General features: G+C 40.5%; 6 protein-coding genes and 1 pseudogene across 7 annotated transcripts in view; 2 read left to right on the top strand and 5 right to left on the bottom strand.

The window, feature by feature from the left end:
- The window catches only part of LOC140926971 (uncharacterized), a 9,818-nt gene extending 5,965 nt beyond the window's left edge, over positions 1–3,853 (top strand). Inside the window, exon 5 of the mRNA XM_073376639.1 lies at positions 2,959–3,853. Within this exon, the coding sequence (XP_073232740.1) occupies positions 2,959–3,530 (572 nt within the window). The 3' untranslated portion in view covers positions 3,531–3,853. The remainder of the gene's footprint in view (positions 1–2,958) is intronic.
- Positions 3,854–15,727: 11,874 nt separating this feature from the next.
- LOC140926165 (uncharacterized) lies at positions 15,728–20,345 on the bottom strand. The gene is made up of 3 exons (XM_073375951.1): positions 20,291–20,345; positions 17,968–18,431; positions 15,728–17,066 (listed from the first exon to the last, which is right to left on the bottom strand). The coding sequence occupies exons 2-3, from the start codon at positions 18,397–18,399 to the stop codon at positions 16,227–16,229; spliced, it is 1,272 nt and encodes a 423-aa protein (XP_073232052.1). The 5' UTR covers positions 18,400–18,431; positions 20,291–20,345; the 3' UTR covers positions 15,728–16,226.
- Positions 20,346–25,435: 5,090 nt separating this feature from the next.
- On the bottom strand, positions 25,436–30,916 carry LOC140928552 (uncharacterized). Of its 2 annotated transcripts, XM_073378307.1 has the most exons (4): positions 30,862–30,915; positions 28,415–28,495; positions 27,821–28,286; positions 25,436–27,237 (listed from the first exon to the last, which is right to left on the bottom strand). In XM_073378307.1, exons 3-4 carry the CDS (start codon positions 28,250–28,252, stop codon positions 26,362–26,364), a joined length of 1,308 nt encoding a protein of 435 aa, XP_073234408.1. In that variant the 5' UTR covers positions 28,253–28,286; positions 28,415–28,495; positions 30,862–30,915; the 3' UTR covers positions 25,436–26,361. The 2 variants fall into 2 exon arrangements, with proteins under 2 accessions (XP_073234408.1, XP_073234409.1); XM_073378308.1 differs by lacking the exon at positions 28,415–28,495 and having other exon boundaries at positions 27,821–28,284; positions 30,862–30,916.
- A 5,891-nt stretch (positions 30,917–36,807) lies between these two features.
- On the top strand, positions 36,808–44,089 carry LOC140926164 (NLR family CARD domain-containing protein 4-like). The gene is made up of 6 exons (XM_073375950.1): positions 36,808–36,827; positions 36,878–36,900; positions 37,023–37,097; positions 39,100–39,156; positions 40,704–40,805; positions 41,202–44,089. Exons 1-6 carry the CDS (start codon positions 36,808–36,810, stop codon positions 44,087–44,089), a joined length of 3,165 nt encoding a protein of 1,054 aa, XP_073232051.1.
- A 594-nt stretch (positions 44,090–44,683) lies between these two features.
- Positions 44,684–46,369, bottom strand: LOC140926163 (uncharacterized). The gene is made up of 2 exons (XM_073375949.1): positions 46,148–46,369; positions 44,684–45,508 (listed from the first exon to the last, which is right to left on the bottom strand). Exons 1-2 carry the CDS (start codon positions 46,367–46,369, stop codon positions 44,684–44,686), a joined length of 1,047 nt encoding a protein of 348 aa, XP_073232050.1.
- A 2,530-nt stretch (positions 46,370–48,899) lies between these two features.
- LOC140926162 (xanthine dehydrogenase-like) lies at positions 48,900–52,889 on the bottom strand. The gene is made up of 4 exons (XM_073375948.1): positions 52,707–52,889; positions 51,857–51,959; positions 50,333–50,443; positions 48,900–49,894 (listed from the first exon to the last, which is right to left on the bottom strand). The coding sequence occupies exons 1-4, from the start codon at positions 52,887–52,889 to the stop codon at positions 49,827–49,829; spliced, it is 465 nt and encodes a 154-aa protein (XP_073232049.1). The 3' UTR covers positions 48,900–49,826.
- Positions 52,890–61,019: 8,130 nt separating this feature from the next.
- On the bottom strand, positions 61,020–65,059 carry LOC140926161 (uncharacterized; annotated as a pseudogene).
- Positions 65,060–70,862: the final 5,803 nt, after the last annotated feature.

The following is a 70,862-nucleotide window of genomic DNA, read 5'->3' as shown; positions in this document are numbered from 1 at the left end:
CATCGTATGTGATCGGATGTTCCAGTCCTATTTGCGACAGCACCTCTTGAACATCCTCATCTTTGTTTTGTTGGTCCAGGTGTGCAAGATCTTCATCCAGCAGAGTATTTTCGTCGTCTTTTTCCACGTGTCTCTGAGTCACCTGTTTCTTCTGCGCTGCAGCAAGTCGAGAAAAGAAGGCTTGAACTTGTACTTTCGTCAGCCACTCGTCTCTTGAGAATTTTCTAGTGCCGTCTTGGTTTTTGGCGCTTCTCATATCCGCTGACACTTGAACTGGATCAGACTTTCTTCCAGTTTGTACTCCGACGTCAAATCGGGCTTGGAGATATGACTTTACGTTCTCTGAGAACCTTGTCCCACTACCCCTCGGTTTCTGCAAGGCCCATCCGGCTTCAGAAGACTCCGCATGAGTTGCCGTCATAGTGCTTTTTGCTGATGTAGGCTGCTTCGGTTTCTGCTCACTTACTGACATTGCCGAGAATTTCCGAACCCACTCGCGACGCAACTTGTCGTAAACACTTTCTTGATTTGTGCTGATGGGATCATGATTGCCAAAGTTGATGTGGTCCTGTAAGGCATCATAGTTATCGAATGAATGTGAGCAGCCGGCTTCGTTGCATTCGAATAGCGCAGTTTCTGTGTCAAGCTTTACACTTTGGTTCGTCTTTCCTTGTAGTTTTACACACCTAGGTTGAACATCCCAGAACTGTAGTTGGTTGGTGGCGGGTTTCAAGGTTATTGCACCGGGAACTTGGACGTCTAGGTCTGACCACAGCACGAGTTTTCCAGCTCCAATATCATAGGCTTTCTACATTCGCAGCCCAGTTCCCTCATATGAAAAGTTGTGAAAGGTGCTGAAGTTTGGGATGCGGTTTACCTTGATTTCTTGATCAGTGTGCTCTATCTCGCAAACAGCAGCTGTGCATCCCTTCACTGGTCGGACCTTGAGCGCTTCACGCATGTCTGCCGCCGACAGGATATCATTACCCTCGTTACAGAAGCGTCTGACCACGCCCTTCAGGGGGCTGATGATGCGGTCGCACACATCCTTCCCGAACTGCGACTCATCATTAGTACAGGATGTCTTGAACTCTAAGCACTGCGTATCCAGAAAATAGGTAAATACTCACGTGCTCCGACAGGAACAAGAACACCAAACACTTCCAACACTTCCCTTGATACCTTCAAAATAAATGCGCGATCTGTTCTGACCGCTCTGTGCTCTCCCTTGTGGTCAGGGTACTTGCATGAGCTTAACTTTGTCTGATTTCCCCAGTACTGCCCGAGATACGCACGGTGCTTCGGACAAACAAGCATTTTTTGTCTCTGCGTTTCGGTCGTATAAAACAAACCTGATCGCACCAAAATCAATTCTCCCTCCATAATCCGTTCTCGACTCAAATGACATCGGGATAAATGTTGACTTAAATCGTTCCTACATTGATCTAAGCTTACAAGCTCAGCTATACCTCGAAATTCTCCACAGTCTCCAAACTCTCGTGTTTTCAGAAAACAAGTCGCCATGATACAAACTCTGCTTTCTCATCCCCTTTGGTTAGGTATTGCGTGACAACCAGCTAATTTGCATATAAGGAATAGTGGTTTCCTTGACCTTAGCTCTATGAACCTAAAATATTTTTCCTTTATGATTTTCAAAATAAAATTACAAAAAGCGTTTGTTTGAAGGTTTTGAGGAAACATTTAAGCAAATTTTAGAGCTGTGAATATTTTTTCGGTCAAGCGAGTGATCGATCAAGTAGATAAATATATGATACTAATTATAGAGTCAGAGTTATTTTTGTAAACAAAGTGCCATGATGGCCAAAATTACCTTCTCACCGCTAAGTGTGCAGGCGGATACCCGCAGATTTGATCTTAGAACCTCTTAAAATGAAGTAAGGCCTTGACCTTGATATAAATTTTATATCAGATTTTTGTCCCACAATTGAGATTTTAGCTCTCGAATCTGAGCATGTTTTTTGGCAGTCGGGTGACCTTCTCAGAGTGGTGTCTTTCGGGACTTACAGATTGTCTGCAAAATTATTAAAAAATTCGATATTTTGCTCATTTGTCAATAAAAGGCAGTGGAAACAGCTGGTGTGAAAGATATTTTATAATTCGTTTTAGTTTTGTTATGGCGCGGCCCTCAAAAACGACAAATTTCGGTCCTCAAACCGGGCTCTGGAGGAGACGAATTGGCCCGGACGTGATCGCGCCTGTAGGAAAGCGGAAGTATATTATTTGCAAAAAAGAAAATCATTTTTATTACTTATATACCAAACCCTTTTAGTGTACAAAGTTTAAAGGGAAACTTTTTTCTGACGCAAAATCGACCGGACCGCTGTTAGCGGGACTGCCTCTTAAGTGTCAATGTCTTTAGCTTATAAAAGTTAATTTATGATTCTCTAAAATTTAAAATTTATAAAAAGTTAAAAAGTAAAATATTACAGAATTATCCCCATTAAAATATACAGAAAATGCTAAAAATATTTCTAAAAATTTCCAAGAACTACATTGTACAAATAAGGCAGGAGCCACAGTTGTCACTTATAAGATCCACAAGGTTAATACGCCATACGCTGGACTTAAAGGATTGTAGCTAGGGTAGGTTTGTCCTCGATTTTTCTGTGTTATCTAGACAAAATATGTGGTCCAAAGTACCTTATAGAATGTTTCCCGTAATTAACGTACACTATTAAATCTGGGTAAATGAAAATCCATATTTCTTACGTGCTATTTGGATGACTTAACACCAAACCATATTTAACTTTATACCTAAGGTAGCAAGATCTTGTAAACGCCTATTTTGTAGGCCAGGTAGATCGGCGCAGTTAAGACGATGAGAGTTCTCTACTAAATGTGTGTTACACACAATCCTAAGGGCCCGCTCCTGCGGGCCACTATTCACCTCCCCTTCGGGGGATAATTGAATATTATTCATGAAGTTTTGTATCATAGGTTTTCTCGCTGAGGCCTTACTCTACGCAGCAGAGGCATATCACACCCGCGGCGCCATACGACATGTAGTGGGAGGAATGCAGCTAAAAGTAATGGGTAGACTTGTACAATACAACAATCCACTCTCAACTCACGACTTGTGGGTGTCAATGATTGAAAACTGGGGAGAATCCAACAAAGAATACAACCACTGCAATCAAGACCCTGTTCCCACTCTGAACAAATGCTTCCTCAAGATGAGTAAATACCTTTCAAGGATGTTCAACGCGATGAGACTGCTCCGTACCCGTGTACCACCCAACGACAGATTTACACTGTTAGATTTTGGCGATCCTAAGGACCCTGAATACGCTTCGCTCATGTGGCTGCGATACAAAAAGGAAGGAAAGACGGAGATTCCTGAAGACACAAACAACAGGATCCGACTCTTCTTGGAAAAGTTTGAATGTCAAGCAGCAGCTAAAACACAAAATTTGGGATCCATAAAACTCTCCCCGGAGTGTTTAGGCAATATACAAAAGAATGTAAATCTTTACAATGTGAAGTTGGCAGGTGCACTTACGCAAGGCTGAATTAAGGGCGACGTCACCATGCAGTCGCCGTGAAAAGGGAACAAAACCAGTCAGTTAAAATTCAGTTCAAAGTCAGCAAATCAATTGGCAATAATGATGTGCCACAGAAGAAATCATTATATAGACCTATATTTAACCTTGTACGCATAAATGCATATTGTGTTGTAATGATCGTTCTACTAATGATGAGTTAATAGTATTTTAGTATCGGAATATTTACTTTTGGTCAGTGACTGTGGACACTATTTAACTAGTAGCTTAAAAAATAGAAAATGTATAAAATAAATATATATCATGTCACGAAATTGTATTTATCCGTGTTACATAATATGCAGTAAAGCTTTCAAAATGAAGACCTATTTTGTCTCGTCCATGTGTACATTAGGATAACTAGCGAAATACGCGCCCGTTGTCTCCCAAGTACCTTGAATACCCTGGTTTTGCAGCAGCCGCTTCAGGAGTAATAACCAACTGATGATTAGGTTCTACTTAGATCTTAGACTGAATTTCAGACATTCCTTCGAATCGCTTACTCCTCTTTTGCTGAGAGGAGCATGCGACTGGAAGGAATGTCTGAAATTTAGGCTACTTACACCTGCTTCGAAATCTGCTGAGCTTATTTAAATTTTTGCCCACATCGTTATTGGCCAATTGCATGCTCAATTGATAACTGCTCTATCAGATATATTTGCATTTGCGCGCGTTAATGCTCGATCTTGACGCAGGAATTAACCATTGATTATGACTATGACATCACTTATGGACGAACAGACTGACCCAACAAAAAGATGTCGAAGAACAATTTTCTGTTGCCACTTATATTGCCTCAAAATGACGCAGTTGCAGCTTAGCTTTGTAACGCTGCTGATATTTTGCTCTTCTTCAGCGATGTCTGAAACTCACAGCGTTGATTGGCAAAAACTGCTTATGAGGTCAGACGTTCCTTTTACTTTCTAAAAGAATATTTTTCCTAGTAGAACTTATTATTTCAGACTTGTGAAGTTTAAAGCGTTTTCTGGCGTTCCCCCACGAACCCCCCTCTATAGATGCATTCTTTTCCTTTCAATTGCAAATTACCGTATTTAATCGAATAGGCGCCCAACTTCGAATTAGCGCCCACCTCGAATAAGCGCCCATCCTAAAGGCACAAAAAGTTAATAAGCGCCCAGCCCAGCCCACACCCCTCCCTCTCCTACTCAAACTCAAGTAAGCGCCCCACCCCCCTTCCCCCTACCACCCCGAAAAAAAATGAATAACTACTATAAGAGACTTTCCCAGAAGACGGACTTTTCTTCAGAGTATTTTACAGAAACGTTGTCTCTTACATCTTTGCGTTTTGTTGCAAAATAAACATACTACTCTTGCTGAAAATGGTGAAAATTTAATAAGCGCCCACCTTGAATAAGCGCCCACTGGCAAGGTCCAAAAATTTAATAAGCGCTCCGGGTGGTTAATCGAATAAATACGGTATTTGTCTGCAGGGAAATCATATTGTGACTGTCAAATCTGCGAATTGATTGACTATGTAACGATCATAATATCTGTGAGTGAGACGCATCATTTATGAGAGTCGTCTTCCCGGTGGACAATTCAATTCAGTAATTTAATTTATAAGATTAATTACTTCTCAATATTTTATATCAAGCAGAGATTGCAATGCATTGAGCGCCATAGCGAGCGATTTATAGAGTTTATTTCATTCATTTTTATTCCGGAATATGGCCGGAATAAAATATGTTAACAGTCAGGTTTAGCCTCAACTCACTCTACAATCTTGACAAGAGCTGCGTGTGCCGAGTTTTCGATGCTAAGGGTTAACAATTTGTATAGTTTTTTGTGCCGACAAAAAAGCTACCTGGTATAGCATGAACACCTGTCCGATATGTGACTCTCCACTTTAGAGATCGGCGAGACGCAGCCTTGTCCCGTTACAGAAATCCCGCCGAAATCACCGTTCTTAGTGTGAACAGAAGCCGTAACCGGTATGGTTTTCGTGCCAGCGCAAAGGCTATCCGTTATAGTGTAAACACAACCTTAATTCCATCGTGCCACTCGTTTCAGCAAATATCATTGGGGAATAATGTTACCCACCTGATAGAGGTCAGGCCTGCATTTTAAAGAGTACCGTATTTATTCGAATAAGCGCCCAACCTTGAATTAGCGCCCACCTCGAATAAGCACCCTCCCCTCCTCCTCCCAATCAAACTCAAATAAGCGCTCACCCCCACCCCACCCACTTGAGTGAATAAATTCTAATAAGAGACTTTCCCGAGGACGGAGCTTTCTTCAGACTATTTTATAGAAACCTTGCTTTGTTACTTCTTCGCGTTTTGTTATTAGCTTTTATTGTTTTGTTGCAAAAGAAACATACTTCCCTTGCTGAAAATCGTGAAAATTAATTTTAATAAGCGCCCAGCCTCGAATAAGCGCCCACTCTCAAGGTCCAAAAATTTAATAAGCGCCCAGGGCGGTTAATCGAATAAATACGGTATTATAGTATTTCGTGAAAAAGCCAGTCATAATCCGACCGGGGGTTTTCAAGCCTGACCACTTCAAGTTGTGAACAACAGCGGACAATCACGGTTTTGTCATCAGAATAGCCTGGGCGCTCGATATATATACATAAGAAATTACGCAATTTACTATTATCATTTCTCCAACTGAATGGAACTGATTAATTCTATCGTAGTAAACATAAACATGCTGAACTACTTTGGATGACAACGAATTGCACGTTAAACTTCGAGTGCGGGTCTCCTTTACTGAGGACATATTCAGGAACAGTCGACATCTACAGCGTTGATCACCATGGATACAAAACGTGCGACGCAACCCAGGGAAAAATCCTCGCCTCTTTAAAATGTGGGGAACACCATGCAAACAAGGCTATCAGAGGTCTGGATTTTATTAGAAAGGATGTAGAAACTTATCACTTCATTGGTAAGTTTGAATTCAGGACAATTACTCTGACGCAAAACAGAAAAGCCTGGACTGGAAAATCTCAAATATTTTATATACTTGAGTAAGCGCTTCCCTCGAATAAAGAGTGCACACTTTCGTTTTTCTCATGTAGGCCATCGAGCGGCATAAGAACTGCATGTAAAATTGATATTTCAGACGAAACGCATACATTATTAGTTTTCCTTTTTGTGTTTATTAACTGAAAGCAATCCTCGGAAACCCACGGGCAGTCAGTCGGGTGAGAAAGGTCACGACAAAAGTTTTCAAGACCAGGTGAAAGAGCCCCCGTGTACCGACTCTCACCGGACCATTTCCAAATGGTAAAGAAAATGTTGGCTTATAATTGGGCACAAAAAATCCTTTGTATTATTGTTCGTTCACCAAGGTTGTGCGTGCAAGGGAAACTTTCATTTTCTACTTCCCTAACAAGAAACGAAGGAACTACCGATGACTCAGGAACACGTTTCGGATGATATCAGCAGGACCACTCCAATTTGCACCGAGAAAGTTCTGTTTCTGACCGATCACAAGGTATCGTAAGAGATATTTACGAAGGTGTGATCGATGCAAGCTAGTTGTAAGCTCAAGTTTATATTTTTGGAAAAGCGTCTTTAAAATACCGTTACATACGTTTCCATGTTTTAGTTTTCGGCTAGACAGTATTTTGAAATGGACGGTGTCTTTATCAAACTGAAAGTTTCCTGACTGCGTGCATTTCCTTGCAAGTATGGCGAAAAAATAGCCTTCGTGTACGAACACACGAAAATAACTCGGGGGATACTGTTGGCCGATTGGGAGCAATAATACCGGCAAAGGATTTTTTTGTGCCCAGTCAGGAGCCAGCATTTGCTTGACCGTTTGGAAATGGTCTGGTGACCGAGTCGGTACCAGGGCCTGCCTCTTAGGCCGGTGCTTGAAAACTTTTGTCGCGCCTTTTCTCCCGCACCTGGGTCTCCGAGGATGAGTATGACTGAAACTGCGTCGCCTTAAATGACGGTGTGCCCAGAAAGAATATTAAGCGGTCAGACATTTTTGGGCCTAACAGGGTTCAAGTATAAGACGGTATAACTGACAGACCAACAACATCGCGAATAAATTGACCAATAATTAATACCATCAACTGACGTGATAAAACTCACTTTGACTCTGAAGATGACCACCGCCAGGTTACTGAAACGCCAGTCATTGTCAACAACAACAGTCCTTTTCAGGACAACGTTCACCCGGACGATCATACTCAACCTACTTATAGTGTTTATATGTGTCAATTGGAAGGCAGCATTTGAAAACGAGATAAAATTTAGCTTAGCATGGTTTTTCTTTTTCTTTTAGGTTTTGCTCGAATGAACACTAAACCAGAGAAACCAGTTCTAGTAGGAGGAACATGCAAGTCACATAAATCCAAGTTGAAGATTCACATTTGCGCTCTTGTTCGAAAATCACATGGAAAAGTCTGCACAATGAAATGTACGATTTAAAAAGAGGTGTAGGCCCGGGAGGGTGACTATGAAAGTCAGTCTATGAATGTAATTTACCCCCTAAATGAGGCCAAACTGATTGTGGATCAGGCTATTATCTAATGCATACAGTACAGTACGATACGCCTTTGTTGCAAAACTATTTTTCCAAAAAAATATTGAAATACGCAATTAGTGTTGTGAAATGGCTTTCTTTATAAAATTCAAGAGAGTATTAAGTCTGCAGCTGGCTTCTTCTTGTCCCCACTGCTTCCCTTTCTGACTCCGCGATCATGCGCAGAAGAGATCTGGGTCTAGCCTCCCACGCAGACGTCCTTAGGGGTTCGTCACTCTTTCCTGCACCCTGTTCGTGGGGCAGGAACGAGTGACGAGCCCCTAAGAACGTCTGTGTGGGAGACTAATCTGGGTCGAGATTGGTCCCGACAGACAATAGCTTCATAATATCAAGACAGAGACAACTTTCGCTCCGTTCAATGGTAACTTTTTTGTTTTCTTTCTGCCTTAAGTACTTCCTAAAGTCCTCGCCAGCAAGCAAACAAAACAGAAAGACAAAGAAGAGAAGCCCAAAGGTTCCTTGAAGACTTTTTACATCTCCATGATTATCGTCGGCATTCTTGGTGTGCTCATTGCTTTGGCAATGTGCATTTTCCAGCCGCTTAAGAGGTAATCCGAGAGGGGTTACATGCACACACGTTTGGGTACGAGATTGTCATTAAGGGTTCGAAATCCTGAAAACTCCGCAAGTGTGGCTCTGTATGGCAGCCGGTACCTTGCCCACGCGCGAAGTTTTATCATCGTGACCTTGGCAGACAAGGACGTAAACAAACTGTAATAAAACAAAACTCAATGCAGGACAGGCACTACGGCAAAGGGCTGATTTATTATAGGGCAATATTTCGGCTATCAAAATTGGCCTTCTCAGGGCCAGAACTATACCGAGAGAAAATATAACTACTGACTTGGAAACCGACAACGAAAGTCACTATTAATATATGTTCATGTAAAGGACTTTTGTATAGGTAATAGCATGATTTGTAGTGATATTTGGCATAAATACCACGAGTGATATTTCAAAATTGTTTTACGTAATTTCACGAGCCGTTAGGCGAGTGAAATTTGGACAATTTTGAAATATCACGAGTGGTATTTATGCCAAATATCACTAAAAATCATGCTATTATTTGTTTATACTACTACCCACAAATTAAAAGGTTTGTAATTTTCACATGTAGGTATTTCAAATTAAGCTGAAATACCACTGCTCTAAGCCAATCAAATTGCAGTAATTTTTCATGTAGTAGTATAATAATCCTAATACATATCCCTACTCAACAATGCAACCGACAATACAACCAACAGGCACGCATCCAGTTTCAAAATGTAATTCCACTACTCCTCTAAAGTCTAATTCACACATCCCCAGGTCAAATATTTTCTGTAAGTAAACTCCATTTCTTTATTTAGCCAACAGGTCAGTGGTCGAAGGAACGTGTCAAACCGAAAATCAAACAAGGACACAGCTTTCCAGCGTCTTCACGACAAGTACCGCGTTGAAGACATGGAGGAGGGAAACAAATAATTCATAGATTGCTGTGAGACCTGTGAGCACGCTACTCATTCCTACATGTTCCTTGGTTTTCATTGACAGGAGAATGTAAAGAGAATAAATCGATCTTTGGCGATAAAATTGTATCTTGTTGGTGTGTGCAGCGAGTCAACGTAAATCAGGGCTCGAAAAAAGTGCCTTCCAGTAGTCCGGGACAGGTAGATTTCGTTGCTAGGCTAGTAATTAGTTGTAAAGCTTACTTACCATGGGCGCATCCGGGAATTTTTGATTGGGGGGGTGGGGGGGGGGGGATCCAAACATTAAATTCTACTCGTTAAGGATGCACCCTTGAAACATCCTCCTCTTGTGCTTGGTAAAAAAGTTTGTACAGATTTCGTTAACATCAATGTTAAGATCATGAATTAAGTGCATGAGTGCAAGTCCTGACAACCGGTCATCTGAGATATGACTTGATTCGTCCCAATCCAGAGAATGAACGCTCAGCTTCGGCAGCACTAACAGGAAGGGTATAACCAATTATAAGCCGGCAACAACAACAACAACACCAAAAGCTTTATTTGCATGACCATAAAGGAATTACAGTATTGCAAAAGCTATTAGTCTAAATTTAAGTACTAATTCAACTAATTAGTACGTGCAAAACATTGCAAAACGTTACAGTTCTCATTCGTTCATTCATTGATATTAATTTGGTTCTTAATTCAAAGCATTGCGAGATAAATGAAACTAATTGATAGTTAATTAAATAATCAGAAGAATTCATAAGAAGAGATATTAAAGTATCGTGTGAAAGTGATTTGAAGTCAGGTATTTTAGTTTCTAGTTTGGAGAAAAATATGTCTCTGATCTGAGAATAAGCCTTACAATCTAGTAAGAGATGATTTTCATCTTCGATTTTGTTACTTTTGTTATTTTGTTACGGCAAAACTTTTAATTTGGGATACATACAGTTTAGAGGCAAAATGCCACGCGCGTTTCATAAAAAAAATCAGCCAGTTAAAAAGTAATATACGATCCCGTCGATGTACGACTTTTAGTCTCAAACAAGCGTCAGGTCTGATAAGGGGGTCAGGACCCCCCCGGACCCCTCACTACTTACTCAGTAGGCAGGGGTCCAGGCAAGTCATCCTCTGACAAATTATTAACTAAGACGAACAAGAAGTGGCCTCGGACACGACAACAAGACAAGCCCCGGGAATCCAGGTTTATTTTTCCAGCTCTGATTTAGTGATGTTTTACTTTAGTAAGCCTTTATACTTACAAGCCACCGAGAAAACTATTCTTCTCATTACAAATTAAACTAGAGACTACCTAAGGAATGTTTGAGCCAGGAACCATGTAGTCTCCTTCGCACTCGCTCGGGCCAGAGTCACGCTTTGCTCCCTGGGAATACGCGACTGTCGAGATTGGGGTGGGTCATCACTAGTAAAATTCAGACATAATGAAGGGTAGGGATTTCAATAATTGAAGTATATGAAAGGTGAGGGAGTCTGTGATTGCGGTCTAGGTAGTAGGTACTCGTTACTATGTATGTAAGAGAGGTATCATTTTGTCAATAAAAGGTATACAAAACGGGTACCTTCTCTGTCAAAAATGGTGTATAAAACAGTGAGGGGTTATAGTCCGTCAGCTAGGGGGGTTGTATGGCTCACTTAAGGGGAACAAACAAAACATGTATAATCTAAATCTTTGAGTAAAAAGCGTCACAAAAATGCATGATAGCAAGGATAGAACGGTAGTTTTCACTTTGTAAATCGAATTTTAAATTTCCCACTTAAACCCGCATTTTGGTCGCCATCTTGGATTTATAAACAAACCTTTGATTCCCTCTTAATTCAAACACACAATTTTTTTAAAGAAGATTTGAACTACCAGGTATCTGAGGTATTATTTTAGCATTGTTAAGGTTAGTCAAGATATGATGACGTCATATATGACGTCACAGTGACCGCCATTTTGCTTTTGAAATTAGCCTATTCAACTGATATCTCAATCATCTAAATAAGAAAATTGCTATTAACATTAATTAAACGTTGGAAGTTCTTTTTCACATTGCAAACCTGTTTTGTACTGAAATGGGCAAATTTGACTTTTTTATGAGGAAAAAGGCCAATTTGAAACAAATTGGTAACTTTCTTTAACCCTTTGGTGACGGCTGGCGAGTAGCGAAAAAACCGCATTTTTCACCAATTCCTTTTCTTTGGGACTGGTTTTCAACTAATTAGCATGGCTAAAAGAATAGCTAAAAATGAATTTTGCATCAAACAAAGGCATATTTTCCGACTAATCGCGTAATTAAACAGCTTTTTTGTTTTTCACGCATACGCACAATCCAAAATTTTTGACTTTTTATTTGCGAATCTATTTCGATCTTTCTCTATCGCTCTCTTGTTTTCTTTGCCTTTCTTCTATATTAGCAGTTTTTTGCCCACTTTATCGTCTTTTTTTTATAGAATTGTGACTATCCAACTTTTAAGGACAGGAAAAAAATTAATCTTCAAAGAGTAGCAGATAAACCGGCACATTTGCAGTGGATTTTTCCTTAAAATGTTACCTTTTCTGTGAGTGTAACGTTGTTAGGATTAGTCAGAATATCCAAAACCGACGAGATATCGCTGGAAACATTTTGTGGTGTTGTTGCTAAGTAAGTCTTAAAAGAGCTGTGCCGCCTAGACCGTCAAACCTCGACACTGTTTAAGATTCTGAAATTGATTTATTTTTTTTGTTTTGTTTGACATAAAGAATCAAATACTTTTTCAAACTAACATCACGGAAATGGAAACTTTAGAAAAAAATTATGGTATTGCGAATGTAAACTGCTCATCGCTAGCCTTTACAGTCTTTTCAAGGCTTCCAGCCCAAAAAGACACTGTTCACGACGTTTTAAAGCGAATTTACTATGAAAACAGAATTTTACTATTAAAATAATAAAATAAATACTTAGATTTAAACTGCTCATCGCTAGCCTTTAGTCTTTTCAAGGCTTCCAGCCCAAAAAGACACTGTTCACGACGCTTTTAAGCGAATTTGCTATGAAAATAGAATTTTAGTATTAAAATAATAAAATAAATACTTAGATTTTTACTATTAAAATAATATAATTCTACACGCTGGTTAATACTCAAGACCTTGTGTTCAGCAGCACATACCTGACCCGTACAAGCCAAATAAGGGAGTGCCTCCCTCCTCCGCCGCCCCCGCCCCCCCCCCCCCCCCCCCAACCTCGAAACGTGCTCCCCTCTTTAGTCTAGAACTTGTTTTAGAACAAAAAACACTATATGTTCCCATAACTGACATCATTCGCATAACACCATTCTTCATTACTGAAATTCGCGTTTGGAAACTTAAACATAAACATAGATTCACATGTCCTGCGTTTTCTGCCCTAACATCATAAGCTGAAGAAAGGTTAATACACATGAGTTGCAACTACTCTACGGTAACGTGCTAACGAGGGGAGCAGAACGATGGTTCTTCTTCACATTGAGGCTTGATAATTGCTCCTGTAAGTCAAAAAGATGACTCGCATGGCGGCAGATTCTCCAGCTTGACCTTCCAACCGTAAGCTGGGGATGAATCTCGTAGCGGTACACTGTGCCACTTCTTTCCGTACAGTTCACACACGAGTGCTTCCGTATTTTGAATTTAAAGTTCTCATTGGATACTAATCGGCACTCTTTCCCGCGATACTCGACATAACTCGGACCTACCCTCCATTGGTTGAAGAAGCTGGACTGCTTTCCACTTACCTTTACCAAAGAAGCCAGAGATGTTATCACAGCCTGTGATAGAGTTTACACCTATAAGGGCACCTCATGAAGCAGTGGTTAACATCGCCTGGGTCGAGTTGCATATAATGTTCGCGCCTCTTCCCTTTTTCATGTAGCACCTTTTCAAAGTCAAGTTTTTGCTATAATCAAGCATTAGGACAAAGACATCAGTCTCAGTGTCAATGTATTAGAGTGCATCACACTGTCATTCCTACGCGCATGCCGAGCATGGAGAACAATACGCGTTTCAGCCTCCTCGTCACAGAACTGTACCTCAGGATCAGGGTCTCTGATCACTATGTGTCTGCTTCTAGTCGCCCAACTGGTGTTCGGTTGTCACACAGGGAGTCCATGATCCAGTTGCCGAGTCTGCTTCTAAATGCTTCGGTTTTGCCCTGTGGCACAAGGAATTTGACGATTTCAGCTTATTTGTGTTGGCACTTAGCAGCTCGTTCCATGACTTCACAGCATAGTGCATTGCAGTAAATCCCTATATTATACACTGTCAGCGGTAGACGTTATTCTCAGTCTTTTGACATTTTTGATCAACATCTCGCGCTACACGTCAACCACTACGTCTACGTGCGTGCTTCGTGAAGTTAGTTGCTATAAGCAACCACATGGAACGTAGCTCCAGAGGAGATCGATAACTTCTGTAGCCTGCCGTTTCATCGAAACTGCCGGTTATGTTCTCGGCTTCCCGGAACTGTCCAAGAAGTGCCATCCAAGCACAAGAGGAAGTACGTACTAGATCCTTGTTGCGAACCTTATGCACAGCCTTCATCTTCGTTGGCTTTCTTCACTGGATCAAAGAAAGCGGCTCATTACAAAGTCATTCGCTGGCTGCTTTCTCTTGCCGTGGAGGGCAGTCAGTCATCACTCACTTCTGTGTGGATAAGCTTACCGAGTCGCAATTCTCTCTCGTTGGTGAACTTACTTCGGCCATTACATTGATTTTGATTTTTGCGGGGAATTCATATTCAGCTGAAACCTCTGAAACTGATTCCGGTAGTTAAGGCGTGACCTGATAAGGTTCTCCACTAAGAAATTGTTTTCAAGAAGAGCCTGACTCTATTCGTTACAATACACTTGCAATGCAAAAATATGATTCAGTTACTTACTCTTTTCGGAAACAATTTTCTAAACCTTACATTTTTTCTAGTTGACAAATTGCGAACTGCCGGTCTTATTGAGAGACTGCAATAACGGGCGATGTTGATTCTCATAGGACGTCAGGTAGTTATAATTTAAGCACTAAAATAAACGGAGGTCATGTTTTTAGTTCAAATTTGTTTTAAATCTACGCTAAAACAAGATTTGTTTACGTTAAAAGAATATGAGCAACTTTTCAGCCTTCCCCGAAATTCAAGATGGCGGCCAAAAGGAGATTATAAGGGGCAAATTTAAATTTCGATTTTCAAAGTGAAAGCTACCGTTTTGTCCTTGCTATCATGCATTTTTGTGATACTTACTAGTCAAAGATTAATATGTGACATGTTTCGGCTGTTCCCCTCGAGTGAGCCATAAACCCAAATTTTCGGCTCCCAGCTGATGGACTATTAGCCTTTGGGGCGGAGCCTGCCCGTATGAAACCTTTTTTACTAAACCCACCCCCCTCCCCACCCCCCGAGCGCCCAGTTCGGGTTCAGAGAAACTATCAACAGTGATGCCGAGCATAAGTGAAATTAAAGTTCAAAGAACCAGCACAAATAAAGTATAACCTTTATTTTCCTTCTACGAGTTAATACAAACTATTAATCACATTAAGAATCTGTCAACGTGTCTATAACATGCAGTTACGATATAAACTAAAAAGAGACTTTCCCCTGTTCTAATGCACACTCCCTTACAAAGGTTGAAAACTCTAAAAATTTCAACTTCAGGAAGTGTCTGTTATTTTCACGTGTATTGTATAAAACGTTTAATTGTGCGCCTGTTGTCTCGGTGAAAACCAGTTTGAATCTCCGCCTGACAAACTAATAAAGACAATATTAGAAAAAATGCTAAAAAAATTTTTATGATTAAGTCCAAAATTTACCCTTTAAACAGGTTCATAACCCATGTTAAAATAATTGCCCGTTCTTTTTCAGATCTATACAGTGATCAAAGAAACAAGCTTTGTGGCAGTAAGTTATTGTTTCATAAATAAGACAGGTTATTAAAGTAAGACTACTCAAATCAAGTTATTTATAAAGTCTTTTTTCCATTAACCTCTTAGGTTGATTCGCCATAAACTGAAAAAGATTCAAGTAGGTTAACTCTAAACAGTTCACCGTTACCCCTGTGTTCGACCACCTATGTAAACGACCACAAAACACCATAATTTTCGTGTTTAAACGTCTGTACTTGGTGCCTCTTGTAAACGACCGCGACAGTTCCATTGCTTTTTATCGCTAGTAACCACTTGTCGAGAGATCCGATCTACGTTTTCGCAGGTGATGTTACTATCACTACCTAGAGTAAGTTACAGAATGATACTGCACGTTTGTAACTTCCAAAATATTGTATTCGATAAATTGTCTTTGAAGTGTTCGGTACCTATTCCTTGAAGAGACCCTTCAGTGAAGGTTTGCGCTTTGGTTGGTCGCTTACGGAGGTTTCGACTGTATTTGGATTTCCTTAATCTTTGCTTCTTGCTGAGTGGACATGCTTTGTAAAAAGAGGAGGCATCATCTAAATATCCGAGTTTCCTAGGGCTACTCAAGATGCGCAGAACGGAAGCCCCGAATCGCCGGAGTAAGCTCTCCATTTGTAGCAAGCGAAGCGAGCCGCGAAGCCGCGCGTGAATTTTCGCCACTCCTCTAACTGTGGCAAAATGGAGAGCTTGCCCACAGGCTGGCAGAACGGACGGCGCTATCTGCTTGGAAATATTCCTCTATTTTATGTTTTAGAGTTATTGGGAAGCATTTTCCTCTTTTTTCTAATGGTTTTTACTCAGCCAAGACAACAGTGAAGTACCAACGCTGATAACAGACAACAGTACGGTTTTCACCAGATCGTCCGCAGTCCCCCTTCCATAAAACGACTGTCCCGCTAAAACTGCTGACGCAACAAGCGAGAAACCACCGCAAAAGGTAATACCACATACAATGATTTGCATGATGTCGCCTGGACTGCATTTGAAATTGCCTCCGTCAAAAATCTGGCAGAGTAGGAAAGTTAACAAGACGACAGAAAAGCAAGCTAGGAGTAAAACCGTTAGTCCCCACACTGGATTAATCATAATGCCGATCACCAGCCAACAAAAATGATGAGATGTAAAGATTAAACAAAATGTTAATATAAACACTCTTTTCGAAAGGCGTTTTTTTAGGCAAGTTAGTATCACACCTTCCAAAATAAGGATCCCAATATATATGTAAACATCAATTGGGGCATTTCCTGATACAGAAAATTTGAATATAAAGACTAATATTATAAGTTCTACACAAAGCAATAAACAACATACGCAAACTACTGCCCTTATCAGGGCAGGCTCCGAAATATTTTCTCCCGGGCCCAGCGAAGTGGGAGCCTGGGACTCACGGAGTTCCATAGCACTTTGGGGACTTTGGGATCTCTGTTCTATCACACCTAAAATAATTTCCGCTAAATAAGGACCAGCCCAGAAAGAAAAAATAAATGCACACCATAAAATTGCTCTTATGTACGAACTTCGAGGTCCTGTAGCCATTATATCTGTTTCATGTCCCTCTATAACGCATTCTGCTGTGTTAAGTCTTGGATCCCGTACTCCTGGACGCACGGCCAGATCTTGAAGCTGTGATAAAGAAATATGTTTAATGCGATCAGTATTCGCATAATACGATAGAGACCGAACTAGTTGAACAAACACGTTTTATTATCAACACATATTACAACTTTTTTTTACCAGTTAATGCAACAATAAAATATTCAACAACCAGTTTAAAATTGGAGAACAATTTATGGTCAGTCTAGACCTTAGTGGTTTCTCTAGCAACACTGATACTTTGCAAAAAACACCCTTATTTTCATTTTAATGACTGAACAAGGTGATTCATAGATTTTGTTATCATTTTGTAATAAGGGAGTTATACGACTCTTTTCTTAAATTTTAAAAAAAGTGTCAAAACTTGTTAGACTCACTTCTGACGTGCGATATAAAATCTACATCTCTGCCTTTGTAAAACTTTTACAAGTCTAGACTGGATTTTATAAATTCTTGCTCCAACAATAATTCCTCGTGGTGTTGGTCCTAAAATGTTAGAATTTCGCGTAAGAGTATGGGTTCTTTATGACTTTGATTAATTCTCTTTTAATTGTATAATCTCGGTTTCTCTGTAACTCCAGTAATTAGTGTAAGCTATGTAACAATTATTCCTCGACCCCAAATGGGCTCTGAGTCAATAGCCCATGAGGCCGAAGGCCGAATGGGCTATTGACTCAGAGGCCATAAGGGCGAGAGGAATAATTGTTTTAGTAAAATCCAACTAGTTGTTTAAAAATATCGAGAATAAAAAAATTTATCTACTTAAAGCTAGACTTTAATCCTTTTTTGCTGCCAAAAAGCCCGCGCTTTTCGCTACTAGTGGGCTATAACATATAGCGTAGTAGTAGCTCAACCAATCAGAACGCAGCATTGATAATAGACCACTAGTTGGATTTTACCAAAACGGAATAGTAGGCATACAGTTGCTTACCGCAGAGAGAACACCTTTCATGAGGTCTTTCTGCTCCTTTGGCGACGAAATATTTCCACAGAAGTAGGGGATGCAGATTTTCAGCTCCTGTGTGCGTGGAGTAACAAGAACTGAGCCAAGCGACAAGAGTTGGAGGACTTGAGGAGGAATAGCAACATATAAACAGTTTAAACTCCAAGTGTAATTTGCCACAGATGTTTCATTGTGTGTGATGAACTCTACTTTGATGACAAGTGATTTTGGCGTCATTGCTGGATACAGCGCAGATTCAATGTTGAAACTGTTGTCCTCTGATGCTAGGGATTTATAAATGTCAGCATAGCTGTCAATACAAGAAGTAAACTTGGGGCAATGCCTCTTCGCAATTACTTTGGTGTGTCGAGCAAAACCAATGAACACAGCTTGAAGGAAAAGAAGGCAGATTGACCGCATGGTAAGCACTTATAAATGGCCTACAGTTACCCCTATAAAGAAACGACAATTGAATAGTTTTAGATGACTGCAGTACGTTCAGTTGTATTCAGTAAAGAGAAACTGGGGATGAAAGCTGTTTTGTTTATTGGTTTGGTTGTTTTGTTGGAATACGAGATTTGCCTCCCTTTTGTATGGACAAATTTCAGTGATACTAGCAAGGGCTTTGTTGTCGGTGAGCGAGAAGGAAAGAGTGAAGCTGCAAAGACAATGAAAACTCCGGTATGAAACCGTGCTTACACCTAGCAAGAAGTCCTCTCCCAGGGGGACGGGGCAGCCTACTCCTACGTTACTCCTCAAAATTTTATACGGGGAAACTCTGCCCCGAGATCCAATTCTTCCCCCTTTATATACCATTTTTGACAGATTAGGATCCTACGGTGGCCCACAACTGTCACGGCAAAACCAAAAACCTCGCGACAAAACCAAAATACCTGACGGCAAAACCGAAAACCTCACGGCAAAACCGAAAATCTCACGGCAAAACCAAAATCCTCACGGCAAAGGCAAAGACCTCACGGCAAAACCAAATACTTCACAGCAAAAATCAAATACCTCACGGCAAAAGCAAATACTCACGGCAAAAGAAAAGCTATTTTGCTTTTGCTGTGAAGTATTTGGTTTTGCCATGAGGTATTTTGTTTTTGCCGTGAGGTTTTTGGTTTTGCCGTCAGGTATTTTGGTTTTGTCGCGAGGTTTTTGGTTTTGCCGTGACACTTGTGTGCCACCATAGGATCCCCTTTTTCTTACCACTGAAAAATAGTGGTGCCTTTTCACAGTACGTTCTAACAGGAAGTCTTCTTGTCATGCTACATGTAGCATTTATTATATTAAAAGAGGGTCTCAGTGGGATTATAACCGTCAGCCGTCAAAAGGCCTAAAATTTAACGTCAACCGTCAAAAATGCAAATTGATATTAACCATAAAAAAGTTTCATGGTATTTCAAATCTTGCTTTTCTTTCAGTTTTATGTATTTCAGCTGATCTTCATGGACGTCTCGCTCCTGAAGAATCTCCAAACTAGAAAACCAGTTCCTATGTGCTCAGAAACCGCCTCCTTCTGGACATTACAAGACCTTCCCTCGTCAAAATGAATTTTCTTCCTAGTCCTTTTAACCTGAGTATCAGGCCTGCCTTAGGCAGTGAGAGGAGAGGAAATTTTAGATGACGGAGCGAGGGAGTAAGAATATAGCCTCCCACGCAGACGTTCTAAGGGGTTTGAGGGGTGGGCAGGGGACAGAGCGTGACGAACCCCTATTAAAAGAACGTCTGCGTTGAAGGCTAGGGGGAATAGAGACTCAATATACTGACAGAAAGGCTTTTTGTTTCGTTCCGCTCTCTTCCTTTTCACTTCTCTCTTCGTTTCCCACAGAAAAACCGAATACTCAGGTTACAGTCCTTTCCTCCAGTTAAAAAGGCTATCACAGAGAGTCGTCACATTTACATTGAAAAAACAAGTGAGACGATTGAAGCGAGATTGCCTGCTGGGGCCGACATGAACTGACCCCTAACACCACATTGGTGGGTTTAAAAATAAACATTCCCGTAAACAGGTAAATATGAGCTTATTTGACCAGCTCCAGGTAGTGTTAAGAATGATGTATAAATGCTTATCTAGTAATGTTTGATCAATTTAAAATTCTATGACCATAAAGAAGCTTCTTTTCGTCATAACGGACATATTCAGGAACTCAGATTAGCAATAAATATAAAACCAGAAGTAGAGTTTTCACTTCTTCTATAAAATTCCACCGCCTATCTGTGAGAGGAATGTTATTCTAGCAAGTATTGTCAGTTGCGAGAGTGTACTTGCATTATGTGGTTACATAAAGCTTTACTAGACCATACTTACAGAAAATCGAAGTTTCACTGAAATTCCACCCGCTCAAGCAGAGGATCGTGAATCGCTTGACTGTTTTGTTTCAAAAAAATTGCGTACGACGTATTTGGTTCCGATCCAAATACGGTGATCACCCAATCAAGCTGTTTTGCGGTCATTTTGGGCAGTCTTAGACCAAATACTACCCCTGTCTGTGCTGGTTAATCATGATGTAGAGGTTGGAGTATTTTCTAAATTTAAGAAAGGTAAGCTGAACTGTAGAACGTAACCTATAAAACATCTTTTATTACAGCGGTCTTGCCCAAGCGAGTGAAGTTATAAGTTAATTATAGGTAAAAGCGGTACAGTATATGTCCCCATACATGAAGTACCTACCGCGATTATATAAGACACATACACCATGCATTCATTATCCCCCAGGGGGGGGTGGGGGGGGGGGTTGGTTTGGCACTTGGGTATTTTTTGGGTGGGTATGTGCCGCCCGGGACTCCAAATTGGCACCCCGTTCTAAAAAAAGAATTCCCCTAAAATTGATACCCCGTTCTAGAAATGGGCCAATTTTTTATACGCCGTTCTAGAATTCTCCCAAAAACTGATACCCCGTTCTAGAAATACGCTCGCGCCAAAATACGCCCGCCCTGCACGCTAAAACACAGGGTGCAACAAGGGTACAACAGTTTGCTTGTTAACGCATTGAACTGTGTTTTTAAAAGCAATCTGTCCTTGAATAATTTCAAATGGCTGCTTACAAAACTGGAGCTTTCGTGCGTTCGAAATATTATACCCCGTTCTAGAAAACGCCTCTGAAAAGGATACCCCGTTCTAAATCAGAAGCTTCAAAATCACGACCCCGTTGGGCGGCACATACCCGCATAGGTAATGTATGGGAGTACCCCTACCCGCATCATTATCATCTTCGAGACAAGACACACAGGTCTCATCATGGCCTCATTAAACGTTCTCGTCAAACTCCTTCCCTCCTCACCCTTTCCCCTTGTTTCTTCATTGGCGTTCACCGCTTCCTTTCCGCCTCATGTTTTTATTTCCACCTTCTCGATTTCTTGGGCTATGCTCGCGGTAAGTATCTCGTTTTGCAACCTAGATTTTATAGGTTGCCACGTGATCGACATTCGGATTTTCAAGGTCAGTATTCTCTGTACGTTTTCCTTTTTGTTTGCAGTATATGGTGGCCCACAACTGTCACGGCAAAACCAAAAACCTCACGGCAAAACCAAAAACATCACGGCAAAACCAAAAACCTCACGGCAAAAACAAAATACCTCATGGCAAAACCAAAAACCTCACGGCAAAACCAAATACTTCACAGCAAAAACAAAATAGCTTTGGTTTTGCCGTGGGTATTTACACACTCCCTTTAACTGGTGTCCGTATAAAGCGGGTTGATTTTAGAGAAAATATACGAGTTTTTTGTCGGGACAAACGAAACTGTCCGTATAAAGCAGGTGTCCGTATAAGCGGGTGTCCGTAGAGCCGGGTTCCACTGTAATTATTATCCTTTTTAGGGACTGTGCAATAATTATCAGGAGGGGGGCCCCTAAAACCAGAGGGGTTAGGGTTAGGGTTAGGGTTAGTTAAGTTAAAATAATGGAAAGGAGGGGGGGGGGGGCTCTACATTAGATTTCTCAAGTAAGTTGAGGGGGAGTCTTAATTAAATTTCACAAATTCGATAATGAATAAATAAACATTTTCCAAATAGACAGATGCCACTCCTTTGACTATCCATAATGTCTAAATATTGCATCAACATAAACACATGCTTTAACTTATTTAGAATGTCAACATATGATAGATTGAAACAATCCTTCATGCACAGAAGTCACAAACCACGTTGTGAGCTTTGCCAATAAAACATTTGGCATTTAAGAGGTCCCGCAGACATGCCAGGTCTGTTCTTGATTTAAACAGCGAGAGGGTTTCTAGGTCTACAGTTTCTAGCTGAGGATTGCCACATGCTTCTGTTTCATAGTTGTCATCAATGGGTTCACCTCCCAAAGACCGAAAAATTATACAGGTTCGGGTCCTACGGCTTTCTGAGGCAGCAATCCTCTTCTTCTCCCTTTTTTCTTCTCTTCCTTCTTTTTTCTTGATTTGGATGCTTTAGATTTGGCACCAATAGGAAATGTCGCTTTATGTTTAGCCATCACCCTATCCAGGTCTTCTACAAGATGCAGAACGTTTAAACCGACTTGAGACGCAGTGGAATGCGTTGCAGTACGGTGAATAAAGGTACGGGTTAGAGAGGGGGGGGGGGGCACATCATAATTTTGAGAGAACGTGAGGGGGGGTCAGAGCTAATCTTGACGCTGCTGGAGGGGGGACCTATCTAATTTTTCCTTTGGTGAAGCTCATTTTAGAACCCCCCCTTCCTGATAATTATTGCACAGTCCCTTACATGTGGGGATGTATGGGTCGTCCCAATGACTCCCACCCCTAAACAATATACAGTATTACATTAATTACATAAAATAACTAAAAGAGCTCTTGTTAATTTCACAAAGTAAGTGTTCGATTCGAATAAAGTGGATAAGTATTAGAGAAACCAATTGCTTTATCCACTGGAAACCGGCGTAAACCATTCCCTAGCTTAAGCATTTCCTTCTGATGGATCCTGTGAATGGCACATTCCCTGGCTTCGGTTTTTCTCCAATCTCATTGAGCGGCTCTAGCTGTGGGGTAGCAGCAGTCAGATCTTGTTCAGTTCTCGCACTATGTCCGCGGTTTCTTATTTCCGCATGCGGGCTTTTCAGTTTTTCTGTTTCATATGCCTATTTTGTCCTATGCTGTTTAGTCTTCGTGCTTCCTAGTTTATTCCTGCAGAGTCAGTGCATGAATTTGATTTACTAGCATGCTGCTATTCCCGTTGGGTTTTTTAAGGTACGTGTTATTATAAGTTGCTGCATTCTCATGTCTGAGCTATTGTTTGGCTTATGCTTTCGTTGTTGTTTTTAGCAAAACCCACAGGTTTTTTGTTCTAAATAAATGTGTTTTGTGGCTCCAGAGCAGAAGTTGTTTTACGGCCAATTTTTGTCACCTGACTCTGTTGAGCGTGTGTTAGAACCAAGGGCTTAATTTCGCTAAAATTTTCACTCCCTGGTCTCGTTTACACTGAGTTTTTTGGCTCCAGCGCAGAAGTTGTTCTACGGCAAATTTTGTTACCTGATTCTGTCGAGGGTGTGTTAGAACCAGGGGCTTAATTTCGCTGAAAGTTTCACGCCCTGGTCTTGTTTACACTGTGCTTTGTGACCCCAAAGCAGAAGTTGTTTTACGGCAATTTTTGTTACCTGATTCTGTTGAGCGTGTGTTAGAACCAGGGGCTTAATTTCTATAAAGTTTATTACGCCCAGGTCTTGTTTACAATTTATTTTGGGAATTGTGGCTCCTGCAGAAGTCTTTTCCACGGGAATTTTTGTTACCTGTCTCTGTCGAGCGTTTTATTTAGTTATGGGGACTCATTTGTGCTAGATTTATTGCTCCCTGGTCTTGTTAATATGTTTTGTGGCTCCAGAACAGAAGTTGTTTCGCGGCAATTTTGTTTCCTGACTCTGTCGAGCTTTTTCTTTAGTCTGGGTATTAAGGCTGGAGGTTTTGAGTTTGGGTGTGTGGGGCGTTGTCTTCCTGTTGGTACAAGTGCGATATCTCGGAAAGTATTATTCGTACGTTGGCCGCCAGATTTCTCCATCACTTAGCATAGGAGTGCGGGCAAGATTGATGTAAATAGGATACTATTTACAGCGGTTTTGCCTAAGCGACTACATAAGACACATACACCATGCATTCATTATCATCTTGGAGACAAGACACACAGGTTGTTGTTATGGCCAGGCACCTCGCCTTGCCCGCTCTCCACTTCATGGCACCTCTTTTGGATGGTTTGTTTTTCTCTCTTCCCACCCCATCCCAGCCCATAATATCTCGGACCTGTATCCGACACTCGGAAGAGGCCGCCAGATTTCTCTTTTACTTAGCATAGGAGCGCGGGCAAGATTGATGTAAATATACTCAATTAAGATATTTATGCTCCATGTTCCTTTAGAGATCCAAACTTTGAGTTCTACTTGTAAAGGATGCACCCTTGAAACATCCTCCACTTGTGCTTGGTAACAAAGTTTGTACAGATATTTCGTTAACATCAATGTTAAGATCATGATGTAAGTGCATGAGGGCAAGTTCTCACAACCGGTCATCTGAGATATGACTTGATTCGTCCCAATCCGCAGAGAATGAACGCTCAGCTTCGGCAGCACTAACAGGAAGGGTATAACCAATTATAAGCCGGCAAAACTTGTAATTTGGGATACATACAGTTCAGAGGCAAAATGCCACGCGCGTTTCATGAAAAAAACCAGTCAGTTAAAAAGTGATATACGATCCTGTCGATATACGAATTTCATTCTCAAACAAGCGTCAGGTCTGATAAGGGGGTCAGGACCCTCCGGACCCCGCAAAACTTACTCAGTTGGCAAAGGTCCAGGCAAGTCATCCTCTGACAAATTATTAACTAAGACGAGCAAGAAGTGGCCCCGGACACGACAAAAAGACAAGCCCGGCCGGGAAACCAGGTTTATTTTTCCAGCTCTGATTTAGTGATGTTTTACTTTAGTAAGCCTTTATACTTACAAGCCACCGAGAAAACTATTCTTCTCAGTACAAATTAAACTAGAGACTACCTTAGGAATGTTTCGACCACAGACTCATAGAAAATAAAGGCAACTCCTTCATGCCGTTCCATTCTCCCCAGGCCGCAGTCTCGGCTTTTGAGCCGGGAACAATGTAGTCTCCTTCGCTGTCGCTCGGGCCAGAGCCACGCAATGCTCCCTGGGAATACGCGACTGTCGAGATTGGGGTGGGTCATCACTAGTAAAATTCAGACGTAATAAAGAGTATGGATTTCACTAATTGAAGTATATGAAAGGTGAGGGAAATCTGCGATTGCGGTATAGCTGGTAGTAGGTACTCGTTACTAGCTATGTAAGAGAGGTATCATTTTGTCAATAAAAGGTATACAAACCGGGTACCTTGTTTGTCAAAAATGGTATATAAAACAGTAAGGGGTTAGACTTTGGGGCGGAGCCCCCCCGTATAAAACCTTTTTTGACTAAACCTGGATCTCCGCCTGACAAACTAATAAAGACAATATTAGAAAAAATGCTGAAAATTTTTAAGCTTAAGTCCAAAATTTACCCTTTAAACAGGTTCATAAGCCATGTTAAAATAATTGCCCGTTCTTATTCAGATCTATACATTGATCAAATAGAAACAAGCTTTGTTGCACTAAGTTATTGTTTCGTAAATAAGACAGGTTATTGAAGTAAGACTACTCAAATCAAGTTATTCAACAAGTCTTTTTTCCATCAACTTGTTAGGTTGAATGCGCCATAAACTGAAAAAGATTCAAGTAGGTTAACTCTAAACAGTTTGCCGTTACCCCTGTGTTCGACCACCTATGTAAACGACCACAAAACACCAAAATTTTCGTGTTTAAAGCGTTATACTTGGTGTCTCTTGTAAACGACCGGGACAGATCCATTGCTTTTTATCGCTAGTAACCACTTGTCAAGAGATCCGATCTATGTTTTCGCGGTTGATGTTACTATCACTAACTAGAGTAAGTGACGGAATGATACTGCACGGATTGTAACTTCCAAAATATTGTATTCGAAAAATTGTCTTTGAAGTGTTCGGAAACCTATTCCTTGAAGAGACCCTTCAGTGAAGGTTTGCGCTTTGGTTGGTCGCTTACGGAGGTTTCGACTGTTTTTGGATGTCATTAATCTTTGCTTCTTGCTGAGTGGACATGCTTTGTAAAAAGAGGAGGCATCATCTAAATATCCGAGTTTCCTAGGGCTACTCAAGATGCGCAGAACGGAAGCCCCGAATCCAGTATAAGCTCCCCATTTATAGCAAGCGAAGCGAGCCGCGAAGCCGCGCGTGAATTTTCGCGACTCATCCAATAGCAAATGGAGAGCTTGCTAGCAGGCTGGCAGAACGGACGGCGCTATCTGCTTGGAAATATTCCTCTATTTTATGTTTTAGAGTTATTGAGCAGCATTTTCCTCTTTTTTCTAACGTTTTTTACTCAGCCAAGACAACAGTGAAGTACCAAGGCTGATAACAGACAACAATACAGTTTTCACCAGATCGTCCGCAGTCCCCGTTCCATAAAACGACTGTCCCGCTAAAACTGCTGACGCAACAAGGGAGAGACCACCGCAAAAGGTAATACCACATACAATGATTTGCATGATGTCATCTCGACTGCATTTGAAATTGCCTCCCTCAAAAATCTGGCAGAGCAGGAAAGTTAACAATATGACAGAAAAGCAAGCTAGGAGTAAAACCGTTAGTCCCCACACTGGATTAATCATAATGCCGATCACCAGCCAACAAAAATGATGGGATGTAAAGATTAAACAAAATGTTGATATAAAGACTCTTTTCGAAGGGCATTTTTTTAGGCAAGTTAATACCACACCTTCCAAAATAAGGATCCCAATATATATGTAAACATCAATTGGGGCATTTCCTGATTCAGAAAATTTGAATATAAAGCCTAATATTATAATTTCTACACAAAGCAATAAACGACATACCCAATCTATTGCCCTTATCAGGGGCTCCGAAATATTTTCTTCCGGGCCCGGGGAAGTGGGAGCCTGGGGATCAAGGAGTTCTATAGCAACTTCAACTTGCCCCGTCCCGGCGGATGAGGTTGCAGTTGGACTTTGGTTACCTTGGGATCTCTGTTCTATCACACCTAAAATAATTTCCGCTAAATAAGGACCAGCCCAGAATGAAAAAATAAAAGCGCACCATAAAATTGCTCTTATGTACGAACTCTGTCCAGTAGCCATTATGTCTGTTTTATGTCCCTCTATAACGCAATCTACTGTGTTAAGTCTTGGATCCCGTACTCCTGGATTCACGGCCAGATCTTGAAGCTGTGAAAAAGAAATATGTTTAATATGATCAATATTTGTATAATACGATAGAGACCCAACTGGTTGAACAAACACACAACACATATTGCCACTTTTTTTACCAGTTAATGCAACAATAAAATATTCAACACCCAGTTTAAAATTGGAGAACAATTTATGGTCAGTCTAGACCTTAGTGGTTTTTATAGCAACACTGATACTCCGCAGAAAACACCCTTATTTTCATTTTAATGACTGAAAAAGGTGATTCATAGATTTGGTTAACATTTTGTAATAAAGTAGTTACGCGACTTTTTTCTTAAATTGAAAAAAAGAAGTGTAAAAACTTGTTTGACACTTCCGAAATGCGACATAAAATCTACATCTCTGCCTTTTTAAAACTTTCACAAGACTGGATTTGATAAATTCTTGCTCCAACAATAATTCCTCTTGGTGTTGGCTCCTAAAGTGTAAGAATTTTGTGTAAGAGTATGGATTCTTTATGACTCTGATTAATCCTCTTTTAATTGTATAATCTCGGTTTCTCTGTAACTCCTGTAATTAGTGTAAACTATTACAGAATAGTAGACATACAGTTGCGTACCGCAGAGAGAACACCTGTCATGAGGTCTTTCTTCTCCTTGGTCGATGCAATATTTCTACAGAAATCGGGGATGCAGATTTTCAGCTCTTGTGTGCGTGGTGTAACAAGAACGGAGCCAAGCGACAAGAGCTGGAGGACTTGAGGAGGAATAGCAACATATAAACAGTTTAAACTCCAAGTGTAATTTGCCACTGATGTTTCATTGTTTGTAATGAACTCTACTTTAACTACAAGTGATGATGGTGTCATTGCTGGATACAGCGCAGATTCAATTTTGAAACTGTTCTCCTCTGATGCTAGGGATTTATAAATGTCAGCATAGCTGTCAATACAAGAAGTAAACTTGGGGCAATGCCTCTTCGCAGTTACTTTGGTGTGTCGAGCAAAACCAATGAACACAGCTTGAAGGAAAAGAAGGCAGATTGACCGCATGGTAAGCACTTATAAATGGCCTACAGTTACCCCTATAAAGAAACGACAATCGAATGGTTTTAGATGACTGTAGTACGTTTAGTTGTATTCAGTAAAGAAAAACTGGGGATGAAAGCTGTTATTGGTTTGGTTGCTTTGTTGGAAAACAGGATTTGCCTCCCTTTTGTATGGACAAATTTCAGTGATTCATAAACTGTACCAGCAAGGGCTTTGTTGTCGGGGAGCGAGAAGGAAAGAGTGAAGCTGCGAAGACAATGAAAACTCCGGCATGAAACCCTGCTTACACGTAGCAAGAAGCTCTCTCCCAGGGGACGGGGCAGCCTACTCCTCAAAGTTTTATGCGGGTAAGCTCCGCCCCGAGATCCAACCCCTTACCCCTTTATATACCATTTTTGACAGATTAGGATCCCCTTTGTGACGGGAGGCTTTTCCACTTTGAAACCAATTTAAGGCTCAACGGGAACTCGGTGCTTGACTCACGATAAAACTGGGGAAAACTAGACTCAAATGGCAACTCGCTTGCGGGGAAGAACAGTCACTTCTCTGTAGGACCGGGATCTGATCACTAACTGGTACAGCAGTGGATAAAACAGAACTAAACTAGGTTCCAACAGCATTTATTCTTCAGCGGATCAAACAGCAATAACTCGGCTAGGACACGGCGAAATAATCGGCAATCAGTAAAAACTAACTTACTTATATATGATTTTTACAACCATTGAAGACAAAAGAATACAATAGAAATATAAAAAAAATCACATAGAGTTAAATGAAAACTAAATACAAATTCTATTTTTACCCTGAAATCTTTTGTTACTGTTGCTATTTTAGAATGTAAAAGTACTGAGACAAACACCTAGCTTGGTCAGCAAAACAGCGTTTATATACAAAATGTTACAATATGAATTAAATTGCAAGTTCAGCTATCGGCTGTTTAAACAGAAGAAGCGTAGACCGTGAACTGGAAGTTTTCACCTTAAACAAAAACCGATCTAATTTTAAAATTGCAAGACCGCAAAACCTTTCATATTCAAAATTCGGTTATTCAGACTTCTCTTTAACGAACAACTTAATGAAATAGATTTTCGCAAATAAATATAACTTAAGTTGCAGTTAAAACGAGATGCACCTGCACGAAAGGCGTTTCTATGAATAAATGTCGCCCGGTAGTAAAATCACGAAAAATAGACTAAAGTCAAATAAACCATTATTAAGAAATTAAATATTCTTTCAAGAGTCGACATTGACGTAAAATGTATATAATTGAAAAGAGAACGAGCAATTAGTTTTGTTTGTTAAAATAAGGAACACTGTTGGCTTTTCTATGATTATTACCTAGCGAACACAAAGCAAATGAAACAAAGGATAATAAAAATGGGACGAGCCTTTTTGCGGAGCTAAAACTTATTTATGCAAATTCAGTATGAATTACTGAAAACAACATCAAAGCGAACATTTGAAAGCTATATACGAAATTCGAGGCAAATAAAGAATTCATGGAAAATCTCTCCTTACACCTTTTTCCTATCACTGAAAAATAATGGTGCCTTTTCACAGTACGTTCTAACAGGGAGTCTTCTTGTCATGCTACATGTAGTATTTACTATATTAAAAGAGGGTCTCAGTGGGATTATAACCGTCAGCCGTCAAACGGCCTAAAACTTAACCCCAAGCGTCAAAAATGCAAATTGATATTAGCCATAAAAAGGTTTCATGGTATTTGAAATCTTGCTTTTCTTCCAGTTTTATGTATTTCAGCTGATCTTCATGGACGTCTCGCTCCTGAAGAATCTCCAAACTAGAAAACCAGTTCCTATGAGCTCAGAAACCGACTTCTTCTGGACATTACAAGACCTTCACTTGTCAAAATGAATTTTCTTCCTAGACCTTTTAACCTGAGTATCAGGCCTACCTTAGGGGTGGGAGGAGAGGAAATTTTAGATGACGGAGCGGCGAAGTGGGAATATAGCCTCCCACGCGGCGGATGTTCTAAGGGGTTCGAGGAGGGGTAGGGGGCAGCAACGCGTGACGAACCCCTGCGTCGGAGGCTAGTGGGAATAGAGAATCAATATTGAGACAGAAAAGCTTTTTGTTTCGTTTCGCTCTCATCCTTTTCAGTTCTCTCTTCATTTCTCACAGAAACACCGAATACTCAGGCTACAGTCCCTTCCTCCAGCTAAAAATGCTATCACAGAGAGTCGTCACAGGCACAAGTGAGACGATTGAAGCGAGATTGCCTGCTCGGGCCGACATAAACAGACCACTAACACCACATTGGTGGGTTTAAATATAAACATTCCCGTAAACAGGTAAATATGAGCTTATTTGATCAGCTCCAGGTGGTGTTGAGAATGATATGGAAATGCTTTAACTAGTAATGTTTTATCAATTTAAAATTCTATGACTATAAAGAAGCTTCTTTCGTCATAACGGACATATTCAGGAACTGATTAGCAAGAATCATAAAACCGGAAGTAGAGTTTTCACTTCTTCTGTAAAATTCCACCGCCTATCTGTGAGAGGAATGTTATTCTAGCAAGCATTATTCATAGTTGCGAGAGTGTACTTACATTATGTGGTTACATATAGCTTCACTAGACCATACTTACAGAAAATCGAAGTTTCACTGAAATTCCACCCGCTCAAGCAGAGGATCGTGAATCGCGTGACTGTCTTGTTTCAAAAATTTGCGTCACCAATGACGTATTGGTTCCGATCCAAATACGGTGATCACACAATCAAGCTGTTTACATCTCTGGGAGACTATTCATGATGTAGAGGTAGCGGTTGAAGTATTTTCTAAATTTAAGAAAGGTAAGCTGAACTGTAGAACGTAACCTATGAAACATCTTTTATTATAGATTCCCTGTTTGAGGGTGGACCCAGTTAAAACAGATGTACTCGTCTCGCAGTTGTAAGTTTGGTTTTGGCAGAGCGTGGTGTCCATGATCACCTCAAATTCAGATCAGACCGTTTTTGGTATTGTTAGGTTTTAAGTCTCTGTGTTGCTGGCCTTTTATTTGAGAAAGTGTTGAAGTGAATTTATTATGTCCTACTTCCCTCTTCCTATCATGACAGCTGGGAGTTGCCTTTGTTGTCGAGGATGACCATTTTCTTTTCCTAGTTGGTCTTGGAAGGTTCTCGACAGTGACATATCCCATAATATTATTTTGCATCTTGTAGAGCTCATAATCTTTCCAAACTGCTGTAACGCAGCAAGGAAAATTTAGGGGCCTACAATATATGAATTTGCTTTATCCATAGCTTAATACAAAATTATTCACAGGATATTTTCACGGGCCCTTTGAGGAATTAGCAAAAAGGAGTAAATCATTCAATTTATTCAGTTTCTTAGTGGATTTACAAGGGTTTATGTATTGTATCTTGTGCAAAGTCAAGTTCAGAGTAAGAATAAACTAACTTAATGGCAGCACAATGACCCTGAGTAAGAATTCTGACATCAATTTTGACACTGGATTCTCTGGATGGCTAAAACATGACAGACATATTGATTGACGAAATGGATATTCCACTATTTATAAACTCTCTTGATAATTATTGTTGCTTAAAGCTTCAGTTATTTTTGGTCGAGCTTGTTACAGTTATGAGGATAAACACCTTTCACTTTCAAACACCTCCTATCTTTTAAATGCTTTCTTATGAACCCCTAAAATTAAAAAAAAAATGCCCTGGGCGATCTATTGGATCATTTACGGTCATTTACACATACATGCCAAGTCTCCCAGATATGACACCGCCGATCTCCCGCTCTTCCATACAGGTCACCATATCTCTCAGATAAAATCATCAAAAAGATGATTGCGATTTTTGATAGTATGTTCTTCATGTAAGACTTCATGTAATGTCCTAAGCCATTCCAGGGTTCACACGGTCTTGAAAAGTCCTTGAGTTTTCTTCAACTTTTGAATGTAGTAGCCTGGAAAGAGTTTTTTGATGTTTTTTGGTTGTTCAAAACAGAATATAAAATATTAATCATAGCTCAGAGAATTTAAAGGTTATTTACATAAAGACTGCTCTGTATTTTGTGCATTAATTAACTATCAATTTACGACAAGTGAACTGAAAAATGTAGAGAAGTTGGTGAAGCAAACAGTTAAAGCCTTAAAGTCTTATTAGAATGGACTGGGAATGTGCATTTTTGTACAGTCTGTGAAATTATATTCCTAGTAAGTTGTCCTTGAAAATCTAATGTGGTCCTTGAAAAGTCCTTGAAAAATGGTTGCAATTTTTTGTATGAACCCTGCATTCCCATTGGGGGCTGGATCAATTTGTTGGGAGGGGGGTGGGTTGGTCTGGTGAAAATGAGAGAGTCTCCAGGTTTAAGATCTCCAGAAGTTGGCATCTCCGTTTACAGTACAGACTGTTCCACCATTCCGATTTCATCGGGATTCTCCTGATTTTGCCTGAAAATCCTGAATTCAGACCAACATGTGATCGGGATAGGAAAAATCCCAATTTTGACATCTGTTTTGATTTTTCAAATGAATTCTTATGATATTTATACAAGAACACAATATAACAGAGTATACTAGCTTACTTATAACTGATATGCAGAAAACTTATTTATAAACCAAACAAAATATAAAATTAATTTGAGTACTTGTACATAAAAATAAGCATATAAATTACAATCGATTAGTAAGTATTAGTAATTGATTTAGTCAAAAATTGTCCTCTCAGAACACTAGAAATGGCATTTCAGCGGATCAAGATTTCAAATTTTTGTGGAGGAGCATGCCCCCAGATCTCCTCTGGCGGCTCTCCCCTTCGGTACTTGCCTGAAACCTTGGTTATAAAATTATCCTAATTTTACTTACTTGTACTCAAAAGGTTGGACAGTATGACAGTACCTAAAACCCTGTATCAAATTAAAGTGTATTGAACTGCCTAAAATATTCAAATTATTAATTACTGTGACTGTCTGAATCAACCTCACATTTTTGTTCCTTTAAATGTTTTTGTTGTTTTTAAAAATAATTCTTGTTCTGTAACTTTTCATTGTAATCCAAAAATATTGACAAAACCGTGACAGGTTTTTTTGTTTTACGGCTTAATGACGTTAGAGACAAGAAAAAATCAAATTGGTGAAAACAAAGATTGCTTTGATTTTTATCTTTTAAACGCTGACTTGAGTAATTGCATCAATTAAAATAATTGCCAAAAGATCAGCAGTATAGCCAGTAAATAAGCTGTAATTGGATATAGGGTTAGGTATCTGCAGTTTAACTGGAATGCATGACATCAGTTATACTGCACAGACTAGACCAAGTTCATACGCCCAGAGGAGGTGCACTAGACTCAAGGAGTTGTCGTGCATACGCTGCATGTATCTGCCCACAGGTTTCCCCAGCTACGGCTTAAAAATACAAGTTTGAAACTTTAAATCATTTGTTGTCTGGACGTCCTATAGATTTATTTTGAGTTTCTTGCTCCTCTAGCAACAATGACATTTAAAAAGTATTAAATTCCTATTTTTATTCTTGCTGATTTCTATTGCAATATGCCTCGACCAGATGATAAGGAGGCAAAAGTGCTTCAATGATTTATGTGATTCCTTTAATCTCACATAGGCTATAAACAAGCCTACATATACTAAAATAACTCGACAGTTCTCCTTGAGTCCTTTATTGTTGTTATTATTACTAACAATTCAAACTTGATAAAAAAATTAAGCGAGTTATCCCACACTCAATTAAAGCAACCATACAACTCAATAAATTGCTCTGCACTTGGAAATTCTGGGCTGCAGGTTTGCAGCTGGATTGTAACCGCATTCATGAGCAGGCTGTTTGATTTTTTTATTCATTGTTTCTCCAGCCGAAATAAAAAGTTGATTTAATCTATCTGCAATAGTTTTATCATCATCGCTGTTAAACCGTTACACTCCCCAATTTCTTTGTCTTCCACATCACATTAGTGTCATTTGAATTTTGTGATAATACATGTACATTCTTGGATGAAATTCCTTTCAGCCTTTCTACATGAAGCTCTCAGTTTGAAAGTTTTGTAGCCAGACCATGGCTGAGGCAGCAGGATCGTTTATTTGCGTAGCTAACTTCTGCCAATGATCTCTTGTTTTCATTAATTGAGGCAATATATTATATTATTGATGAATGGAGTTGGCCGTGTTCAGAGTTTAACAGTTTTCAGAGGCACATGTTGATCTAAAATCTGAGTAAACGGGGTATTGTAATAATATACATATAGTTTATCTTCCACATAATCAAAAGTGTCTAGAATGAACCAGGGAACGTTGAAAATGTCCTTGAGGTAGACATCTTTGTTGTAATAGACCAGTCTCCTTCAGTCTCCTGGTTTAACAGCTACTTTTCTCAAAGATGTCAAGTGGTTTGCATTAATACTGGCTGTCTGACGTTCTACCAGTGGTGTGTGGAGTGTCACAAAGTAGCGTACTGGCATAGAACCCTGTTATTTAGTATCTGTGTAAACAACGTACCAGCAGTCATTGAGACATCCTCAACCGTACGTGTGAGCTGCTACCTTGATGACACGAAAAAAACTCTCTCCTTTATGAGGGTTGTCCAATACTCCAACAAATTTATGCATGGCATAATGTATTGAATTGTATTTACAGTACTGTACAAAAGACAAAAAAAAAGAACAAAGCAAAACAATGAGAAATTTAATGATGCCATGCATAAATTTGTTGGAGTATTGGACAAGTATGTCCTTTACAGTAGACTAGGAATCTCATGCTACTGAGGATATAAATTGATGATAACCTAACTACAACAAATCCATGATTGGTGTTTGAGAACTATCTCCTCATTGTTTTCGGCAGTCGACAGATGATTTGTAAACCACTGAACTTTAAAGTTTTCATTCCTGGGCAGGGAACCTTCACCTATGGACTCTGTTAAGGACTTAGGGAGGGGTGATATTTGATCCTATACCACAGGGGGCCCACACAATCTCTTTGTGTATAGCCGATTGTTATTTTATAGTAAATGTACTGGATTTACCATTTGCTTCACCTATAGCGATATATCGCTAACTATGTATATAAATCAATGATAAATAAACGTTGAATTACCTTACCTGTGGTATATAGTCGTCCTTTTGCCTCAAAAGCGGTTTTTTGAGCGATTTTGAATGACTTTGAGTTCGCCGTTGACTGTTCCATATAATAGAAGGACAAGGGAGGAATCCTTGTTTTGAAAGGGTTCCAGCGCCAGAGCGATTTTTCCCCCCAAAAGCGCATCGCTCCGCTTTCAAACTTTGCAGCATAAAAATCAAAAGATTCACGATTCTTCTCGTACCTTCCAATTGAAAATCCATCCAAACGGCCCGGAGCTAGCCCTCGAAGAAAATCGAAATCGCACAATATTCGAGCGACTGGAATGTGTAGCAAGATTCATACGTGCCAGCCACAAACCGCCCCGCTGATTGCCTTTTTTTTTATTGGATGTTGTTAAACGAATGGTTAAATAATAACTGATGAAGAAGACTTGGTAAGCGTTTGTTGTTTAACGACATCCAATCAAAAAGAGGCAATCAGCGGGACGGTTTTTTTTTTCTTTTTCCAGTTCTCTGAGAATTGTGCTTGTTACCTGTAAGACAGCATTATTATATTGAAGGGACACTCAGTTTTTGCATTAAAATACATCGATGACGGTTTTTAATGTGTCAACATCCAAGCTATAGTCACCATACCAGAGGCCATGTCTCTGGCCACGTAGCATGTAATTTACAACAACTAAATATCCCTTTATTTAAAGCATCTGCTGGTCAGCGATCATTTGTTGTCAGTTTGTGCACTGGAAAAGCCTAGATAAAGACCTGAAATTAAGTAAGGCATAAAACTAAAGGCAAATATTGTTACATAAATTTCTTGATCCTACAAGCATTTTAATGTAGGTTTTAACATGTTATTGTACCATAGAAATATTTAACCAAAACTTAGGTACTTTTTTTTCCTCTTTTTCAGTTAGATATATATTTCTTAAAACCTTTATGATACATTACACCTTTGTCTTGTATCACTAAAAAGGGGAGTGTACAATGAACTTCTTACTTCTCACTTATTAATTGCACAATTTATTGAGACAGGCCTGAAGTTATCTGGTAACCATAATAATGTTTATAAGGGAAGTAAACAGTATTCCTCAAGGAGCCAATTACAGTTTATTTTAAGGTATCAAAGGCAACTTTGCAAAAAATTGAGTTTGGAGCATTAGCTTGAATATAATATTGCAAAAAATTTACAAGGGGTTTATTACATTAATGTTTTCTGATGATTATATTGAAGCTTGGTTAAGTTGCTGAATGGAAAATCGTCACCCTAAGAAGCAAGTAAATACTCTTGGAAAGCAAATAAGAAGAAGTGCATCAAACATCTTCCAAAAATGGAGAAAGGAACCAAAAACATCAGGTATCAATAATATTGTTTAACTGTTCCCTAATCAGCAGCCTGCTGTTGTGTCTATTTGCTGCTTTGCAACGTCTTACTATATTTTACATTTGACTCATTTCGTCATAATTTTACAAGCATAATTAAGCAACCTCATAGAACAATGGTCACACCCAAGACAGTGTATAAAAATTTAATACTTATTAATTGAGTGTTTGTTCTGATAACTAAAGGTCAATCTGGTGGAGTTGGGCAAGTTGGTACAAGCACAAGTTTTAATACTAGTGAGCAAATTAGTATCAAATATTATTACTTCTGCCAAAGTGGCCTGTAATGTTCACACTTGGTTCAATTAAGACTGTTTATTTATTCTTGAAGGTTCTGAGCAGAAAGTAGAGAGTGTTATTTCAGATTATCAGGGAACATCAGCTGGTGCAAGCTGCCTTGATCAAGGTACATTAATTGTTTAGTTAAACATTTTAGAGAAGAGAAGTAATGATGTCACAAATTAAATCTGTGAAGTTATGGGATTGGTTAGCACAAATTTTTCAGAAAGAACAAATCATTTACATCATATATAGAGGAGAGTAGTGAGGATGTCAGAAAAACTAAATTTGTGAAATTTTGGGATTGGTTAAACTAGCATATCAAGAAAGAACAACTTGAAAAATGTTGACTTGCTAAAGATCATTCTGTTGGTGTAAATTGATCCAAGCCATTGAAAATTTCAGTTTTTGTGACTTCACACTTCTTAGCTCTTCATATTCTCTACATGTATTGCTGATACTGATCAGTGGTAGATCCAGACCTTCAGGAAAGGGGGGGGGGGAGGGCAGTCTGGAAAAAAAAAATTACCATGCAGGCCCCTGATTGATCTAAAAGTAGGGGGGGCCTCCCCTGGATCAGCCACTTCTGATAGATATGCCACCCAATATTAATTGCAACAGTGATATTTCCAATAAAATGAGTTAACTGGTCAAAGCAAGTCAAGTTGCAAATCTTGAGAAACAGTCACATGCCTAACTTTAGGAACAAGACGTTTCAAAATCGTTTTTTATGTTGGGAAATTATTTAAGATTAGTTGTCCAGTCATGTAATCCCGAGAACTATACCTACCTTGATTTATTATTTTGTTGTTAAATGTAATGTTGATATCCATCTGGAGGATTTGAGCTGGATACAAGCCCTTGTTTTGCTGCAGTTGAGTCTGAGTCTGGGGTGGGGGGTGGGGGGGTACTTCTTATAAGAGGCTAATGGGGATGTGCCGCTGGATGGGGTCACATTTTCACGACTGGATTGACTATAATGGGGTTGCATTTTCAATAGAGTTACTAGAATGGGCTCACATATTTTCTGATTTTTGGGGTAAGAAAGTTCTTCACATTTACAGTTAGCAAACATACCAGAATGTTTGTACTGTAGCTAAAAAGTAAAGTGTTCTTCATTCAATTTAAAAAATTTGTCAATTCATTATATGATGACCTATTTAAACGATTTAAAAGGTATATACATAAATAGACAGTGACTAAGCTGGGATCGCGAAAATTAAATAATATTATATGCCCAAAAGGTGCTAAGATGGGGTCTATAATTGGGCATAAAATAGACTATAATGGGGTAGGGGCTCTGAGAGGCCAGCGGGACATACCCAGCAAAAATTAACACAAGTACCCCCCGCCTACCCTCAGGAGTTGAGTAGGGCATTTTATATAGATTAATATTATTTTTGTATAGCCATGTTGTAGCTTATCCACAGACAGTGAAACCTGTAATAAGCGGATACCGTATTAAGTGGACACCCTCTATTAAGTGGACAGTAGCCGAAGTCCCAAAATTTATTTCCCTTATTTACTTTAAATGAAACGTTTATTAAGCCGACACCTCTATTAAGCGGACGCGGACACCTAAAAGGTACCTGAAATAGTCGTTTCTATTGTTATTGTACCAACGTGTATTAAATGGACACTTGTAATCAAATTCCACCACCCAACATGCCGGACACCAAAAAAGGGGAAAGATTACCTTGAATTGCCACCTACAACTTTTTCGATTTTTACGTTAAAAAGCGTTACCTGACGAACTTAATTTATTAGTTTCACAGTACAGTATTGTTTTCTATTTCGTTTTGTTTGTATAGAGCTTGTTTCACTCATCTGATTTCTTCAAATTTGAGTTGCAATCTATGTTTATGGTACTATGATTAATTGGTCCACTTTGATAAAGAAATTAATGCAAACGTATATCGTGAAAGTCACTGGGAGTATTCTTAACATTTCCACTGTTCATTTGAATGGCATTTGACATCTATGTGATGTTATCTATTGAAACTTGTATTAGATGGACACCCTGTATTAAGCGGAAACTACAGCATTCCCCGAGGGTGTCCACTTAATACAGGTTTCACCTGTAGTTTGTTTTGAAAAACAAATATATTGTTATTTTATCATTCTTTAAGGTTCTGAGAAGGAAGTAGAACTGCGTGTTGCAACTGATGACGTGGAAGCATCACTTGGTAACATACATATATGTCAAAGCAGCCATGTTGATCAAGGTAGAACTTTCAATGTTACTGACATTTTATAAAGCTATTTCAAGGTAAAAAATTTCAGTTTTGAAAGGAAGCCAACTGTGAAACATTGCTTGTGAAGTAATGAGTTTTTTGAAGAAGAGTAAAAAAATCAGTAATTTTGACATCAGTGGCTTGTCACTTACCCTAGCTTTGAAACAGAAGCTTGGGGCAACTTGGAAATAACTAATAAGCAACATAAACCTTCCTTTTAGATAATAAATTAATATTTGTGTCCCTCATAGTAACAGGACGCATTTTCTCTCCCCTGATTTCCATTTTTCATATTTAGTAAATTTTAAGCTACTGTTACATGCAGACAATCTGCATTTTCTTCCAGCTTAGCGAATCCCCTTATGATTGAAAAGAGGCCCTACTTCATCCTTTCTTGTTTCAAAGCCGTGCCATTTTCGGAAAGCATTCTATAAGGTACGCTGGAGCTAAATTGGGGAAACAATCTCCCTTTTGAGGCCAGGAGTATTTCATCTCGTCATTCTTAATAAAGAATTTTGACCAAATTTTGACTAAAATTGTAGATCATGCTCACCGCGGCACTTAATAATAAACAACAGCCCACTTTACAGTTACAGGTGCAAACGAGGCTAGAGTTGACCTTGTTTTGATACAACCCTTCCTGCTTTATCATGTAAATCATGTGGTTCTTATGCTAACTATTATTTTTTCAGCAAAATTTCCGTAAGAAAAAGAAAGAGGTTTGTATCAAAACAAGGTCAACCTCAGCCTCACGTTCACTCAAAGGCTAGGACATTACGCACACAACTGTAAAATGTATCATTTATTCTTAGCGAAGCTCTCTCGCGCCCAAAGCGTGTTTTGGCGGTAAATGGCCACCTGCTCTTTTAGAGAAAAAAATTTCGATTACATCTAACTTCCATTGTTCTATTAGTTACAGATCTTTTTCCCCCAAAATGAATGATCCACTGTACGTAATGTTATAAGCACAGATTTGAAAGATTTCTTTGTAGTGGTTTCAAGTTTATGTTTTGGTTGAGTACATTTATAAGTGCAACAACGAGAGCTTCGCCTTAAGCCTTGGCTAAATCTGTATAATATTTTTGGATGCAGATCCCATTTGTTTGTAGCTTTGGTTCAAACGTGGAATTTCACATGTGCTGACTTCAATGCTAATGACGAAAATCTATTGGTTCCCGCTCATTTACATCAGATTCGGCAAGTGTGGAATGCGACGTTGGAACCGGGTTTAAGATTTATGTCTACAGCTTAGAAATAAATTAAATTTCAGGTGTCCCTTATTAGTAAAGGGGGCAACCGACTTTTCCTTCAGCGACGTATTTACCCACACCAAAAGAGGTCAGTTATTCCATCGTCTTGTGGTTTTTGTTTTCCTTGGAGGCAAAGGTTGGGAATTAAATCCTCGCGCTTTTCAAATGTATCGGCTGAAGTATTTTAGAATTTTGGCGGACCATTTTTGACCACTTTTTGGTAATATTTTGTTGTTAATAACTTTGTAGCTCCAAGTGGCCTTGAGCAAGACTCAAGTAGGTGGAATGACACTGGAGCAGAGAGTGGAGCATCAGGTCCAAGTCATCAAGTTCGCCATGAAAACGGTATTGGTATGGTTAACAGAACTTTTAAAGTAAATAAATAAATTATTTATTATTAAAAGATCTCCTATAGTGATGAAACGTCTTTTGCATACGACCTGGAATTCATCATTTTTATTATTCTCTCGCCACAGAAGCACGCTATCATTTTCTTACTAATTACGCAAGAACGCAATTTTTCGAAAGTTTGGAAACCGTATTTCGCGAAGATTTAGATTTTAGGAGCACAAATTATGCAAAGCACAGTATAAATATTCGGGATTTCCTCATTTGTGTAATCACATAAAACTGAGACCGAACTAATTATAAGAGACCGACAGGCAAAGTTCGATGCTCTGATTGTACCCCCAAGAACTTTTTGAAAGATAAATATTAATTGATATTTTGCCTTTTTTTCTCAATTAGAGCCATGTTCCGTACACGGCGGTTTCGATGTAAAGACCTGCCGAAGTAAATTAGCTGATTATTACAAGGACTCAGCAACTGTGCCCACATCCGTCTGGTCCACGTTAGATCCTGTTGACATCCATGAAATCTACACAAGATTGTCGTGGGTAAAGCAGGAACAACACGCAGCTGGGCCATCACAAACCGAGCTGAATCATTACTGCGATCTTTTCACTGCGAACAAGAGCGATACGTTTCCCAAAAGAATACTCGTGCAAGGACAAACGGGAATTGGGAAAACCACGTTTGTTAAGAAGCTGGCTCTAGACTGGGCTCAACTCAATCTGGACGATGAAAAGGGTTATGACGAAACGGCCGTTGCCTTGAAGAAGTTCGAACTTCTCGTTGCCGTTAATCTAAAAGAAGTATCAAAACATCAAAGCCTCAAAGATGTTTTAAGCTGTTCCAACATTTTTGCCGAGGAGGATAAATCCATGACAGAGGGCCTTCTCAAATATATCACCGACAACCAGGATAAAGTTTTACTTGTGTTCGATGGCTACGACGAGTATCGGTGCGGACGCGACTCTGACATCTTTAAGATATTCAAAGGTGACAAACTGAGAGACTGTTACGTATTGATAACCAGCAGAATTTCCAAAGCGGATGACTTGCGAGAAAGGAGAGTCCTAAAAGTCCTTCGTGCTGAGATTGTTGGCTTTAGCCACTGTGACATTTCGTCTTACATGAAGAGAAAGCTTGGGAGCGATAAAGATGCAGAAAATCTACTCGATCATTTGCATGAGAAAGACTTGTTTGCTCTAGCAAAAAGTCCATTACTTCTCTTATTTTTATGCAATCTGTGGAAAGAAGGTCACCTGGAGAGCTGGCCCAAAACAAAAACAGATTTGTTTGTGCAGATAGTCCAGAGTGTTTTATATCACAATCAAGCGAAACATTCTGCTTCTGCTTCTTGTGACTTTCGTGAGGTAGAAGATTTCGAGGAGATCCTTTGTGAAATCGGAAAGGTGTCGTTGGATAGTCTTTTCAACGACGATCACGTGTTTGATTACAAACAGCTGCCTCCTTCCATTTTCTGCGAAGAAAGTTCTTTTATTGGCTTACTTCAAGTAACGAAGCACATACGAAACAGCAGACCATCAGGACTGGTTTCCTTTGTGCACAAGAGTATTCAAGAATTTCTTTCAGCATGGTTCATCACCTACAGATGTGTTATCCCTGAAGGAGATCTTGGTCCAGTTGAAAAGCACGCTCGCACCTTAGAGGGTTGTGTTGCCTTAGAGAACGTTCTCATGTTTGTATGTGGCTTAACTGACCAAGGGGCCGCGAAAGTTTTTAAGCATTTGGAGTTGGTGAGGATGTCTGATCCTTCATTGGATTTAACCGCAACTGTACCAGATGTAAAGGAAACAGACAAACCGTTATCGGAGGTCACTGAGAGGCACCGCACTTTCTTTTACCTGGTTTGGCAGTCGTTTGAAGAAGTTCAGTCAAAAGGTGAATTGTTAAGGAACTGTTTCGATTGCGTTGATGGTGTCTTCCTTGATGGAGAATTTCCTTTTGAGCTGCTTCAGTTAAAGGATTGCAATTCTTGTCGGTCTACAGACTGGTCTATTCATTTCGATTTCACTTCCGAGTTACCTTTCGCGTATTATTTTCTCCACAAGCATCGCTCTCTACTCACGCTTAAAACACTCGAACGTATAAAGAATGTAAATACTGAAATTCCGAAAATGTGTGACTTTGTTAAAAGGTTCTTGGATTGTAATTGTGGTTTTATATCAAAGTTTGATTCATGTCGATTCACCGCTATTCTTAGTTATAATTCTGGCAAAGTACGTTTTTTTATTAGAGATTTGCAGCTGCTTTGTTTCAACCATGCCAAGGTATTTATTGAAGCGGATGGAATTACTACTGTAACCGACTTTTCGAGGTTGCGTTCAGGGTTATTTAGTCTGAAATTTCTTACACGCTTACAAGTTTATGACAACTTTCTTGACAATTGTAACGCCGAAGAGCCTCTTGCACTGATACGAAACTGTGGCAAACGTTTAAACATTATTGAACTTCGTAACAGAAAGCCTGCTTTTGATTTCATGGTTCGTCTCCTACAAGAAATTCCCACGCTAACAGAGAAGTGCTCGTGGAAGATAGGAGAGTTTCTTGAAGACACTTTGGAAAAACAAGTGTTTGGACCTTTTTTGTCATGTGTGCTGACACCAAAGGGAGCTGAACAACTTATCTCTCTGCTGCCACATTTTAGAAACACGATCACTCTCTGTCTTCACGTAGGACATTGCTCGTCATCGGCGGCTGCAAAGTTAGTTGAAAGTATCACACACGAGCAACTTCAGCACCTGGTACTCCGTGAGCTCACTATGACACCAAACCTTGCTGCAGCGCTTGGTAGATCACTGCCCACGTTGACATCGTTACGATTTCTTAAATTAAAAGGGGCGACAAAGCAAAGCAGTGAGGAGGTCGTAGATGTTAAGCTGTCATTCAGTTTAGACAAACTAAAGAAACTTTCTTTAGGTTGTTTTAGCATGAGAAAGAACTTTACAACATTCATAGAAAGCCTTCAATTTTCCCCCAACTTGTTGGAATTAGACCTTCGGAAGCTGAATCTTAATGGAAATGACGTGTGTTCTCTACTGGAAAGTGTTTCACGCCATAATCCCAGACTGAGAATATTAGACCTGCGGGGTAATCCCTTGGGTGACTCAGTAACATCTATTATACCGTACATCAGGAATCTACCAAGACTTCTTGAACTATGGATTGATCAGGAAGATTGTTCCGAAGCAGGCGGGAGAAATCTCATGGACATTTGGCAAGCAAATAGTGAACTTTTAATCCAACCAGCGCACTTCTTGTTACTCTGACCACGGACAATTTCATACTGGAAAGAGCAATGATACAAATGGTACGAAACAACAGCCAAAATTGTTAATTAAACGAGACTTACCTGTAAGTCGTGGTTTGATTGAGATTCTACCGTAGCATTTGCAGGAATGAGGAGGTCACGTGAGATAGCAAGTATGGGATATCCGAGCTCAGTCTTAAAAGCGGTTTTGTGGGGCTTTGACAAAAGCAGGAATGAGAGGTCGCAAACAATAGAGATGGGGTAGGGTGGGATGTGACCTCCTCATTCCTGCAAATGCTACGGTAGAATCTCAATCAAACCACGACTTATAGGTAAGTCTCGTTTAATTAACAATTCTACCTCGCATTTGCATACAATCGGAGGTCACGTGAGACTTTAAAGCTCAAAGCCACAGAAAACTTAGACATCAAAAAGTGGTGAATGAACACAACATAACATGTATTTGTAATAGGCCTCTTACATGATAGTAGTAAGTACTGCAGCAACAACTGATATCGATATATGATAAATATTCACCATCAGCAATCTATACGTAGGCATTGTTTGAATATGCACTGGCTCAAAAAAGAGAGTTATTTGAGATTACAATTTATTATTTCTTATCTCCCAGAATTGCTGCAGCAAAGTTGTTTGCAGTTAGAACAGGGCGATCATAGAATTTGGCAAAAGTAGAATCAGAACGCCATCCAGCAGTGTTCATTATGACCTGAACAGGAACATTCAATGCTTTAGCTGCTGAGGTAGAGGCACCCCTAGTGCTGTGGGGTTTGAAAACCGTGGTATCAATTCCCGCATCCTTCCTGGTTTGTTTTATCCAACGTGATATTGTGTCCCTTGAAGCTGGTCCATGAGGCTCAGCATGGCAAATAAGCAACTGCTTTGTCTCTTTCCTGAGAGGAGCTGTTCTTTTAACATAAGCTGAAAGTAGCTCCACGATACACAGTCTTTTGTCCAGGGGGTAACTATGAAAAGTAATAGGTAGTAAATGTCTGTTCTGGCCCCCTTTGGCAGTTGTTTGTTTTAAAACAGAAGAGATGCGAAAGACATACTTTCCAGGTAGGGTACTCATTTCTTCCAAGGACAAGGACTGTAAAGTCTGAACTCTCTGTGCAGACAATAGGGCCATAAGCATGACCAGTTTCAGGGTAAGCTGTTTCAGTGACATATCATCAATGGCTGGAAATGTCTTAAGGTGGTTAAGCACTATTTGGGGGTCCCAAGTCTCAGAGTAGCGTGGAAGGGCTGGCTTTTGATTAAACAGGCCAGTCATAAACCTTGACACCAAGGGGTGGACACCCACTTTTACACCATCAACTGTAGGAGCTGTGGGTACCACACCTGGGTAGACCAGTATGGGTACACAAGTATGGCTGTTGTTCTGCTTTCTTGGATAAACTGGAGGACTTTGCCTATGAGGCTGAAAGGAGGAAAACAATAGATAAGTTTATATCTGGACCAATCCAGAGTGAATGCATCAATAGCTGCTGCACCTGGATCTGGTTTCCAGGCTACATATGGAGACAATTTGTGGTTCAGCCTCGATGCAAACATGTCTATTTCAGGATCGCCCCATTTAAGTTTAAGTTCGTCTAAAATGGTAGGGTCTAAGGAGCCTATCAGCCTCTGTATTTAATTTCCCTGGTATGTGGGTGATTGATAGTGCTAGCTGCCTCTGCATGCACCACATGAGAATTTCCCTAGTTATATCATTGCAGTTCCTAGATTTAGAGCCACCCATACTGCGGATCTACGAGACTGCAGTTGTATTGTCACAAAGCACTTTGATGGTACAATTTGTAAGGTGACTGCAGAGTGACTGCAGTCCCAGAAGGATGGCTTTTAACTCTAGGAAATTAATATGAAGTTAGGATTCCTGGAATGACCATCTACCACTTGCAACACTTGAGGTACCCTCTATCACTGCCCCCCAGCCCATAAGTGAGCTGTTGAATGTCAAGGTTAGATGTGGGATTTGTGGTGTGATGGTTTGTGGATATTGGTCAACATTATTTATCCACCAAAGGAGGTCTTGTTTGCACAGGGGTGAGAGTGTTACTTTCCCCTCAAGATCCCAGCCATTTGCTTGCAGTGCATCAGTTTTGATATTCTCTAGAGATCTATAAAATAATGGCCCATAGTACACTCCTGCAAATGAGGATACCATCAAACCCACAACTGAGGCCACCTCTCGGATTTGAAAAGGACCTTGTATCTGCACAAGGCTGTGACACTTAGATCGTACAATATCAGCCTTCTCTGGGATCATGGAGATGGTCATATTCTTAGAATTCTATATGAATCCCAAAAATTTGGCTATCTGAGAGGGTGTCATGACAGATTTAGTATCATGGATTGTGAAGCCAAGTGCCGTGAGTAGGGCAACCGTGTCAGCAAATACTTGAGATAGCTTCTCTGGTGTTTCTGCCATTAGTAATATGTCGTCTATGTAACCCACTATAAGGTATCCTTTGGATCTCAGTGTTGCATAGACTGGTTTCATAAGCTTGGTGAAGACCCTAGGGGCCGAGGCCAGGCCATTTGGCAAGCAAGTAAACTCGTAAAGGGTTCCGTTAAATTCAAACCTTAGGTATTTTCTGTGCTGGAGATTTATAGGTACAGAGTAATAAGCATCCTTGAGATCTAGAACTGCCATCCAATAGTCCTTTTTAAGTAGTTGGGCAGCTGATTGGAGGGATTCCATTTTAAAATGCTGGTAAGTAACAAACTCATTAAGATTTTTGAGGTTCAGGATGAGTCTATGAGACCCGTCTTTCTTTGGTCTTGTAAAGACCGAAGAGATGAATTCTCCATTGCAGTGTGTTGTCTTGCTTAGAACACCTTTATCAAGAAGTTTTTGAACCTCTACTGCAATAATGTGTTCATCACCTTTAGAAAATTTTATACAGGGCACATATGTTTGGTACGGTAACCGTTCAAAATCGATACGATAGCCCGATACAATCTCAAGGATGCTTGGGTCTGAGGTAATAGAGCTCCACTCAGAAAAGTGATGAGCTATGTTACCAGCAACAAAATTTTGCACAGCACAATTTACCGTGTTAAGACCATGAGCTACTGTGATGACCTCTTGTTTGGGTTCATCTTTGGAGACTCCTTGCGACGCCAAGGTCTGAATGTTTGGCCTTTGGAGTTTTTTGGATTCCGTTGAGAAAAAGTGTGTCTGTTTGTATTGCTGCTGCTGTAACCACAAGGATTCCTCTGAGATCCTCTATGGTGTTGAACCTTTGCACCAATCTTGTTTACATCACCTATGTCCTGAAACTGCTTTTGGAGGTCGTCACCAAAAAGCAGGTCTGTGAATGGTACATGAGGTGAGCAAAGGGCGGCGTAGTCTTTGCCAATGTCAGGTTTCATGAGCTGTTTTCGCTGCATGTTTAGTTCATAGGTTACATGCGTTAGTAGTGACAGGGCATCAAGCCCAAATTGCTTGATCAGCTGCATGCCCTCTTTGTCTAACCCATGCTTTTCTGACATGGTCAGGTCTGTCAACCGGGCAACCGGGATTATACTCTTAACGAGGGCTTGCTGCATCTTGTACAGTTGTATGTCCCTCTTTTGCGTGTGCTCACGAAGTTTTCGCCAAATACCCGGGTTGACACGTGTTGGTTTTACAATTTCACAGTTTTCCGGTCGAGCTTGTCGCTCGAGCTTCTCTTTAAGGACTTTGTCTGGCAAACGATTGCGAAACATTTTGCCAAGGAGCTTGGCAAATTGTGGGTTTTGTATGTTTTTCCCGATAGAGTCTTCACACTCGTACTCTTTCTGTAGTTCTGTAAGTGTTTCATCTTCGTCCCCGTTACCGAGATCGTCAACATCGCCGGCAACTTTAGCCATGAGTGTTTGAACATCCTCGTTATCCGAGGTATTTTGCTCGCTCGAGGAGCTCGAGCATTCTTTGGCGGGCTTTTTGGCGGGAACGGCATTTTGATGTTCCTGGCTCGGTCGTTTGCCAGGGCCTTTACCCGTCGTAGAAGGCTTTTCCTCCAATTTATCGAGTCTTTTTGACACATTTAATATTGCCAGGGAAAGACTCTTAAAGTCGGCAGCGGACAGCGAAACGTTCGCGCCGCTTGTACCAGGCTCGGCCGCCTTATTTTTATCTTCTCCAGAGTCTTTCAGTAATTCTCCTTCCTCCAGAACTTCATCCGATAGCGGGTCGTCGTTGAGCGCCTCACGTTCGTCTAGTTGCGACATCAGGAACGGTCGATCAGAATAACGTCGGAAACGCAGTAAAAATCCTTAAAAACCTATCTCTATAAGTTACACAACTGACTCGCTCGGACACCAAACTTGCACTGAGCTCGGATACCGCATACTTGCTATCTCACGTGACCTCCGATTGTATGCAAATGCCAGGTAGAATATCAATAGTTTGTCTATTAGAACTTTGACCCAATGCACGTGTTATTTTTTTAATCCTATCCATTCAACATCTAATTATTTTACGAAGAACTAATATTTATTTGTAAAAAAATTAGTGCAGATACAACAACTCATCCTCGTTCCCGTCCCCTGGAGCAAGTAGACGGGAACAAGAGAGAGACTGGGAATGAGGGTGACAAAACTTGGTAAAAAAGAAAGACAATAACGTTTAAAAGGGAGGATCATTTCGCTAGGGAAGGCCTGAGTTATATTTCGTAAGGCTAGATGCTCCTTGGTTTCTACAATAATAATCAAGTTGTACAAACAACTCTACCTTTTGGTTACGCATTTCATGGCTGACGTGCTTATGTGTTTAAATTAGAAGCAGGAATTATGGCAATAAATCGGATACAACTAAAGCAAATTACCTTGTTAATAATTCTTATCAAGAGGGACAGGAAAGGATCTCCCTCAAACTCAGTCGTCTCGACCACTAAGAAAATCTTTGGACTGAGTTACGCCATTGTGACTCGGAAAAATCGCACAAATCGTACCGATGGTATTCCATCAGAGTATTCCATGTAAGAATTCAGTTTCGCACATGAAAGAAGTACTTGTTCATAATTTTAACATACTTCGTACGACAAGAAATCCCGCCACACTGACACTTTATTTGTCATGGATATCATACAAATATTCCTAGTTGTTTCTGTACCTAATGAAAAACTCACAGCACTAAGGGCTATATCGACATTGTGAAGTATTCAAGCATAATTATGAAAACTGGAAACACGAGTATTGGTCACTGCTGCGAACTGTTATAACCAAGCCGGAAATTGTTAATGGCATTTTCGGTCGATTTTCAGTTCGGTTATTACAGTTTGCGGCTATATTAAATGTGACCACTTTTTCTTCACAATTATTTTTGTTCTCTCAAACTAGCATATTTCAGCTTTCTTAGTCCGCCAAGTTACTTTATTCAACCGTGATAGCCTTTGTTAACATGCAACTTTTGTCCTTGCGGCTTCGCGTTTTTTGTTTTGTTTGTTACTTTGCTTTTCCTGGAAACGTATATTTTGTTAGACAAGCTTTTCTTCTCTCAGGATCTTGTTTACCGCTGCTACCTTCCAAATCTACAACGTTTACACGTTAGAAAATCTCTGGAAAATTTCACTGCTATAACATTAATGTAACTCCGTCGGTCATACCATATCTATCTAGCAAAAGTTTGGCATCACGAGAGTAATAATAATGTAGAATCAGAAGCGACACTGGTTATCCTTTTTTGATTTTAACAACGAGGACTTTTAGTCGTAAGCAGTCAAAAATCGTCGGTATAACTGGCAGTTTTCTCACAACGTGAACTGACTGGACTCCACAAGGCACGCTAACTGAGTATCCTCGATCGTGCTGGGCGCGTCTGTGTAGAAAAAAAGAACATGCTGCTCATGAAAAGCTCATTCGGAAAAGTTATACAGCAGACCCACCAATCAATAATGGTAATGTTTTTTACAGCTGTTAAACCCCGGGTGTCTAACTGACCGGCTACTGACTGATCAAATCAATTACATCAGTAGGTAGCTTTGACCCAGGCCTCTTTTTGCAAAAGCAAGGGAAGAGGTAGACCCGTTTACCCAGGTCCGGAGAATTCTTTTTACGGACGATTTTTTTGACCTGTGCGACCTTTACCTCGGAACCTTGCAAATTTTTTACAGATTACCGTACTGTTTACACGACTCCGTATGAATTCTTGCACAGGTTCAGCATTAAAATGACTTTTCTTTATCTCTTCAGCGATTGATTAAAGCTGTTGTTGCGCTAAGTAATTGCACTAAACAGACGGGTAAAATAGACTTACTCATTGCAAAATATTCGCTTCCTTTACCAATCTCATTTCGCGCCTCTTCCACAGCGTGCTTCACAGCAAACAGACTCGCACAGGACATGCACAAAGGAGGCTCTCCCACCGCTAATAATAAATAAAAACACAAACCATAAACGAAACACACGTATAAACTACAATAGAACCCGGGTAACTCGTACTCTGAAGGGAAACGAAAAACAGTTCTATTTAGCGAGGAATTCGAGTTATCGGGGTAAATTTAGGTGAAATTTTGAATACTGGAAAGGAAATTTAGTTCGCGTTAGCGCGGAATTCGAGTTATCCGCGGTTTCGAGGTTCTACTATAAACTATATAGAGACGCTTTACCGGTGACTTTCTTAGGATAAGGGGGTTGACTCATCACGAGGAGACAGTTCCCACAGTCGGAACTCTTTTGGTCATATTAGTTATCTTAGTTGCAAATGAAGTTTCTATATATAAATAAATGAACGAATGGATGAATAAATAAATAAGTAAATTAATAAATAAATGAATGGAGTGTAAACTTTCATTAGGTATTCCTTCTACAAAGGAAAAATGTCAGCGATAAATTAAAAGATCCGACTGGAGCATTTCAGTGTAATCATAACGACCTATAAAGAACCACACTATTAATTACCTGCCACGCGCGCAGCGGAGTACCATGGGTAAGAAAATTTGGTTACTTGTACTCCACTTGCACATCTCCCACAATGCACCTTATTTGCCTTCCATCCGCCCCCGCCCCCCGCAAAAAATTCCATAACCTTTGTTTTTCATTTCTGGGTATTACAGCCGTCCCAAGAGAAATTGAAAACAATGCTTATGCAAAATTTTGAAGGGGCAAATAAGGTGCATTATCGGAGATGTGCGAGTGGCCTATGCATCCGAAAAATTTTGATAGTCACATGACCGTATGTTCGCCTGTCCGTCCGCACCACAGGTATACCAATGCAAAATAATTCAATCAACAGGTATGGCAAACCAAAAGCAACTCGAGGTTTTTTTGGCGGGAAATCCCAGGGCCACCCGGACTTTTACAGAGAAAAAATAACAACAAAGTATTTTCGACGTTAATTTTGATGTCTTCGTTCACGTGGATAACAGAGAAAGAGCTAGGGAGAGTGATTAAAAATAAAGGAGGCGAATTTCGTTGGAAGAAAGACATGAAATTTCATAGCAGCGGTGAGAAAATGAGAAATGCTAGCGGCCAGCAAGGTGAAAATGAGCGGCAGTGAAAAAACAAGCGAACCGGAACACAAGGAATAAAATTGTTCGTGAGCACAGACGACAATTCCTGCATAAAAATAATGTGTTCGCCCTGGGCCGAACGTCGAACTTTTGCTAATTAGATTTATTGATTGCCGTCGCCTTTTAGCAGTACACGATTTTATTTTATTTTTTGTATATAAGCATTAACGAGAGCTTCGCTTGTAGCCCTGGCTAAATCTATATATTAATATATAATAAGTGGCTTAAACATCGTCAGTGTATCAAACCCGCCCCGCCCTTTTTGTTACCTTCTGACCTGAGGACGCCGAGTGGATTCGGGTTCGGAGTATTCTTCAACAGTGACACCCTGAAGTCAATCGGTATGTCTTTACACCCGGGAGGCTTGTATTCCTGAAAGTTAAGCGTAACGTTAATTAGTTATTGACATGTGGACTTTGAAAACATAGCTTATGCCCACGGAAAACTGAGGAAAGGACTTCTAGCACACCTACAGTCCACGATGGTCTCAAAACACATAGACCGCGAGCGGTCTTTCTTCTTTATTCATTGCCAAGCGCGGCGAGTGAAAAAGTGACACTATGCGAATTAATGGTAAACGGAGGAGAGATTGGGGCGGGGACACGTGTTCTCTATCTCCGTGACTCAAAAGGAAAATAAGAGACGCTTCACAGTCTACAAAACACAGTCAAACAGCGGCTGGTCAGTCAAATGGTGCAAAAACTCCAAGATGAAGAGCAAGCAACGAAACGATATTGCAAAGGCGTAAGCTCTTCGCCAGTTTGTCTCAATGGGTTGGATGCATTGTACTTCGTGACTAACCAGCTGGCTAGACTTCAATAAGTCTTTCATTCCCAGAAGTGGCTAAAGTTAATGCAATTTCATTTAGTAAAATGCCGCTCAGAAACCACTTTTTCAATGTGAAAGTAGTGTCAAAGAAGTTTCATTTGAATTTCATATCAGCATAGCACTGCGGATAGGGTTAAATTACTTACAGATGCTTTACGAATTCTGAGATCTTTCCGACTTGGACAAAGTGCTACTTTGGCTAAAGCGTTCATATCGCACATCACTGATTTGTACAACGTGAAATGGTTTTTCATAGAAGGTGGAGAAATGGGATGATACAATGTCATTTACCCAGGTTCCATTAGTGAGATTTTTTCCCGTCCGCGGATCGTAGATGATTTTCTCCGTCAGCCACAAACCCAGTCCCATCATGTACGCTCCTTCCACCTGGCCGATATCCAGTTCAGGGTTGATGCTGAGATTCAAATTATAATATAGTGAAAAACTGAAGCCTATAAACTGGCTCAGTTTCATGCATAAGCGAGTTAAGAATGTAAAACTAAGTAGTGCAATCATACGTAAAACGCATGACTAAACTTTAGGAGTCAATAATGGCCGTTTTCACATTAGAGACGGATAGTCCATTTTCAAAATATGCCAAAATTTACGGATAAAGAGATGGACAAAGTCAGGCGGATTGTTCATCCAAACGAAAACCGTTCCATTTTCAAATTAAGACCTATTATCTGTCTGATGCGAATTATCCAACAAATAACCCGTCTCAGACAGATAATCCGTCTCTAATGTGAAAACAGCCAATGAGTGACAAGTACCAAAGTCTGGGATAATATATAGAAACAAGTGGGGTTTGGCACTGGTTTTATTTACATGGCAAATTTTGAACAATTTAGAATGATAATAAACCTTTTGATCGTTTGATTTTGTTACTATTATTGCTTTTGTAATTCTTTACGAATTTATGATCGAGCAAACTGAATGTTGGTCTAGAATAGAGTGTCGTTTATAGAAAATCGATCAGGCATATGAAGAAAGTTAATTTATGATGAGACAACAATTTATGGTGCAAGGTGGAAATTATACAATTACTGATACCTTTGCTGGTAGAAAAGTAGGTAAGCATTTTTGCGCTACTAAAAGGCTAACCGACATATTTAGAGAACACGAATACTCAACATTGCGCTCAGCATCTCCACTTAATTTTGCTACATCCAAGTTTGTGAAAAATTCAACGACGTTTACTGAAAGGACCCTTGAAGAAAAGTTAGGACTTTTCAATGATTTTCCTCCAGACTGTGGGAACCCTATACAGGCCCCCAGTCACTTCTTTAATACTCCAGCATAAGCAAAACGCAGTTTTCCTACCCCCTCACCCACCCTAAATACAGAGTTGTGTCTTCACCCCTGTAGTGAAACTCGGTTATTTTCAAAAATGCCAACAACAAAAAACTGGTGTGTGGATAAAAAATTTATAAAATAATCGGTATATCTGGTACCCTTCTACCTTTGTCCACAGTCGTTAAGTATGTCAGTACGTAAAATCTCCCTTTCTCCTGTCAACACATCAAGCTCCACCTCAGTGCAAGTCGCACCATAAATGTTGTATGCCACAAGCGAAGGAGTCGTGCTTCTTGACCTAAAAGAGTTGGAAGAATCCATTTTCTAGTCAGTCTTTGATAAGAGGGTTGCGAATTTTTTTGGTACAGAGGGTGGGGATGGGAAATATTTTGCAGACATACGGTATCAAAGGATTTTGCCGACCTCCCGGAATACCCCCTTACAATGTGAACTTGCTTCTGACTTGTCCGTAGTCGGCCCTCCTATGCAACGCGCGTGGTGTTGTGGGAAAGAAGAGTGCGCTATTCAGAGAGCCTCCAAGAGATGATGACTACACATTACCAATTTCACCGCTAAGGCAAATGGTACTTCAGATCTTATCAACGCAACATCAAAATATCATACCGTACATAGGAACTGCTAGAGAATATTTTGTCAAGAGATTTTCAAGTTACAAAGACGTTAGTAAAATCAATCGTACATGTTATTAAGCACGCTATGAATAACAATGATATTTCAAAACTCACATGTATTTGGCCGATAAATCCAGTCCATTCTCGTAGCACTTTGCGATCAGTTCAGGCCATGTGGCGGTTGGCATGGTTTTTCTGACTGGGTCAATAACTTCGTTCAAAACGTCGCAGCATCCCATGACAGTCTAAAGAACAAACTACTAGTTCAACGAGTATGATATCGTGTGGGGAGGGGGGAGCTTTGTCAGCTCGAAGATATTAGCTCGTTAGCTACTATAGAATTCGAGTATAAATAAAGTTATGTTGTTGTTGTTGTGGTATCGAGCCGATAACAAAAACAACAACAACAACGACAACAAACGAAAACTAAAGCTTGAAAAAGTTGTAAGAATCCCCCGACTCTCCCGAGTTCTTTTGTCTTCAAATTGTAAAGGAAAATTAGTTTCCAGTGCAAATGCGGCTTTTTCTGTCATTCTTTTGAAAGTGAGTTCTAAAACCTTTTAGCCTTTTACAATAAACAGTCATCTTACCCTGCAGCACAGCTCACTTGTTATGCTTCCACCAGTACTTCCGCCTACAAGTAAGCAATTCAGTGTCACTTTAGAAGCAGCACGACAAGATATATTAAAGGTGTACGCCCATTGCTTGTTTCTTAAGCAACGGCCTTCCTCGTTGGTATGTAATACTTTTATTTTACTCTTTTCCTATGTTTTTCTCTTTCCTTGCTTTCATCAATTATTTTTAACAGAGAACAGAGAATAACAGATACTGGTTGTAAACTGTACTAAAGTTCTCGATTCGTTAGTTGGGAAACAAAAAACATATTAAACGATTTTCAAGCTCCCTTATGTTTGTACAACACTGCAGGCTCTTTTCCTATACTTTTATTGTTACCGCTGAGTCAAACAACGGTCCACGGAACAGAGTTTTTTCACTTACGTGGCCAGCAGTTTACTGGAATTTATTGTAAATTCAATTTATTGGAACAAAAGAAAGTTTTTTCGTAAGAAAATGGTTTAACTCCCACAGAACTGGTTTAAAACACCAACATGGCCGCCTTGTTATTGGTTTTGGACACCAACATAGCGGATGTGATGTCATTTGAAAACGCTCTATAAAAGAAAAGATCTCGAGTATAAAGTATCTTGCTTTACGACAAATCGTCCTCATTAACACTCTTTTTTAGAATGTAGCTAGGGAGAATGGCATGGATTTTTTTTGCAGGTTTACGAGAGGTCTTACAGGGTTAAGGTTAATTGATCATTATATTGTACTTACTATTTGGATTGGTAAACGCTGCAGTTGGTTTAATGGCAATCATCTCGAGGGGGCAATTCAGCTTGTAAGCTGCGACTTGAGCTACCTGCAACATTCACGACAAAAAATAATAATAATAATAAAATAATAATAATGAAAAGTAGGGGTTATATATAGAAAATAAGAACGAACTTGTACGTGTTTTCTGGATAGGATCAACACAGCCATCCAAGTTTTCTTCGTTTATGTTTAGAGAATTGTCAATAGTTTTAAGAAACATGATAATGGCAAAACCCAGCAAGGTAAGACCCGCCTCTGTCCATATAGCTATCACACCATCCTCCAACTATCCACTTTTCTTTTGTTGAGAGAAAGTGTCACGCCAAGAAATTCTACATTGAATGCTACGGCTTTCTGTCAAAATGTTCGGTTTCCAGTATTTGTTCATTTAATCATAGATTTTCCTAATTTTCGCTTTTCTCTGGCCAGATGATCAACCTCGCTCTGACAAACTTCTCAAGGAAAAGCAGCTTTCTTGGGTAATCTAGGCTACACTGTAATATCAACTGCCCCTACCTTAGTATTTATTCCTTGGCCGATTTCAATGTCTCCGTGTGCAATAGCTACTGTGTCGTCAGCATGGAATATTGACACCAATGCAGTAAACATGGATCCCTCGTAAGCCACTCCGTACTTCAAAGGGACCACAATTATTCCACGTTTCCGCCAACGATTGTTCTAAAAAGAAACGGCTTCAGTTGACCGCCAAAAGGCTGCGGAAAGTGGGAGGTAGAGGAAAGGGGAGGGAATGATTGTGATTGGATAGTAACCTCTTAACATAACACAACTATATGAACTATTTGATTCACTTGTTTCAGACAATTGCGCGGCTCCACTAGCCCTTGTGGCAGAAAAGAAACAATACCTTTTGACATCTACTACCAAGATAACCTGGTTAGCTTTATCTCAAACACTTTCTTGTGTACATCGACGAAGACTTTACGAAACCAATCATGCTTTTCTTTTGGGGGGGAGGGGTAGTGTTTCCTTGTATCTTTAATTAACCAAACTGCAGCAGTCCTTGGTATTCGGAAGTTACTTACAGAACTAAAGTATGAATATTCCAAGGTAAAGAGAAACAGTATCATAAATGACCAGCACTAGTACACACAACACCAAAGACATAAGACGGCAAACTGATTCTAATGGCAAAGCGATGAACAAGTAATAACGAGATTAAGAAACTGCCAACGTCTATAACATGCAGTTACGATATAAACTGAAAAAAGACTTTCCTCTGTTCTAATGCACACCCCCTTAGAGAGGTCGAAAACTCTGAAAATCTCAACTTCTGATAGTGTCTGTTATTTTCACATGTATAGAAAAAAGGTTGTAATATCCATGTAATATCCTCTATTAATTGTGCGTTTGTTGTCTCGGTGAAAACCAGTTTGGATCTTAGCTCCGCCTGACAAACTAATAAAGACAATATTAGAAAAAATGCTGAAAATTTTTATGGTTAACCCCAAAATTTACCCTTTAAACAAGGTTATAAGCCATGTTAAAATAATTGCCCGTTCTTATTCAAATCTATACAGTGATCGAATAGAAATAAGCTCTGTTGCAGTAAGTTATTGTTTCGTAAATAAGACAGGTTATTGAATTAAGACTGCTCAAATCAAGTTATTTATCATTAACAAGTCTTTTTTCCATCAACTTGTTAGGTTGAAGCCGCCATAAAGTGAAAAAGATTCAAGTCGGTTATCCCTAAACAGTTCGCCGTTACCCTTCTGTAAACGACCACAAAACACCAAAAATTTTCGTTTTTAAAGCTTTATACTTGGTGCCCCTTGTAAACGACCGCGACAGTTCCATTGCTTTTTATTGCTAGCGACCACTTGTCAGGAGGTCCGATCTATGTTTTCGCAGTTGATGTTATTATCACTAACTAGTGGTACTGCACGGATTGTAACTTCCAAAAGATTGTATTCGATAAAGTGTCTTTGAAGTGTTCGGTACCTATTCCTTGAAGAGACCCTTCGGTGAAGGTTTGCTCCTGGGTTGGTCGCTTACGGAGGTTTCGACTGTGTTTAGATGTCATTAATCTTTGCTTCTTGCTGAGTGAACATGCTTTGTAAAGAGAGGAGGCATCATCTAAATATCCGAGTTTCCTAGGGCTACTCAAGATCCGCAGAACGGAAGCCCCGAATAAGCTCTCCATTTGTAGCAAGCGAAGCGAGCCGCGAAGCCGCGCGTGAATTTTCACGACTCATCCCATGGCAAATGGAAAGCTTGCTGGCAGGCTGGCAGAACGGACGGCGCTATCTGCTTGGAAATATTCCTCTATTTTATGTTTAGAGTTATTGGGCAGCATTTTCCTCTTTTTTCTAACGTTTTTTACTCAGCCAAGACAACAGTGAAGTGCCAACGCTGATAATAGGCAACAATACGGTTTTCACCAGCTCGTCCGCAGTCCCCCTTCCATAAAACGACTGTTCCGCTAAAACTGCTCACGCAACAAGCGAGAAACCACCGCAAAAGGTAACACCACATACAATGATTTGCATGATGTCGTCTCGGCTGCATTTGAAATTGCCTCCCCAAAAAATCTGGCAGAGTAGAAAAGTTAAAAAGATGACAGAAAAGCAAGCTAGGAGTAAAACCGTTAGTTCCCACACTGGATTTATCATAATGCCGATCACCAGCCAACAAAAATGACGGGATGTAAAGATTAGACAAAATGTTATTATAAAGACTCTTTTCGAAGGGCATTTTTTTTATGCAAGTTAATATCACACCTTCCAAAATAAGGATCCCAATATATATGTAAACATCAATTGGGGCATTTCCTGATACAGAAAATTTGACTATAAAGCCTAATATTATAATTTCTACACAAAGCAATAAACAACATACGCAAACTACTGCCCTTATCAGGGGCTCCGGAATACTTTTTTCTCCCGGGCCCGGGGAAGTGGGAGCCGGGGAATCAAGGAGTTCCATAGGAACTTCAACTTGCCCTGTACCGGCGGATAAGGTTGCAGTTGGACTTTGGTTACCTTGGGATCTCTGTTTTATCACACCTAAAATAATTTCCGCTAAATAAGGACCAGCCTAGAACGAAAAACTAAAAGCGCACCATAAAATTGCTCTTGTGTACGAACTTGTCTGTCCTGTAGCCATCATATCTGTTTCATGTCCCTCTATAGCGCACTCTACTGTGTTTAGTCTTGGATCCCGTGCTCCTGGACTCACTGCCAGATCTTGAAGCTGAGGCAAAGAAACATGTTTAATATGATCAATATTTGCATAATACGATAGAGACCCAAATGGTTGAACAAATACACAACACGTATTGCCACTTTTTTACCAGTTAATGCAACAATAAAATATTCAACACCCAGTTTAAGATTGGAGAACAGTTTATGGTCAGTCTAGACCTTAGTGGTTTCTATAGCAACACTGATACTCTGCAGAAAACACCCTTATTTTCATTTTAATGACTGAACAAGGTGATTCATAGATTTGGTCATCATTTTGTAATAAAGGAGTTACACGACTCAATTCTTAAATTGAAAAAAAAGTGTAAAAACTTGTTTGACACTTCTGAAATGCGACACAAAATCTACATCTCTGCCTTTTTAAACTTTTACAAGACTGGATTTGATAAATTCTTGCTCCAACAATAATTCCTCTCGGTGTTGGCTCCTAAAATGTAAGAATTTTGTGTAAGAGTATGGATTCTTTATGACTTTGATTAATCCTCTTTTAATTGTATAATCTCGGTTTCTCTGTAACTCCTGTAATTAGTATAAACTATAACGGAATAGTAAGCATACAGTTGCATACCACAGAGAGAACACCTGTCATGAGGTCTTTCTGCTCCTTGGTCGATGAAATATTTCTACAGAAATAGGGAATACAGATTTTCAGCTCTTGTGTGCGTGGTGTAACAAGAACTGAGCCTAGCGACAAGAGTTGGAGGACTTGAGGAGGAATAGCAACATATAAACAGTTTAAACTCCAAGTGTAATTTGCCACTGATGTTTCATTGCGTGTGATGAACTCTACTTTGTACAAGTGATTTTGGCGTCATTGCTGGATACAGCGCAGATTCAATGTTGAAACTGTTCTCCTCTGATGCTAGGGATTTATAAATCTCAGCATAGCTGTTAATGCAAGAAGTAAACTTGGGGCAATGCCTCTTCGCAGTTACTTTGGTGTGTCGGGCAAAACCAATGAACACAGCTTGAAGGAAAAGAAGACAGATTGACCTCATGGTAAGCACTTATAAATGGCCTACAGTTACCCCTATAAAGAAACGACAATTGAATGGTTTTAGATGACTGTAGTATGTTCAGTTGCATTCAGTAGAGAAAAACTGGGGATGAAAGCTGTTTTCTTTATTGGTTTGGTTGTTTTGTTGGAATACGGGATTTGCCTCCCTTTTGTATGGACAAATTTCATTGATACCGGTACCAGCACGGGCTTTGTTGTCGGTGAGCGAGAAGGAAAGAGTGAAGCTGGGAAGACAATGAAAACTCCGGCATGAAACCCTGCTTACACCTAGCAAGAAGCCCTCTCCCGGGGAGACGGGGCAGCCTACTCCTCAAAGTTTTATACGGGTAAGCTCTACCCCGAGATCCAACCCCTTACCCCTTTAAATACCATTTTTGACAGATCAGGATCCTACGGTCGCCCACAACTGTCACGGCAAAACCAAAAACCTCACGACAAAAACAAAATACCTCACGGCAAAACCGAAAACCTCACCGCAAAAACAAATACCTGACGGTAAAACCAAAAACCTCACGGCAAAAACAAATACCTCACGGCAAAACCAAAAACCTCACGGCAAAAGCAAATACTCACGGCAAAAGCAAAGCTATTTTACTTTTGCCGTGAAGTATTTGGTTTTGCCGTGAGGTTTGCCGTGAGGTCATTGGCGTTCACCGCTTCCTTTCCGCCTCCTGTTTTTATTTTCATCTTCTCCATTTCTTGGGCTATGCTCGCGGTAAGTATCTCGTTTTGCAACCTACATTTTATAGGTTGCCACGTGTTCGATATTCGGTCCGGTCACATATATATATAGGTTCAGGTCTAATCACACACACTCAATAACCACACGACAAGAGGTTTGGGCCAACAATTTATTGAGTCAGAATCGACCGCTATACACTGACTAACGCGAAAGGTCGTGACTGAATCAATAGACTCGCCAAACGAAAAAGAAGGGCCCAAACCGAAGTCGGGTGGTATAAGAGAAGAGACGTGAATGTGAGAAAAATGAGGTATTAATTATAGAGCTACAAAGATAATATATTGGGGTATATAGATATAGCAATAAAAAAAAGACATGCTAGTGAGAACTTCGAGATAAAAGAAGAATCTGGGCGGCCATGGAATTTACTGCTTGTCTTTTTTGGGCGGAGGACATTTCGAGATAAACTAGATAGGCGTCACTTTGCCAATCACCTTGCCGCTGAATAAGTTCCGCCGGAACATTACACCGAAAGGCGAAACACCGCCGCCGCGACGAAAACTATGGGGAGAGTAATGGGCCGGAACTAAGCCGATCGCTTGAATGACCCGCGAAAGAAACTGGGAAAAATGGCGATACGTGATGGGCAATAAACTGTGAGACGTAGGAGAAAAGCGGCGCATTCGACGGCCCTGGATTAAGGCGTAAATGACGCCTTAAAGCCATGACTGGACAGAGCCGGGAACCTGGGATGCACGGCAAGGCAATTGACAAAGAACGCTGTTGATACTGAATAGTCTTAGACGCTTTAATATGTAGCGATGCTCCCTGAGACGAGAACTCTAAATCAGCCCGCGAAGGAACTTTAGTTGAGATGCGATCTTCTACATCGGGGACTAAATTAGATTTCCGTGAAAAAGTGAAAAAAGGCGACTAGAAACAAAGCCCACATGGCTGCATGTAAAAGGATAGCTAAGGTGAATTGTGAATACACCTGCAGCAAAAGTTCAAGAGTAATAGGATGTTTGCGGTTCGGGGATACTCCGAGATAGCGCTTAACACCTCTTAAAACTAACTGAAAACGATAATGTGAGTCCCAGACCTTTCCGAAACCTAACAGCTGATTTACATGTTTGAGACTGCCGATATGATTGATGATAGTGGCGAACGTTCGACCAGAAAAGGTCAGATAAGCAACGTAACGAATAAGCAAATCGATCTGAACAGGGAACGGAGAGGCACGGACGGAATGACAAAACCTAGTATAAACGGTATAAACGTTAACGTGAGACTTAATATTCTTATGAGTCGAAGCGGCAAAGGCCAAATGAACCAAACGCTGAGCAATGGCATCTAATGAAGATACATTGGTAATGTTCCCAGAAAAAGAAACGAAAAATGTCTGAATAATTGAAATGAGGAAACAAACCAAAAAAAACTATAACAAAAGCGAAAAAATATCAGTCAACGTCAAAATAACAGAAGTCTCCGGGTATCTCCTCGAAAACGAACTGAGATTGAGAGGAGGTGTTGTCCCAACGACCTCAAGGCATCGGCTAATGTGTTATGCGCAATGGGAATATGACGGACGCGGAGGTCAACATCATGAAGCGCTGAAGTGAACCACAACTGGCGCAAACAGCGCTGCATGAAAGGATCCTTGTTGGAGCCCGAATTGATCACGGAAACCGCCGCCTTGTTGTCGCAGGAGACGAGAAATCGCTGATGTTGCAATGCTGGGGCCCAGAACTTTACCGCGACAACAACAGTGAAGAGTTCCAGGGCAGAGATGTGAGACGCGGCGTGGAGGACAAACTCCGGGAAAGGGAATGTAAGACATTTGTCGAGGCACGTGGCTCCGCCGCGAGCCAGACAAGCGTCCGTGGTGAAACGAAAATCAGCAAAGGACCAGTCGGCAGGCTTGATAACCGAAACACAATTGTAAAGGGGAAGAAAAGTCTGCCACCAAGCCTAGTCGTGACGCATTTCCAAAGTGACTAGTTGAGAGTTAGCGTTGGAAGGGAAACTAAGCAAGGCGTTCAAAAGGCGAGAAAGAAAAATCCGACTAGCGTGGACGCAAGCAGTCACGAAAGACAGTTTACCGAGCAAAGACTGCAGTTCTTTGACAGTAAAGAGCTCGCGTGACAACCACAAATGTAACTCATCGGATAATTCACGAAGCCGCGACTCTGGAACACGTAATGTAAAATCCTTGGTATTGACGAGGATACCAAGCAAACCATCTCAAAGGCAGGCGGTGAATCTTTTTCAGGCGAAGAGGCTAAGCCTAGGGTATCGAAAATAGATTGCAGGGTAGCGAAGGCATTGTCAGCCAACGAGGGACATTCGGCGCCGTAAAAATCATCTACGTAAACATCAGTGGAAAAGCCGGCTTGCGTGAAAGTATATATGACAGCCTTAGTTGTTCGTTGACAGATCATGGCCGAGGTCCATAAACCAAAAGGACACCGCGTGTCAAAATAAGTATGATTGTCAAATATGAAGCCCAACAGATAATAATCTTTAGGGTCGGTCGGAAACTGGCGATAAGCGCGTTGAAGGTCTTTTTGGTAAACGCAACAACCCCGTCCTTTAGCCAAAATGAGTTCGCACAAAAGGCCGATGCCCGGTAGTCGAAGTTTGAATGGAGAATCCAGGTAGGTGTTCGATGGAATGACACTATTGATGGAAAATGTTGGTGGAAAACTCAAGTCCAAGACCACTCGAGGTTTGGAAGAACTGGTTTTGGAACCGTTTGAAGTGGAGAACAAACTAGAGGCGTGTGTAGCGGGTTTGTCGAGAAAGGACTGGCGATCGCTCCGAAACACAATTCGGTCTGAATGTAGTGCCGTACGTGATCAGGGAAAGCCAAGGCAGAAGGGTGATTGCACATTGTGGAATGAGGCGATTGACTGGCGCTATAATTAATCGGCCAACCATATTTCAAAAATTCCACCACGATCTAATCATGATAATCAAGCAAAAGATCTTCCCACATGTTAATCTTCAATGCGGTATACACCGGGATTTTTGACCCGAATGCGTTGGGGCTATCTGATCGGGAAGCAAGAATGTGACGGATAACAGCGGAGACATTAGAACTCTGAGTTGTAGAAGGTAAATGAAACGAGGCTCGACGTTCCTGTGTGTGAAAATGTGTCCTGAAACTCATGCGCCGTTGACAAGTCCGAGGTCGAATTGAGCGAAGAAAGTTGGGGAGGGGAGATGGGTTGTCAAAAAGTGGAAGGAATGGGATTTCGTCTCTTAGGGCAGTGGAGCATAGGATGGTCCTGAGTGCAAACACGACACTTGTGTTGAGCGGCATAGGTGTCTTTGTCCTTTTCGCAAGTGCAAGAACCGGTGTAATTCCACTGCTTACAACCGCAGGTTTCCTGTCTCCCCCGTCCTGTTTCGAGCGTGTGGTCGAAGGGCCCCCCCCGTCCTGTTTCGAGCGTGTGGCCGAAGGGGGCGTAGCCGTCACGCGAGAAGTGGGCGCTGTGCGTAAATCAGAATGCTTGAAAAAGGTGTTTGCCCGATTGCGAATTTCTGCCGTGTCAGACCACTCTAAGCGATAGAGTTCAACTTGTTTGGCGATATGCGCGTGAAATGATCGCACGCTGCTCCAAGAATAGCTGGATCCTTTGATCATAAGGAGTTCCAAGTGACTAGGCATAAACTTAGTCGTCTCGGGATCGTACGTTTTGATCATCGAAAGGTACCCGGCGACAAAATTCTGCTAGATCGAGTTTGTCGTAATCGACGTTCGTAGACATACCTGGAGAAAAATCTTGGGGCCAGTCTACATGGCGTTTTTTCTTTGTTGCAGCAGCAGCGGCAAATGTTCCGGTATCGGTGGCTGATGGCGTTAATGAGGCTATGCGTGCTTTAAACGAAGAAACTCCAACTCGAGGGCCAATTTTTCTCTTTCGTTTCGTAGGGCAGGCACGCTAATCGCCCACATCGTGGCTCAAGCAGCTTCCTCTGGCACAACAAAGCGCGCCACACGTAAAACCAAATCAACTCGTAATGAACATTTCTTATACGACTTCGGTCTACCCCCAGCTCCATTGGCTTCCGCAATGGACCGAGGCCCGTCCCTGACAGGGGACACTAAAACGATGGAGACACCTTTACTCGGCATCGAAGCTCTCGCCTCCCAGCAAAAGCCGTGCTAACTGATCATTCTGAGTGGAGGCCTGATCGTCAAGTAACGGCTTTTGCTGGGAGGCGAGAGCTTCGATGCCGAGTAAAGGTGTCTCCATCATCTTAGTATCCCCTGTCAGGGACGGGCTTCGGTCCATTGCTGAAGCCAGTGGAGCTGGGGGTAGACCGAAGTCGTATAAGAAATGTTCATTACGAGTTGATTTGGTTTTACGTGTGGCGCGCTTTGTTGCGCCGGAGGAAGCTGCTTGAGCCATGATGTGGACGATTAGCGTGCTTGCCCTACGAAATGAGCTTATGACTGACCGATCAGCGAACCTAGCGACCAGATAAGCCCGGTGACGTAAAATGATCGATGCGTAATTACCAAGAATCACTCAACGTAATTATTGCACTTGTGTTGATAGCCTTTTATTTGTGAAAGTGCTGAAGTGAATTTTTTATGTCCCACTTCCCTCTTCCAATCATGACAGCTGGGAGTTGCCTTGTTGCCGAGGATGACCATTTTCTTTTTCTAGTTGGTCTTTAAAAGGTTCTCGACGGTGATATATATCCCATAATATTATTTTGCATCTTGCTGAGCTCATTAAATAAGCTGTTATTCTATATTGGGTTAGGTATCTGCAGTTTAACTGGAATGCGTGACATCAGTTATACTGCACAGGCTAGACCAAGTTCATACACCCGGGGGAGGTGCACAGCTAGCCTAGACTCAAGGAGTTGTCATACATACACTGTATCTGCCTACAGGTTTCACCAGCTACGGCTTAAAATACAAGTTTGAAACATTATATCATGTGTTGTCTGCACGGCCTATAGAACTGACAACGTGCTTCTGTCCAGTTTCAAAAATGATTTGAGTTTCTCGCTCACCTAGCAATGACATTTTAAAAAATATTCCTATTTTCATTCTTACTGATTTCAATTGCAACATGCCTCAACCAGATGAAAAGGAGGCAAAAGTGCTATATGATTTCTGTGATTCCTTTAATCTAACATAGGCAATAAACAAGCCTACATGTACTAGAAAAACAAAGTTCTCCAAGTCTGTTATTATCGTTATTATTACTAATAATGCAAACTTGATAACGAAAACACGAGTTATCCCACACTTAATAAGTGACCATGAGTTCACTGATTCTCAACCTCGTCCCAACCTGTATACATCACCACTAAAAGCTTAAGGAATAGACCTTTGTCACGCAGCAGCCATTTTGTCTCAGGAGATTTAGAAAGCTTTGGTTTTTTTTAATATGCACAGCTAGCCTCATAGAGAGAATGAGGCTAGCCGTGTATAAACAAAGCTTTTTAAATCTCCTGAGACAAAATGGCCGCCGCGTGACAAAGGTCTATTACAGCAAAGATGCCTACCTTGAGGACATTTGCAATGCTCCCTGCATGGTTTGTTCCATCCTTGGAGACCCAGGGGCGGTCAGTCGGGCCGGGAGAAAAGACGCGACAAAAGTTTTCAAGCACAGGCGGAAAAGGAGCGTAGCTAAATGTCGTGGGTCGTGGGTCGAGGGTCGTGGGTAGAGGTCGTGGGTCGTGGGTGTGACTCGTGGGTGTGGGTAATTGTCGTGGGTAAAAAATCTTCCAAAAAAAATACAAATTAAAAAATTAAATAGCAAAAGGTTGTAAAAGTCATGAAACGAAAATCTCCGCGTACATATCAGTCCTGTTCTCCTTCCCCGCGGTCGGCAAAGCAAATAACCGAATCCTCTAGTAAAAACGGACACTAAAAAGACATTTACGTGAAAAATAAAAGAAACTCTGTGCACTATGTAAACCTGAAGCAGGCTATACAAAAACTGGAGACTGAACTGCTTTTTCTCAAAGATGTCAACATTCGTGAGTGAAACGTCCTTTCAGTTTAAGGAGTGATATTTCGAATCGTTACAGCAAAGAGTTTGTACACAAAACAAAACAAAAAGTAATCGAGAAATGTATTGTATTTCCGTACGGCAATCAAATATACATACAGTCTCGCCTTAACTTGAAAGGTTGGGAATGAAGGGGGTTCCTTCGTAAGGTAAGAAACCTAAAACTTCTATCCAAAAATGTGAAATACCTAAAAATTGTTCTTTTCCCTTCCCTTTCTCACGGTGATCGCATTCCATCGCATTCCAAAAAATCTCCACTGTTCATTGGAATTGTAGATCGAATAAAGATAAATAGTAAGCAGCTATTTCCATTCAGCGAGTCAGAGCTGCCCCGTACTTTCTGCAAATTGCAGGTATAATTTACGTCTATTTCGTTTATTTTGGCGGCGATAGCTCAGGTATGGATAAGTCGTCATCGGCAAAATGTCTTTTATACAGTGATGTCGTGAAAGGGGAGCCAAGTCCCACAGGAACTGGGAGGACGAAGAAGAGGCCATGACGAAAAAGGCAATCAAGGAGTTGGAGGTTTTCGTTTCACAAATATTTTAGAACTTTTTTCTATTTATTTCTTTTTTTCAATTACTTTACTTTATCATTTTTTTCTATACTTTTTTTACCCACGACATTTACCCACACCCACACCCACACCCACACCCACGACCCACGCTCTCTACCCACTACCCACGTCCCACGACATTTAGCTACACTCGCGGAAAAGCCCCTGGGTACCGACTCTCACCGGACCATTTCCAAACGGCCAAGCGAATGCTGGCTCCTGATTGGGCGTAAAAAATGCTTTGTATTATTGTGCCCAATCGGCGAACAGCATCTCCTGAGTTCTTTTCGTGAGTTCCGGTACACGACCTGCTATTGACTCGATCACGGCTTGTCTGGCTCATGAACCAAAGAAATACACGCAGTCAGGAATCTTTCAGTTTGATATAAACGCTTAATTTCAAAATACTCGTAGTCTTTACACCAGAGCCTAAATAAGCTAACAAATATTTCAAGACAAGTAAATTTAAAATTCTTCAAGTAAAAGAAAGCTTCACACAACCTATCTTTTTTACTTCAGGTTTTCCCACGCAACGTAATTAAAATTGATTGACATGCTTCGCCTTTCTCAAAGCTTGGAAACCGCTAGTTCGCTAAGTCGGTTTTAATGAGATGCAAAGTAAAGTTACTTGAGATTTTGCTTAGCCCTTCACACGCGCATTTTTGGTTAAGTAAAACTTAGCAGCTCTTAAGTCTTACTTAACAGCCTAGTGTAAAGACAACCACTGTCTACACGAAAACTAAAGACGCTTTTCCAAAAATACAAGCTTGAGAGCTTGCAACAGGTATTCACGCTTGCATCGATCACGCCTTCGTAAACATTAGGGAGTTTAATATGCCACGACAGCTGACAACCACGAAAACGTTGCATGAAGAATGGACTCACATTTTTTTCAGTCTCTATCGTGATTATTCCAACTCACTTACTTTGTCAAATGCAAGCGAACTCTTCTTCAGCTGAATCTCTATCAGCCATATCCAAGTTCATAAAGAGAAAGAAAATTTTGTCATTGCTTGTTTACGTCCTTCGCAAAAAGTGAAATTAGGCATTTTCACGTGGTAGTCGTGCAGTCACGGCAAAGAAATATATGCATGCAAAAAAGCGTGATGCACGTGCAAAGTTGTTGTTTTGCCTTGTTAAGCTATTGCTTTTTTTACTTCCTTGTTGCCGCTTCATCTTAAACTTCCTATTATTTACGATACATTGTGATCCGTCAGAAACAGAATTTTCTCAGTGCAAATTAAATTGCTCCTGCTGATAGAATCCGAAACGTTTTTCGAGTCGTTGGTAGTTCCTTCGCTTCTGGTTAGGAAAGCTTGGTGATCGAACCGGGCAACTGTGGCGAGATAATAGCCGTCGTGTACGAACTCACGAAAAGAACTCTGGAGATACTGTTCGCCGATTGGGCACTATAATACAAAGCATTTTTTGTGCCCAATCAGGAACCAGCATTCTCTTGACCGTTTGGAAATGGTCCGGTGAGAGTCGGTACCCAGGGGCTCTTCCGCTCATGCTTGAAAACGTTCGTCGCGCCTTTTAACCCAGCCCAACTGACTGCCCCTGGGTCTCCGAGGATGGGTTTGTTCTAGACATTTTGATTATGTGGAGGATAAACTAAATGTATATTATTACAATACCCCGTTTACTCAGATTTTAGATCAACATGTGCCTCTGAAAACTGTTAAACTCCGAACTCCATTCATGGATATAATGTAAGTGCCTTAACCCTTTAAGCCCTAAGAGTGATCAGCATCAAATTTCTCCCTGTAATATCAATGCTTTGTAAAACAGTGTGGTCATGAGAATTACGGACATTGACTATTTTCCAATTCCCCATAATACACTCTGTCTGCCCCCCAAATTTTGCATAACTTATTGTCTTAAAATGCTCTTGGGAAAATGCAATACTCCCAGGAGCATTTAAAAACAATGGTTTATGCAAAATTTGGGGGGCAAACAGAGTGTATTATGGGGAATTGGAAAATAGAGAATGATCACATAAGATGAATTTGCGTGATATTTTATCAAATTCTCCCAACCACTTCTGTAGGTAATGAATAGCGACAACAAATGAGAATTCAAATTTTGATCTAAGGGCTTAAAGGGTTAATGAAAGCAAGAGATCATTGGCAGAAGTTGGCTAGGCAAATTAACAAACGATCCTGCCCCCTGGCCGTGATCTGGCTACAAAACTGTCCAACTGGGAGCTTCATGTAGAAAGGCTGAAAGGAAATTCATCCAAGAATGTACATGTATTATCACAGAAATGTGATGTGGAAGACAGTAAGATTGTGTATCCCAAAGAGAATGGGGAGTGTAACTGTTTAACAGTGATGGTGATGAAACTATTGCTATAAAGATTAAATCAACTTTTTAGTTCGGTTGGAGAAACAATGAATCCAAAAATCAAACAGCCTGCTTATGAATGCAGTTACTCTTCAGCTGCAAACCTACGGCCCGGAATTTCCAAGTGCAGAGTAAATATTTATATTTTGATGAAAGTGCATTGTTTAGATGTTGAAAAGATTGTATCATCATTGTCTAGAACAAAGGCTCAGGTCTTGATTAGATACCAACTCGTGTCATCAAGGACACTGTACCTGTTATTATTCCTTCTATTACTGCCGTCATAAATTCTTCTTTTACCACCAGCAACTGTATCCTGGAAGTGTCACCTCTTGAAAGAGGGTGATTTTGAAGAACCAGGCAACAATAGGCCAATTTGTTTGTTGCCTGTCTTATCTAAGGTGTGCGAAAAGGTGGCCCTGAGTCAGCTAACACCCTACCTAAAAAAAAACCAAAAGACTGTCGGGGGAACAGAGCAGAAAAAAAGGGGCACTCCACTGAAACTTTTCTTATCGTCTCTGTGAACACTATACTTGAGGTAGTCAACAAGAGAAAGCTAACAGCTGTTGTTTATCTGGATGTGAGCAAAGCATTCGATAGCATCAATCACAGCATTTTATTGCAAAAACTAAAAGCCATTTGGCTGGCCCCATCTGCGGTCTCCTGTTTAACAGCTACTTGTCTCAAAGATCTCAAGCGCTTCCCTTTAATGCTGCGCTGTCGGATGCTCTACCAGTGGTGTGTGGAGTGTCACAAAGTAGCGTGCTTGGAACCCTGTTATTCAGTATCTACGTAAACAACGTACCAGCAGTCATTGAGACGTGCTCAACCGCGTGCTAGCTACCTTGATGACACGAAAGAAATTCTCTCCTTTATGAGGGTTGTCCAATACTCCGACAAATTTATGCATGGCATTGTATTGTATTGTATTCACATTACAATACCGTACAATAGCATAACAAAAAAGAATTAATTCAGGCCTTCTAGCGATTTCAGTCAACATGCTTGTTTTCAGTAAAATTTTTTCTGCTCAGCAATCTGACGCAAATATATATGTAAATTGCAACACGTACATGCAGATAATTGCCGCCCAGATAATTAGTGGAGCGAGAAAATTTGATCATATTTTTCCAGTTCTCTGAGAATTGTGCCGATTACTTGCGAGACAGCATTATTATATCGAAGGGACTGTCACACTGTTTTTGCATTAAAACATATGTCTAACGGTTTGTGTCAACATCCAAGCTAGTTACCAGAGGCCATGTCTCTTGCCACGTA

Source organism: Porites lutea, chromosome 2, assembly GCF_958299795.1.
Source record: "Porites lutea chromosome 2, jaPorLute2.1, whole genome shotgun sequence".
Lineage (NCBI taxonomy): Eukaryota > Metazoa > Cnidaria > Anthozoa > Scleractinia > Poritidae > Porites > Porites lutea.
Note: the sequence above shows the minus strand (reverse complement) of the source record. Positions and strands in the feature narration are given on the sequence as shown.

What these genes read in the sequence shown, in the direction of transcription:
- LOC140926165 (XM_073375951.1), bottom strand. Translation starts at nt 18,399, where the DNA reads ATGCGGTCAATCTGCCTTCTTTTCCTTCAAGCTGTGTTCATTGGTTTT. An exon ending in TGAAAGGTGTTCTCTCTGCG is followed by an intron (nt 17,067 to 17,967) that starts GTAAGCAACTGT and finishes TCTTTATCACAG; the next exon opens with CTTCAAGATCTGGCCGTGCG.
- LOC140928552 (XM_073378308.1), bottom strand. Translation starts at nt 28,252, where the DNA reads ATGCGGTCAATCTGCCTTCTTTTCCTTCAAGCTGTGTTCATTGGTTTT. An exon ending in TGACAGGTGTTCTCTCTGCG is followed by an intron (nt 27,238 to 27,820) that starts GTACGCAACTGT and finishes TCTTTTTCACAG; the next exon opens with CTTCAAGATCTGGCCGTGAA.
- LOC140926164 (XM_073375950.1), top strand. Translation starts at nt 36,808, where the DNA reads ATGGTCACACCCAAGACAGT. An exon ending in TGCAAGCTGCCTTGATCAAG is followed by an intron (nt 37,098 to 39,099) that starts GTACATTAATTG and finishes TCATTCTTTAAG; the next exon opens with GTTCTGAGAAGGAAGTAGAA. An exon ending in TCGCCATGAAAACGGTATTG is followed by an intron (nt 40,806 to 41,201) that starts GTATGGTTAACA and finishes TTTCTCAATTAG; the next exon opens with AGCCATGTTCCGTACACGGC.
- LOC140926163 (XM_073375949.1), bottom strand. Translation starts at nt 46,369, where the DNA reads ATGACCATCTCCATGATCCCAGAGAAGGCTGATATTGTACGATCTAAG. An exon ending in GCTGGGATCTTGAGGGGAAA is followed by an intron (nt 45,509 to 46,147) that starts GTAACACTCTCA and finishes TCCTCCTTTCAG; the next exon opens with CCTCATAGGCAAAGTCCTCC.
- LOC140926162 (XM_073375948.1), bottom strand. Translation starts at nt 52,889, where the DNA reads ATGAAACTGAGCCAGTTTATAGGCTTCAGTTTTTCACTATATTATAAT. An exon ending in ATCTCACTAATGGAACCTGG is followed by an intron (nt 51,960 to 52,706) that starts GTAAATGACATT and finishes CTTAACTTTCAG; the next exon opens with GAATACAAGCCTCCCGGGTG. An exon ending in CGGCGTCCTCAGGTCAGAAG is followed by an intron (nt 50,444 to 51,856) that starts GTAACAAAAAGG and finishes ATTTATTATTAG; the next exon opens with CGGTGGGAGAGCCTCCTTTG.